The sequence below is a fragment of the Quercus suber genome, unplaced genomic scaffold (assembly GCF_002906115.3).
Source record: "Quercus suber isolate HL8 unplaced genomic scaffold, Cork oak 2.0 scaffold_158, whole genome shotgun sequence".
Classification (NCBI taxonomy): domain Eukaryota; kingdom Viridiplantae; phylum Streptophyta; class Magnoliopsida; order Fagales; family Fagaceae; genus Quercus; species Quercus suber.
This window is the reverse complement of record NW_027069619.1, coordinates 751,127-823,215: the sequence shown is the minus strand read 5'-3', so window position 1 is coordinate 823,215 and position 72,089 is coordinate 751,127. Positions and strand designations below refer to the sequence as shown.

The 72,089-nt window shown below is 34.6% G+C and overlaps 3 protein-coding genes and 2 long non-coding RNA genes across 5 annotated transcripts; 3 read left to right on the top strand and 2 right to left on the bottom strand.

The window, feature by feature from the left end:
- Positions 1-5,712: 5,712 nt before the first annotated feature.
- LOC111989219 (uncharacterized) lies at positions 5,713-6,453 on the bottom strand. Its single transcript, XM_024021008.2, has one exon. It carries the CDS (start codon positions 6,451-6,453, stop codon positions 5,713-5,715), a length of 741 nt encoding a protein of 246 aa, XP_023876776.2.
- A 16,285-nt stretch (positions 6,454-22,738) lies between these two features.
- Positions 22,739-32,424, top strand: LOC136069252 (uncharacterized). The gene is made up of 3 exons (XR_010630479.1): positions 22,739-23,047; positions 23,221-23,366; positions 32,155-32,424. It is a non-coding gene; the product is annotated as an uncharacterized LOC136069252 (long non-coding RNA).
- A 938-nt stretch (positions 32,425-33,362) lies between these two features.
- LOC136069251 (uncharacterized ATP-dependent helicase C29A10.10c-like) lies at positions 33,363-36,019 on the top strand. Its single transcript, XM_065777557.1, has 3 exons — positions 33,363-34,532; positions 34,666-34,993; positions 35,688-36,019. The coding sequence occupies exons 1-3, from the start codon at positions 33,450-33,452 to the stop codon at positions 35,951-35,953; spliced, it is 1,677 nt and encodes a 558-aa protein (XP_065633629.1). The 5' UTR covers positions 33,363-33,449; the 3' UTR covers positions 35,954-36,019.
- A 9,115-nt stretch (positions 36,020-45,134) lies between these two features.
- On the top strand, positions 45,135-46,407 carry LOC136069248 (uncharacterized). Its single transcript, XR_010630477.1, has 2 exons — positions 45,135-45,300; positions 45,511-46,407. It is a non-coding gene; the product is annotated as an uncharacterized LOC136069248 (long non-coding RNA).
- A 23,902-nt stretch (positions 46,408-70,309) lies between these two features.
- LOC111991504 (protein SLOW GREEN 1, chloroplastic) lies at positions 70,310-71,716 on the bottom strand. Its single transcript, XM_024023280.2, has one exon. The coding sequence runs from the start codon at positions 71,502-71,504 to the stop codon at positions 70,515-70,517; it is 990 nt and encodes a 329-aa protein (XP_023879048.2). The 5' UTR covers positions 71,505-71,716; the 3' UTR covers positions 70,310-70,514.
- Positions 71,717-72,089: the final 373 nt, after the last annotated feature.

Genomic DNA, 72,089 nt, shown 5'->3' with positions numbered 1-72,089 from the left:
ACTATTCAAAACAAAAATCAGATTTGATCATTGCATGTCAATCATGTGTATCACTTGGTTTGTTTCAAATTATGTTCTTCATAAAAATCATATTTTATCTTGAGCATCACAAACCCTATTCTAAGCAAGATTTGACATTCATTCTACTTTAGCACATGTAATCAAAAGAAATCATATAATGCATAAATTCAAAATTAGTGCATAAAAGTTTAAATAGGTTAGAATGTTAAACCTACATGCACGCCTCTCACAATGAAAAAATTGAGATTTTCTTCGAATTTGAGTTTACATTCCTTTGCAAGGCATATAAAATATCTCCTCTCCTTGAATTCATCATGGATTTCCTCATTGTTTCATAAGAGGTAATTGTGCTTTTGTTCCTCCTTGTTCATCGGTTGGAGGATATTTAAAGATCTTATTATGAACTAGGGTTTTGTGTTTAATGATTCAAAGTATTTAAAATCATTTTGGGTGAGTGGGAAAAGGTTTCTAAACCTAAATTTCATGAGTTGAGAATATGTTTTCAGAAGAAAAGAGGAATGCACACTAATATTTGCAACCTTCTTTCTCAGTAGTTCTCTATAAGAGTACTAGCATGCATTAGGTATGTTAAATGCTAAATTTTTAGTATTTAGCACACCAAATACTAAAAAACACATACATGATAGGTGCCAAATGTCAAAAAATTTAACACATGCTACAGTAGAATTCTAATATTAGTAGCATATGGAGGGAAATGATATAAATATTTTTTATTTTTTTATTCAAATCTTATCTCTCTTCATGATTGTTAGAATTAATTAATAGGCTAAAATAAAAAAAAAAAAATAAAAAAAACTCACCCTCTATATTTCACCAAAATTCATTTTAGTCCTTTAACCTTGCTTTCGTTCATTTCAATCCTTTAATTTTCAAATTTATTCAATTAAGACTTTTCATCAACTTTTGTTATAGGTTGTGGTTAATTTTCCAATTTTTAAAATTTTCTTCAATTTTTTTTAATTAAAAAAATTCAATTAATGATTGAAGAAAATTTTCCAGATTTTTTTTTTTCTAAAAATATTTTAAAAAAGTTGATGGAAGTCCTTAATTGAATAAATCGAAACTTGGAGAACTAAAATGAATGAAATAAAGTTAGATAAGCTAAATGAATTCTAGAAAAACCTTAGAGGTGGGTTTTGTATTTTAGCCTAATTAAAATATTTTAAATTTCTCTCTCTTAATCTCCTCAATGGTGCCATTGGGAACAACAAAAAGAAATAAAAAAAAAGAATTAAAAAGAACAAAGAAAGATATTTAATTAAATGGTAAAAAAAAAATAGTGATGTAGGGTGTATTGTAAAATAGGTTGTTAAAATAAATAAAATAATTTTTTGATGTGTCAAAGCATTTGAGTTCAACTAAACCTCTTCATTGTCAAGAGTTGTATGATTCATATTTATCCCCTTAGGTGATAGGATAAGAGTACATAGCAGAAAGATTAATTGAGATGGAAAATCAAGCTAAAATGATAATGTCAATAGGAAATTGTTTCTTGATTGGCACCTAGTTTTGGGGTCAATCAACACTTTGACTACTTACCCCCCCCCCCCCTCCCCTCTCTTTCTCTCAATTTGATTTTCCTTCAATTTTATGATTAGTGTTTTGGGATAATTAAGAGCTTTAAGTTTTAATATGCATTATTTAACCACTTAATGATCATACTATGCCAAGGGATAATGAGGGTTTTTTAATTTTTTTTTTTTGATGGGAAATATTGAAGCTTTTATTAACAAGCAGAGTGGCTAAATACAAGTTTGTCCTGAGCACACACGTGCTCTAAGATGTTAGGACACTCCTCCAACCAGACTATATAGCCCACAACATCTTTTGCGTGTTGAGCCAACACATGGGCAGGGACATTTCCTTGCCTTTTGGTATGAGAAAACTTCCATTGTCTAAAGGATGAGACTTGGTTCAATAGCCCAGCTAACACATTTGCCACTGAAACTGGCGGAGATGCCAACCCTTGAATTGCATTATAGACCTCAAGCGAGTCAGTCTCAAACTCCACATCTCTGACCCCCACGTCTCTGGCAAAGTTTATACTAGCTTCCAAGGCTTTTGCTTCGACTTTAACTGCACCCAGAGGATAATTCCATTTCTTACTTAGCGCAGCAATCACCTCCCCCGTGTCATCCCTTATAATTACCCCTGCACCAGCTTGTTTCCTCTTTGAGAAGACGGCCCCATCAGTGTTTACTTTGTAGTGACCACTGCTTGGTGGTTTCCAAACCACCACTGGAGCCTCTCCAGCCCGATTTTCATGTTTTGATTCATTTGCTGCATGAAACTCACCCACCAAGTGCATAGCACCTCTTAAAATGGTGCGGCCTGCCTGTCCTTTGCCACCCAAACGGAGCACATTTCTATTCTTCCAAATACCCCAACAGACCGTGATGACCTTCTCAAGCAGCCCCGGACTGATATCAACCCACCTCAGAAAATTTTCCACCACATCCAAGAAACTCCAACCTGGGGAAATTTCAAATGGGAACACCAACTTACTAGACATCCACACCCCTTTGGCGTGATCACAGAACCAAAGCAAATGACTGACCGTCTCATCCTCCTTTCCGCACAACTCGCACATACCGCTCGGTGCGATTTTTCATTTTGCCAGGTTCATTTTTGTGGCGAGAATGTCCCGACCCGCTCTCTATGCGAAGTGTTTAATTTTCTGTGGAACATTTAGCTGCCATAAAGCTTTCCATATCTTCCTGCGAGCCAAACCGTTGGAACAATCCCCTGTGGTTGAGTTTTGCTGCTCCTCCAAAGCCAACGCATATGCGCTTTTTACAGTGAATTTGCCGCTTCGATTTTCTGCCCAAACCAATCTATCATTGGTGTCGTTTGTGCTTAGAGGAATGCTCAAAATTATCTCCCTGTCCTCAGGTTGAAACCAGCTATTGAGCTTTTCCGCGTCCCATTCACTGGATGCTCTGTTTATAAGTTCACAAACCAGAGCATTTTCCATATTTGGTTTCACAGGCGTTAACACCTTATATGAACATGGCCTGGGAACCCACTTGTCATGCTACACGCGGATTCTAGAACCGTTCCCCCCTTGCCATCTCAAACCCCTACGGACAACCTCTTGAGCCGCCACTATGCTTCTCCAAGCATACGAAGGCCTCGGGCCTAACTCCGCCTCGACAAAATTGCACCTAGGGAAATATTTAGCTTTGAATACTTGGCTAAATAGCGAAGTGGAGTTTGTTTGCAGCCGCCACCCCTGCTTAGCCAAAAGGGCAAGGTTGAAACTTTTTAAATCTCGAAAGCCTAAACCTCCTTTCTCCTTCGGCATGCACATCTTGTCCCAACTCAGCCAAGCCAGTTTTTTCTCATTTTTCATCTGTCCCCACCAGAACTGTCTAATCATTCCTGTAAGCTCCTCACATAATTTACTAGGGAGCAGAAAACAGCTCATCGAGTAGGCAGGCATGGCTTGGGCTACTGATTTAATCAGGATCTCCTTTCCCGCCTCAGTGAGCAATTTTTCCTTCCAATCTGATACTTTGCTTGCCACCTTTTTCTTGAGTTGAGCGAAAGAATTATTCTTTGACCTCCCCACTAGAGACGGCAGACCGAGATAGGATTCGTGAGGTTTGATTACCTAGGCACCAAACATGGATTTCACACACTCCTTTATTCCCACATCCGTATTTGGGCTGAAGTACAGGGAGGTTATACTGCAGTTTAATTGTTGACCCGAGTAAAATTCATAGACTTTGAGGATCCTTTGGAGTTCTGTAGCTTCACTCACAGATGCTCTTCCAAACACCAAGCTATCATCAGCAAAAAATAGGTGGGAAATTCTAGGCCCTCCAGCTGAAGCAGCCACACCCCTTATAGTTTTTCTTTGGGCAGCGCGGTGGAGAAGGGCAGACAAACCCTCAGCACATATGATGAACAGGTAAGGCGATAATGGGTCGCCTTGCCTAAGCCCTCGGGTTGGGCAGATTTGGCCGTAAGGTTGACCATTGATCCGGATAGCATACTTCACCGAAGACACACATCGCATCACAATGCTAATCCATTTCTCATGAAAACCTAGCTTCCTCATGATCTGTTGCAAACACTCCCATTCGACATGATCATATGCCTTGCTCATATCCAACTTTACTACCATTTCACCACATTTGCCCTTTCTTCTTTTATTGATATGGTTCATTACCTCATGGGCTACCAAAACATTGTCGATGATGAGGCGTTCCGCAACGAAAGCACTTTGATTCTCACTGATTATATCCTGCATCACCACTTTCATCCTGTTTGCAACCACTTTAGACGCAATTTTATAAGCCATATTACACAAAGAAATTGGCCTAACGGAAACTCCTCATTTGTCCATATGGCCTTACCCCACCCCCATCCTTCTCACTAGGATACATAATCTCATTGAAATCCCCCATGCAAACCCACGGCAAGTTGCTTCTGTGACTTAAACCTTCCAATAGATTCCAAGATTCCTCCCTTTTTTCGGTCTCCGAATGCCCATAGAAACCGATAAAACGCCATGTCTTCCTCCCCTGTTCTTCATTAACAATGGCGTCTATATGCCTAGGAGAGTAGGACAAGACATCCACCTTCATTGAGTTTTTCCACAATAGGGCCAAGCCTCCCCCACGTTGAACACTAGGGACCACTAAGCCCTGCTGCCTTTCAATTTTCCTTTTTATTTCGTCCATCTCAGAGACCTTCAGCTTAGTTTCCATTAAGAAAACTAAGGTAGGATCTTTCTCCAAAACCACTTTTTGGAGGGCTGTAACTGTTAGGGGGTTCCCAAGCCCCCTACAGTTCCAACTGATGGCACTCATTGCGCCCGGCGGGGCTGGTTAACAGCCTCTGCCGATCCCAAGTGGTGTGCTAAAAGCTTCCCGAACTCCCTAACTTCACCCTCTGTTTTTGCCTTCTTTCCATTGTCATCACAGTTTACCAACTCATGCAAAGGAGTCCGGAGCCTCCTTTTTGTTCCCACCCCAACTTGATCAACTTCCATCAACATCTCAACCCCTTCGTTCTTTCCCTGAGTTGCCATGCATTCCTTACCCAAGCCCATATTCTTCCTAACGTAAACTCTGTTTTCTTTATTTTTCCTTTGGCTCCCTCCAGTGATCTTTTTTGTTTTGTAGGGCTTTGGCTGTTTTGGAGAAATAGGCCCTATTTTAAAATTAAAACTAGGTTGAGATAAGCCCAAGACATTACCTGGTTGATGCTCCTTCTTCATACTTTGACCCTGGGGCCCAAGATTTAAATTTTGGGATTGGTCTTCAGTGGCCAGCCCATTTGCATAGGGCACTTCTTTAGTTTCCAACCTGTCCGCATTCCGGTTCAATGAGATTTCCTCCTTCTCCAAGCTTCCTTCCTTGCCTGGTTCGGTGTTTACGTCAGGAACTACTCCTGAGATAGCTGCATCGATATCCCGCAGCTGCTGTTCGAAATTTGAAATCAGTGGGATTTTCGGGAAATTTCCTTGGATGTGACTTGACGTAGTATAGACGCTTCGCATGTCAGCCCTCGCCTCTACCCTCCTCTCTGTCCTACCTGGTTGGTCTGCCCCAGGAGTGTCAGAAACCGGCAAGCACTCTGCTAAACCCACTATTCTGTGCCCCCCTAACTCTGTTTCAACTTCCCTGACCCTCGTAGTTTCATTTCTCGCCGCTGTAACTGTCAGCGGTTTTTGGAGTTTTTCCGGTGTCGCACGAAGCCATGGGCCAACTGCTTCTCCTCTGGCCTTAGTATTTCCTTACTTCGAAGCCCTTGTAAACAATCTTGTTCATCATGATCAACCCTTCCACACAAGTAGCAAAAAATCGGAAGCCTCTCGTATTTGAAATCCACCCATTTCAGGCCTTGCTCACCCAGACGGACCTTCCAACCTCGACACAACGGCATTGAGATATCTATGAGCACTCTTATTCGTATAAAGTTCCCAAGGCAGAACTCTTTCTCATTTGCATCCACTCTCTCCACTCCGCCTAAAGTTTCTCCGATACTCAAACCCACTGCCTTCGTTTGACACATTGTAGGCAGTCCATGTATTTGGACCCAAAACAAAGATTTGTTGAACTTGATATCTTTTACTGCCTCACCCCTCTCCAGCTTATGAAGTAATAGTAAGTATTTATCAAAGGACCATGGGCAGAGGAAGAGCACTCTGTCTAAGTCGTCCTTTTTTTGAAAGCGAAACATAACTTTGTTCTCACCCAGATCGCTAGCTTCAAACGTTTTCTCCATTTTCCAAACCATTTTCAGCACTCTATACACAAACTCCATGTTAATTCTCCTCTTTGTAAAAAATTTCCCAATAAGTACGAGTCCATCCATTGGCTCTGTTTCGTGGATTGTAACTTCAGCTTCTTCTCTCGACGACAGTTTTATCCCAGCGCATCTCTCTGTTATCTCCTCCATGATTTCCTTAAGAAAGCTCACCTATTCTACCGCTAGCACGGAGAAAAGTCTACCTTACGGCAACCCTTTTGCTAAAGATAGCTACTTTTTTCACCTCCAGTGTTTCCGTAGAAAACTAGAGAGAAAACTCCGAGGGTTTTTTAATTTCAATCATTCTTTTTTTGGTCCGTTGAAACATTTTTTGATCAAATGGTTTGATTTTTGCCCTAAATTTCAAGAATACATTTTTTCCGTTGAAACTTGATGTGGCTTGATCTCATGATTGAACGGTTTGATTTTTGCTCTTACGATATTGTTTTGATCGTTAGATATTTTGATAGCATTTCCCAATCTAATGGTCTAAATGATATTTTTAACCTTATGTTGTGAAACATATCTACATGTATGTTTATAAAATGGTTTATGAGATATCAAATTATTTTTGATAAATCTATAAAGATGTCAATTAAGTTTCAAGGCTTTTGGCATAAGATATGATATCAAATTATTATTTGTAATTTATTCAAAATATGAATTATCTGTCATTATTCATTAGATGAATCTAATTATATGTTTTTTTTTTAATATACTTAGATAGTTACAATAGGGAAAAGAGGATTAAAACTCTAAATGTTATAAACACACCAAAATGTGTGAACCAATTAAGCTACAAGACTCTTAGCCAATGATAATGATTCTTAATTAAAAGCAAGGATTCAAATAATCAAATATATATAAATCATAATCATGGTCCAGAACAAAAAGGGAGGATTGCAGAGCCATTATTGAGGCAAAGTGGGGAATGGGAGGTGATCTTAGCATCCCTAACGGCATGGCAGCAAACCTAAAGAATTATGCTTCAAAGTTGTCAAACTGGAACTTAACAGTCTATGGGAAAATTGCAAAGAAAATCCAAGCAAAAAGGAATGGTTTGAACATGCTAACCCATCAAGGCAATAAGGAAGAAGCGAGCACATAAATCAACAGACTAAGGAGGGAAATCAATGGCCTCCTTGATGATGAAGAGACCTATTGGGGACAGAGGACTATGCCCATTGGCTCAAGGATGAAGATAGAAACACCAAGTTTTTTCACACCCAAGCCTCTGAGAGAAGTAAGCAGAATTCAATTCTGGGCCTATGGGATGTGAGTGGAAGATGGTGTGATGAAAAAGAGAGCATAGCCTAGGCAATCACATCATACTTTGAGGACATTTACTCAACCTCCCATCCAAGCCACCTTGAAGATGTGACTGCAGCAATCCGTACTAAAGTGACTGTGGACATGAATGTGAGCTTAACACAGGATTTCACCAAGGAAGAGGTAATTACTACTCTCAAACAGATCCACCCCACAAAGACTCCTGAACCAGATGGTATGTCTACTTTCTTTTATAAAAATAATTTTAAAAAAAATTAAGTTACAATTAAAAGAAAAAAAAAAGGAATATTGTTGGTAACAACGTCACTAATATGGTTCTGAATGTTCTTAATAGTAATATGCCCATAGCAAAACTCAATAAAACTAACATAGCCCTCATTCCAAAAACAAGTAACCACAAAAGAATGACTTAGTTTCGACCCATTAGCCTTTATAATGTAATCTACAAGCTTATATCTAAGACCTTAGCCAATCGCCTAAAACCCTTCTCCCCCAAATCATCACAAAGAACCAAAATTTCTAACTGCTTTATAATAGATTATGTCCTTGAGGCTTTCGAACTTATGCACTACCTGAACCATAAAACCTCGAGCAAAGATGGCTTTATGGTAGAAAAATTAGACATGAGTAAGGCATTTGACAGAGTTGAATGAGGCATCATCCAAAAGGTGAAGGAAAGATTAGGCTTCAATGCTAGATGGATAAATCTGATCATGCAGTGCATAACATCAACAAAATTCCCAGTCATCATTAATGGGGGGTAGCTCATGGAAACATCATCCTAACTAGGGGGCTCTATCAAGGGGACTCCCTCTCTTTAAGTCATTTCGCACTCTATGTAGAAGGTTTATCAACCTTAATACATGAAGCGGCTAGGAACCAACTCATTACAGGTATCTCCATCTACAAAGGTTGTCCAAAGGTCACTCACCTCTTCTTTGTAAACAACAGCGTATTATTCTGCAAGGCAAGTTTGCAAGAATGCCAAGAACTCAAAACAATCCCCTAAATATACGAAGCGGCATTGGGCTAGAAAATCAATAATGATAAATCACATGTGTTCTTCAACCCCAACACGACTCAGGAAACAAAGGAGGAAATCTTCAGCACTTTAGGTCCCATGCAAGATTAAAGACACACCAAATACCTAGGTCTCCCATCTTTTATTAGAAGATCAAAAAAGCAAGTGTTTGCTGCCCTAAAAGAGAGGGTGGATAAAAAATTGGCAAGATGGAAGGGCAAGCTTCTTTCAACGGGTGGAAAAGAGATTCTCATCAAAGCCATTGTCCAAGTAATCCCTACATACACAATTAGATGCTTTCAACTCCCACAAGGCTTATATGAAGACTTGGAAAGCATGATGAGAAATTTCTAGTGGGGCAAAAGCAACAAGAATCAAAGATGGCTTTGAGGTATAGGCTTTCGAAATTTACAGGTCTTTAACTTGGCCATGTTGGCAAAACAAGCCTGAAGGATCCTCTTAAATCCAAATTCTCTAGTGGCTCGGGTGCTCAAAGCCAAATACTTTCTCATATGTGACATCCTCAATGCTAAGCTAGGTAACTCACCATCTTACTCTTGGAGGAGTATCCATAACAGCTCAGAAGTTATCAAAAAAGGGACCCATTGGAGAGCTAGAAATGGGAGGCTAATCTGCATTTGGGAGGATAAGTTGCTCCCAGTACCATCTACCTACAAAGTTATCTTCCCTCCAAGCAACATCCTTGAATTCTCAATGGTCTCCTCCCTTATTGATTCTGGCACAAGATGGTGGAGAGTGGATTTACTTAGAGCAGCTTTCCTTCCCTTCAAGGCCGAAACAATCCAAAAACTTCCCTTGAGCTACAACCTACCAGACGACAAAATCATTTGGATTAAGAATAAAAAAGGTAAGTTTTTTTGTAAAAAGTGCTTACCATATAGCTCATAATCTTATTGAGGCCAAGAAGGAAGGGGAATGCTCTTCAAGAGACCCTAATATTCAACTTTGGAAGTAGCTTTGTTGCCTTAATCTCCCTGCAAAGATTAATATTTTTGCTTGGAGAGCTTGTGTTAATGGGCTCCCCACTCTAACGAATATTGGCATTAGGGAAATTAACACCAATAAGGCCTGTCCTATTTGTAGTAAAGAATCTGAGAACCTCTAGCAAGCTTTACTCTATTGTGACTTTGCCAAGCTTGTCTGGGACCATTAGCAGGAAACTCCACTAATCACTCATCAAATCAAAAGAACCTTCTTAGACTTAGCCTTGCATTTGCTCTCAAAAAAATCCACCCAGGACTTGGAACTTTTCATTGCTTTAGCTTGGGCAATTTGGTACAATAGAAATTAAGTTGTTCACAATGAAACCCACCTCTCCCCTAGGCAGGTTTGGCAAATAGCAAAAAAGTATTATGAAGGACTTCAATGAAGCTGCCACCACTGACTTTCCTCATAGATCATCACCCACTAGCAAGGAGCACCCCCCCCCCCCCCGGGTTTACAAGATCAATGTGGACAGGGCAACATCGAAGCATGACAAAAAGTCCAACATTGGTTTGGTTATCAAAGATAGCAATGGACAGCTGATTGCTGCTCTTAGCAAGCTCTTGCAAGCCCAATACCCTACAGAGCTAGTTGAAGTAATGGCCATGGATCAAGGTGTTTTGTTGGCCCAAGAAATGCATCTAACTCATGTTATCTTTGAAGCTAATGCTCTCTTAGTCATACAAGCCATCAATAACACAACAAGGAATGACTTTGGCCACATCATCCAAGAGATCTAACAAGCCAGAAACACCTTTGCTAGATATTTCTTTTAACACTTGAATAGGGACTTTAATAGGGTAGCTCATGAACTTGCTCAGTTTTCTAGGCTTAGTGAAAGCACCAGGAAAGCATGGGTGCAGCTCCAAGGGTGCTGCACCTGCGTTCGACTCGCACTAACGTGGCGTGCGGCCGCCAACGCGACTACATGTGCGTCTGTGGTGAGTCCCTTTTTTTTTTGTTTTCCAATTTAGGCCAATATGGTCCGATTTGGTTTGAAAAGGGTCGAAATAGGCCCCAAATCGGTTTATTTTGGTAAATACCGGCCGAAATTTAAGATTCGATCGGCATGAAGTTTTTACTTTAAAAAAAAAAAATTATTAAAACCAAAATGAATATGTATTCTATAGAATCTATACAACTAAAACCTTTAAAAAAAAAAAAAAAAAAAAGGAGGAACAAACGTACTTGTGCAACTACACCAACTAAAAAAAAAAAAAGTCCCAATGAGATATTTGAGAGTAAGAAGTGGAGAAGATGCACTGTTACTGGGTAGTCTGGGTTTATTGGGTTGAAAAAGCAAAGAAGTTACGAAAAAAGAGGAAGACAAAAAAAAAATCTAAAGATGTGATGAAATTAAAAGTGGGAAGTGTAGAAATCGAGGTAGAAGACGTGTGTGGGTGACAAAAAACCAAAGGGAAAAAATTAAAAATAAAAAGAAAGTGAAATATGGCTGGGAAATAGAGTTGGTTGGACAGTGTGACTAGCTGAAATGATGAAGCCACTGTCCACCTTATCTGAATTTTGCCAATTTGCTCGGTTTGTTGCATTGAAAAAATTAATTAGTATTTTAATTAAAATAATATAGTGGCTTAAGAGAATTAGTTAGATCAATTTTAAAGTAACAAGTTTTATAAATGTATGAAAATATAACATTTATGTTTCTTAAAAAGTAATACGATATGAAAAATATATATATATATATATATATTTTAGGAACCCGAAACATCTTGAAATGGTATATTGAAATAGGCTAGTATCGAAATATTCCATTTCACTGAACAAACCAAAATGGGTCTGGAACGGCAGTCATAACATTGTTTTTTAAATTTTTTTAAAAAAAAAAGTAAAAAAATTTTGTCAAGACATTTTGACATCCTAGTTTAGAGAAAAAAACCCTAAACCCATCTCAAACTCTCTCTAACTCTCTCGTTCTCTCCGTCTCCTCTCTCTCTCTCTCTAACCCACAGCTCTCCCTTAGATCTCTCCTCTCTCTTTCTCTAATTTCTAAACATCATGGAATGGTTATATATTTACTATTCACTTTATTATCTACTATTACTCTCAAATTAGTATATTTTAAAATATGCTAAGCAATAAATAGAAAATAAAAATAAAAATATATTTAATAATTTATTAATAAACGTATCCTGCCGCACCTGCTCCCTATTTTTTCAAAAATTGCTGAGTCACCACACTACACCCACACCTACACCCAAATCTACATCAAAGCACTTACATATGGAAGGGTGTTGCTCCTTCCCCAGTGATTTAATATCATCCCACTTCAAAAAATAATCACAATCCACAAGACAATAGTGCTACAGTTGACCAAAACTAGACATAGGCACAAAAGAGAATTTGAATTTGAGGAGCTCGTGCAAACCATAAATTTGTACACGCCCGGCCTAGTTTCCCTGTTCAAATGTGTCTTGGCCTAATTGATTGGACCAACAATTTGTATTACTTTGCATTTTGCAACTATATTTTATTTTGGTGCTTTGGAAATCGAAAGACCATTTTCTTTTTCAAATATACAACCATCAATTTAGAAACATCAAGGGGATGTTTGCTATATGCACTTAAAAACTAAAAACGTGTGTGGAAATATGTGTGGGTAATAAAGTGTGTAGAAATACATGTAATGTTGTTTAAAAAATGAAAACATGTGTTTGAGTGGGTGTACCAAACAGGGCCCAAAACATTAATTTCCTGCACTTAAATTGCAAGTGATCTTGTTCATGCATGGCTCACATACACCAAACCCTTGATCTTATATATATATATATATATATATATATATATGTTCTCTTTGGAAGGCTCACCCTCACCAATCACCAACCTTTCCACTTATATATATATGTGTGTGTGTGTGTGTGTGAAGGTTGCTAGAGCCAGACTATTAAAATGAACATACTTATCAACAACATGAAGTATAACAAACAAACAAGAAGGTTTACACGTACACCTCCACAAGGAAGATAAAACAAAAAGTTCAGACCATTCTAATTGAGGTATGTATGGTGTGAGAATAATGTTCATTTACTCTACTTTTAATAATTCACTAAGGCAAGTCTATATATATATATAGACACACACACAACATTTTCCCAATTGGTTTTCCCTTTTTCTTGTTTCATTGTTGTTTGGCATAGTGTTTGAATAATCCAGATCTACCATGAGTTATCAAGTCATGATTGGAATGTTAAGAAAGAGTTACATTTTCCAAAATGCTACTAGCAAACTAAAAGAAAAGGCATAATTAATTGCATGTTTTATATACCTTTCTCTAAAAGATGAAAGAAATATTATTCAACTTAATAGCTAGGTCTCCCTACGTGGAGCTCTCTCTCTCGTGCTTATACGAGTTCCTCCTTTCCTTGGCCTTGAATGAAGGTTATTGTGTTGTTTTTTTAAATACAAAGATGGTAGACGATGTGGCTAACAGTATGGATAAAATGAAGCTAACATCAGAGGAAGAAGAAATCATAGCTATATCTGACGAAGGACGGTTGGAAGCCATTGAGAGTTGTCATGTGAGTCTGATAAGGAAATTTCTAACGTGTAAACCCTTAAATAAACTGGCAGAAAAGAATAAAATTTGGAAGGCGTGGGGTCTAGATGATTCTCTACAGATTTTAGAAGTGGGGCCGAATCTATTTCAATTCAAGTTTCAATCTGAATTTGAGATGAATAGGGTTCTGAGAGGAGGTCCTTGGTCGTTTGATAACCAACTTCGTATGCTACAACAATGGAATAAAGGAATGAATGTGGGAAATATCCAAATGGAGAAAGCCTCGCTCTGGATTCAAGTTTGGGGGGCTCCATTTGATATGATTTCTCCCCAGGTTACGAAGGAAGTTGGTAGCAGATTGGGAGAGGCTAAGGAGGTGGAATGGGGGAAAAGGAAGGATGATATCAACTTTTTTATGAGAGTAAGAGTGGCATTACCAATAACAAAGCCCCTAAGAAAAGGTGGGTTTATTGCTGGTTCAGAGACTTCCTATGTTTTGCCATTTTTATGGGATATTAGGGCATGGTCTTAAACACTGTGCTGCACATGGTGGAAGTATGGAGTATCAATACAGAGATTTTCATAAGGTAGTAGGGGGTCGTGCAAAGGTCGTGCCAAGTCAACATACCGGTCCTTCCTATGTTTTGCCATTTTTATGGGATATTAGGGCATGATCTTAAACACTGTGCTACATATGGTGGAAGTATGGAGTATCAATACAGAGATTTTCATAAGGTAGTAGGGGGTCGTGCAAAGGTTGTGCCAAGTCAACATACTGGTCCTTCCTATGTTTTGCCATTTTTATGGGATATTAGGGCATGATCTTAAACACTGTGCTGCACATGGTGGAAGTATGGAGTATCAATACAGAGATTTTCATAAGGTAGTAGGGGGTCGTGCAAAGGTCGTGCCAAGTCAACATACCGGTCCCAAATCCAATCCGAGGAGGGTATAGGCAATGATTCAATAAATACTCCAGTTCTGACAGTGGATGACTTGATGAAGACAGCGGCAGTGACGATGTTAGGTCCAGAAAATCCTAGAAGTGTGGATAAGGATGATCCCGTGAATCTAGTTGAGGAAATTACGCACATGGAGAGTGTAGATTTTGTTCCCTAAGCTAACATGGAGGGAGACAATTCTAGTGAAGCAAAGGCAAGGCAGGAAATCATGCTAACAGATAATGAGATTGATGAATTACACAAAAGTTTTGGTGATGATATATCCTATTCTATAACGGATAAAGGGAGAACAAATAGCATGACAGATGGAGTTCAAAGGAACATGCCTCTCAATGATACTAAGACGATGAGAGAACCTAGGCCATCTTCTGTTAAGCCCAAGAACACGTGGACTAGGATCAATAGAATGAATTTTGGGCTTAGTGGACTAGCTAGGGCTATTACACTACCAGTACTAGGTAAATGTGAAATGAGGGATGGTGAGGTTGGTCAGTATGAAGAACAAAATACTAAAAGAGGTAAAATAGTGGAGGAGGAAGGAAATATTGTTGATATATCGGCGGGGGTGGACAGCCACCCTTGCAGGAGTAATGAGGCTGATTAGTTGGAATTGTTAAGGGCTTGGGAACCCTTGGACAGGTAGAAGCCTTCATAAGATTGTGAGAGAAAAAGATCCCACAGTTTGTTTTCTTATGGAGACTAGACTAGACAAGGATGGTTTTGAAAATTTGTATAGTAATCTACCTTTTCATAATAAGGTTATTGTTAAACATCCTAATGCAGGTGGAGGGTTAGCTTTTTTGTGGAAAAACACTATTAATCTAGAGATCATTAATTACACTACAAACCATGTATTAGCTTTAGTAACAAAGGTGGATGGATTTAAATGGTCTTGACTGATTTCTATGGATGGCTGAAGGCACAATAGAAGGAAAAATCATGGTAGTTGCTAGAATATTTGAAGACATTTATGGATGGTCATTGGAGACTTTAATGCATTCCTACATGCATTGGAGAAGAAAAGTACAAGACCACCTCAATATGCTTAGGTTGAAGCTTTTAGGGAAGCATTGGATTCTTGTCAACTTCATGATCTTGGGTACAAGGGATATCTGTTTACTTGGAACAATAAGAGACTGGGTGAAGCAAATACAAAAATCAAACTGGATAGAGGGGTTGCCAATGAAGATTGGAGAGTGAAATTTCAAATGAGCACAATTACTCATCTATCAACACACACTTCAGATCACTTATCAATTATGCTACAAGTTCAATCATTTCAGCAGCAAAGGTAGCGGCGTGGGAAGGCTTTCAAATTTGAGGAGGCTTGGTTGCTTTCTAATGAATGCGAAGAGGCTGTAAAGGAGGCGTGGGGCAAGTATGGTGGTGGATCATACGGGTTGCTTTCAATTAAGAACAGAATTCAAGTTTGTGGGCTGGAATTATTGAGGTGGGGATCGGCAAAACCAGATGAAGCAGTCATTAAAGAGCTTTAAACATGACTCGACAAATTGCTTGAAGCCGAGGTTAGTGAAGAGAGTAGAGCTGAATACGTGGATGTGAGTAAAAGAATGGATGAGCTCCTACAAAAACAAGAAATTTATTGGGTGCAAAGGTCTGGAATTTCATGTTTAAAGCATGGGGACAAGAATACGAAGTTTTTTCATTCCAAAGCAACACAAAGGAGGAAGAAAAATCATATAAGTGGAATACAAAATTCACAAGGGTAGTGGGAGGAGGATTTAGAGGAGGTGGTTGAGGTAGCTTCGGCTTATTTTGACAATCTTTTTAGTGCAGGTATAGCTGATCAGATGGAGGAATGCCTGAATGTGGCTCCTAACAAGGCGACTGATGACATGCAGGAGGTTCTGTCTAGTGAGTTTACTACAGAAGAAATCAAGGTGGATTTGTTCCAAATGGGACCTACAAAGGCTTCAGGACTCGATGATATGAATGTCCTTTTCTATCAAAAATTCTGGCACATAGTGGGTGATGATGTAGTTTTTGCTGGTTTGGATTTTTTAAATAATGGTAACATGTTACCTGAAATAAATCACACAAACATAGTCCTTATTCCTAAAGTGAAAATCCATAGAAAATGTCTGAGTTTAGACCAATTAGTTTATGTAATGTGATTTATAAAATTATTTCCAAAGTGCTGGCAAACAGATTGAAACAGGTACTCCCATACATTATTTCCCCTACTCAAAGTGCCTTTGTACCAGGGAGATTGATCACAGATAATGTTTTGGTGGCTTATGAGACTACCATGCATTTGAGGAAAAAGGGTAAGAAAGGGACTATGGCTTTGAAGTTAGACATTAGTAAGGCGTATGACCGGGTAGAATGGCAATTCTTGCAGAAAATTATGGAGAAGATGGGCGTCCCAGAGGGGTGGATAGGAAGAGTGATGAGCTATGTCACTACTCCATTTTTTCTATTTTGGTGAATGGAAAATCATATGGCATGATACATCCATCTAGAGGAATACGTCAAGGAGATCCATTGTCACCGTAACTGTTTCTTTTGTGTAGAAGGCTTCACTGCTCTGTTGGCAAAAACTGAATTGGAAGGGATGATTAAAGGTGTGTCAATCTGTAGAGGAGAACCCAGAGTTACTAATTTATTGTTTGCAGATGATTTTCTGCTATTTTGTCAAGCAACACAAAGAGAAAGGGAAGTTGTAGTAGAAATTATTCAAACCTATGAAAGGGCTTCAAGTTAAAGTATAAACTTGAAGAAGTCATCAGCTTACTTTAGTAGCAATACTATAGATATTCAAAAACAACAAATGTTGCAGATTTTGGGGGTCAAGGAGGTGGTGAAGTTTGACTCTTATTTAGGGCTGCCAACTTTGATGGGAAGGGCTAAATATCACAACTTTTCCTATTTGAAAGATAGAATATAGAAGAAACTGCAAGGATGGAAAGGCATGCTATTATCCAGAATTGGTAAAGAGATTCTTATAAAGGCAGTAGCTCAATCTATACCCACATATACGATGAGTGTATTCCAACTTCCTTTGAAGCTGTGTGATGAATTGGATAATTTGTGTGCTAAATTTTGGTGGGGACAAGTAGGCAATGAAAGGAAGATTCATTGGAAAAGTTGGGATAAATTATCAACTTCAAAAATGGAGGGTGGTATGGGATTTTGGGATTTAAGAGCTTTTAATTTAGCTATGTTGGCTAAATAAGGTTGGAGGATGATTCATGGTAATGATTTTTTATTATATAGGTGTTTCAAAGCAAGGTATTTTCCTCGATCATCTTTCCTTGATGCTAAAGAATGACCTGGGTGCTTTTATGTTTGGAGAATTTTGGTGACTGCCTTGCCTATTCTTCAGGTTGGGTATTGTTGGAGGGTCATGATCCTAATCATGAATTATTGGATGAGATGGCTGTTTCAAATTTGATCAACCTGGAGATACATGCATGGAGGAGTGAGTTAATTACGTCAATCTTTCATAGGGAAGATGCTGAAGCAATTTGTAGAATTTAGCTTAGCAGAAGAAATGTTGCTAACTCTATTATCTGGAGCTACAATAAAAATGGAAGCTTCTCTGTTAAATCGGCTTACAAGGTGACAAGGAAGATTCAAGGGGAAGATAGGGCAGAATCATCAGGTGGAAGCACAGGAAAGAAGCTTTGGAATGCACTGTGGAATCTCAAAATCCCAAATAAATTAAAGTCTTCGATTGGAGGGCATGTAATGATATTTTTACTACAAGAGTTAATTGTCAAAGAGAAGAATAATTGCTGATGAGAAATGTCCGATATGCACAAGAGAATCAGAGTCTACCATTCATGCAATATAGGAGTGTGCTATGGTGCAAGACATCTGGGCAGGAAGCATTTGAACATTGCAGAAGCAAAGCTTAATACATATGGACATGCTACAGCTTATGGAGTATTTGATTGACAGGTTGACGAGTGAGGAAGTGGAGCTATTTTGGATTCAGTCTTGGCTTATCTAGAACTAGCGCAACCATGTGGTGTATGGAGGAAATCTGATGGACCCGAAGAGCTTGAACAGGAGAGCTGAAGAGTACACTGAAGAATAAAAGACAACCCAAACTTAGCTAAATGTCATTCGGATGGAGCAACCATGCAGTGAAACTTGGCAACCTCCTCCACCATCTGCTTACAAGCTGAATTTTGATGCAACAATTTTTTCAGAGTTGGGCAGGTCTGGACTTGGCACAATTGTTCGTAATGAGCAAGGTTAGGTTATGGCGGCGATGATAGCAAGTGGACCGAAGGTGAACTCTAGTAAGGAAGCAGAATTGTTGGCATGTAGAAGATCAATTGAATTCACTATGGATGCCGGCTTTACCAAGCTGATTATAGAGGGAGATAATGTAAATGTAATGAAGGCCATTTCCTCATCAAGGATCAATTACTCATTGTTAGGTTATGTAGTGGATGATATACGACATTTGGTTTAGTGTTTAGAGTGGGCTAGATTTAGCATGACTAGGAGGGGTGGGAATAAGGTTGCACGTGTTCTTGTTCAACATGTTAGGAACACTTTAGATGATGATGTGTATTGGATGGAGGATTCTTCTCCACCAGCTATGGAAGCCTTGAATCAGGATGTTTATTATGATTAAATGAAGGAATGATCCTTTATATAAAATAAATAAATAAATAAATAAAAATAAATAAAAAGCTAGGTTGATAAGCATTTTATTATGTGGGGTAAAAATTGTAGGAATCTTTTTTCCCTTCTTATCATGTTCTATATATATATATATATATATATTTGGTTTACTTTCAAAATGATATACTACATAATCCAGAACTTGGAATGTTGACTAATGATTACTTGGGCGTAAAATTAGGCGTAAACTTAGAATTTCTATTACCAAACATATATGGTAGAACTTTACGTTTGTTTGGTTTAAGTTGTGAAATAATTGTTTTTTGGCTGAGTGCAGAAAGAATTAGGACAAATTACAACTTACTCACATGTGGTTTGACCAAAATTTAAGTTACCTAACTGTATTTTGAAATTTGACATTTTACTCACCTGAAATTAGCTCAATTAGAGTTCTAAAACCCACTTCTGTTAAAAACATTGTTAAATATGTAATTTTGCTCCACTCTTATGTCTCTCCCCTCTAAAAACACAAAAATACATAAAAATACAAGATCAAAAAAATTTCAACGGAACACTTGTATTATGGTATTTCAAACTACAGGTAAGCAACTTAAATTTCGGTCAAACCTCAAGTGGGTAAAATGTCAAATTTTAAACCACAAGTAGGTAACTTAAATTTCAGTCTAACCACAGATAGGTAAGTTGTAATTTACCCAAAGAATTATTTGCTATAGAGGGAAGTCACCTATCACATATAAGATCCTGTTTATTGATAAACTACAGGGATATAGATGAATCTTCCAAAAAATCCTATAAGCAATATATAGATAAAGTGCTTCTGTTTAAGAATAGATCAATTTGGCTTTATCCTATCTTTAGGGTGTAATACAATAAGTGTGTCTTCTAAGATCGTCAAAGGTAACATTATATTGTCATGACAATATAATGTTACCTTCTTTTGTTTAAAGTTTTTTTTTTTTTTTTTTTTTTTTTTTTTTTTTAATCTTTAAAATATGATATATAGATGTACAAAACCTTCTTGGTTTTATATATATATATATATATATTAATAATTCAATAGTCACAAGAGAGGAGATTTGAATCTTGAATATATCTATTAAAGATATCAAAAGTTATCAACCAGTTGAACTAAAAAGCTATTGGCCATATATTCTTTCTTTTAATTGCCCATAAATGGATTTTAAACTTATCCGAAATCCCAGCAACACTATAATTAAACCTTAAACATTAATTAAATTAGGTCTAGTATGGTTAATGAGGTAACATGAAAAAAAGATGGATTTGATTTAGTTTTATACCTTAAGAAAATTTATAAAAATTAAAAATTAAAAATTAAAAAAAAAAAAACCATAAACTTAACATATAAAATTGTATCCCAGGGAAAAAAAAATTATAACCTTAATACTGATTTAAAAAATGTATGTAATGTAATGATTAAAGATTATTACCAATTCATCACATGACTACCATAGTCTCACCATAGTGTTACAGATAAATATTTCTATATTACGTCATTGGATGACAATATCATAATGCAATCACAAAACTCACACAGTTTTTTTTTTTTTAATAGAACCTCACACACAGTTGACACAACCATTTTATATGATTTTCATCTATATTCTACTTCAAGACACTAGCTAGTCATAACATTTATAATAATTAGTAACTAAGGAAAATGATTTTCTGCATTTAAAATGGAAAGCATTCTATTCTAGTATGTACTATGTATTAAATGCATTATTTTTATAATGAAAAAGTATAATAGTAATTTTTATCAACTAATTGAACCAATATCATTCCGGAAGAATCAAAACATTTTTAGTATGATTTTTTTTTTTTAAAGAAAAAACAAATTTTCATATCTGAAGACGCTTCAGTTTTGTTAGGAGAATGATATATTTTAATATCGGTTAATACCTGTACAACGTTTTAAGATATATATATATATATATGAAATTAAATTAATAATAATTATTTCTTTTTTCTTTTTGCCGTAATAATTTTAATAATATATATTATAATTTTTTAAAAACTTTTACAAGCTTAAAAGTCTTCCTGTTAGTAATAATGGATCAATTAATATAATTTTGTTTTTATCCTTTTTGTGCACACCGTACCTAATACATTAGTCAAGCCAATTCTTTTCCTATTTCTTTTTTTTCTTCCCTGCTCTTCTCACATTTTTTATGATTATAATGTTGATTATCAAAATAAGATACTAATCGATTTTTTGGTGTGAGCAAAAATTATACCCCAAATCTCGCATTTTTCTAAAGCTTATAGCTTATAATAATGTGGCGTTTTCTAAACACTAATGCAATACAAAAGAAAACGAAGGATATATCCCAAATCTCTCACTTTTCTAAAGCTTATAGATAGTACGGTGGCGTTTTCTAAACACAAATGCGATACAAAAAAGAGCTAAAGACATTGCTTTTGTGCCCAAATAGCCTTAAAATAATTTTGTAAATTAAAAAAAATATATATATATGAAATTAAATTAATAATATTTTTTTTGCCATATTAAACTAATAATTTTAATAATATATATTATAATTTTTTTAAAACTTTTACAAGCCTAAAAGTCTTCCCTGTTAGTAATAATGGATCAATTAATATTATTTTGTTTTTATCTTTTTTGTGCACACCGTATCTAATACATTAGTCAAACCAATTCTTTTCCTATTTCTTTTTCTTCTTCCTTGCTCTTCTCACATTTTTTATAATTGTACTATTTATTATTAGAACAATATACTAAACAATTTTTTGGTGTGAGCAAAAATTATACCCCAAATCTCGCATTTTTCTAAAACTTATAGCTTATAATAATGTTACATTTTTTAAACGCTAATGCAATACAAAAGAATATGAAGGACATATCCCAAATCTCTCACTTTTCTAAAGCTTATAGCTTATGGTACGGTGGCGTTTTCTAAACGCTAATATGATACAAAAGAGAACTAAGGACATTGCTTTTGTGCCTAAATAGCCTTAAAATAATTTTGTAACCTCTCTTTACTATTCCTTTTCCACATAGAGAATCTCTCTCTTTACAACCTAAGCCACTCAAAACTCACTTCATCCAGATTGTAAAAAATATATATTATTTTAATATGTGATTGTGTGTGAAGAGAAAAAGTAAGTGGGGAAAAAGAGAGGGAATAATACTTTTTTTAATCATTTTATTAGATAGTTTATTTTATTTTATTGGGTTGTATATAAAAATAAAAACTAGGATGTAAGATAAATTGTAAAATGAGTTAGTAAAATAGATAAAGTAGTGTTTGAAGATGTAAAATATGTTTTTTTTTTTTTACATCTCCAAATGTTAATGCTCTAAGGTATCTGAATGCCTGGTACTCATTCAATGCTTTAATCCATTCTCTTTTTTAAAGTTGAAAAACAAAGCCAAAGACATCAGTGCTAAGTGTGCGTTTGGGTTGCACTTAAAAATTAAAATTATTTCATTATTCAGTTTATTTTTGCTACTATTTATGGGCTCCACTGCACTTTTTGGCATTATTCATGGGCCCATTATACTATTTCAATTAACTTTTACATTTATCTATAATACTTTTAGTAATAATTTTTCAGTTTCAACAAAATAAGTATATGTTTGGATTGGCATCCACAATGCTGCATTTGCATTTTTCTCTTTTTTATTTTTTTATTGACGTGCGCATTTCACGTGAGAGTGTTTGTTAGTGGGTCTCGTGTGAAATCTACAAATCTCTTTATTTAGGTTCACACGTTTAAAATTTTATTTTACTATAATATTTTTAATTTTCAACAAAATAAACCATATTCAAATGGATCTAAGTGGTATCTAAACATAATATACCCTAAACGTATATAAATATATATGCCTTTCTTTTGATAACCAGTAATGCCCGCACTGTGTTCATAAAAAATAATAATAATAATAATAATAATAATGCCCGTTCTGTTTAACAAAATAATAATAATAATAATAATGTCCTTATTAAAGATTCCCAGGAACCTTTTTCTCTTACTTGTTTCCTTCCTAGATAAGGAAGCTCCTTCCTTTACTCTCTGTCTATGAAAGAGTCACAGTCACAAATAAGAAAGCTCCTTCCTTTGTGGGCAAGGAAAAGAACCTTAAAATGTTCTTTTGTAAACGTTCTCTCTTTGCTTTTCCTTTTCAATAAGGTTTCTGTTTCTGAATCTTGAATCCTCTGATAGATACGCTACTCGTTTAATCAATGATATGGAAAGTCTATCTCATCATCCATTCTCTTAGGTTGAAAGAAAGCCAAAGAAAGAAGTCGGTGCTAACATATATGCCTTTCTTTCTTTTGATAACTGGTAATGCCCGTACTAAAGAGTCCCAGTTTCCTCTTTTTTTTCTTTTTTTTTTTTCTTTTTCTCGTACTTCTTTCCTTCCTAGCTAAGAAGCCTCCCTTTCTATGAATTTATTAAAGGGTTACAGAGAAATGGCCAAATGGGTTTTTGATGATATAATATATTAATGCATGCAGAGATGATGTAAGAAGAAATGATGATGAAAGAGAAGGGAGAGAGTTAAAAGAAGATGAGAGCAGTTCCTAATGATGATGGCTTCACTGAAATTGTGCTCTCTTGGTCCCTTGAACAAATTGAAAATAAAGACCTTTTCAAGGACCAGGTTTGCTTTCTTCTTTTGGTTTACTTCTTTATTACAATACAATATATCAGTCTCTTCTCTGCTGGTTTTATTTTTATAGCAGCTTTTTAAATAATATATGTGTGTTATTTTTGTTATTTCTTTACTTTATTATTTTGTCTCTGTGGGCTTTATTATTTTAGGCCCAAGCCGATTTCACCAGTTTCCTCTTACGACTACAAAAAGCTTCTTTTGGCATTTCCTTTCATTTTTGGAAAATCCTACCAAAATTTTGAATTATTTTATTTTCTTTATTACTATAGTTTGTCTTTGTGGACCTCTCTTTTTTTTTCGTTTTATCTTTTTCTTTTTTTTAATTACAATAATGAGTGGTGAGTGATTTAAACTTGATTCTCTCTCATAGAGGATGTGTTAGAGCATCTCCAGCAGATTCATCAAATTTTTGTACTGTTTGGAGAATGAACAGTTTATTTACTCATTTTTTCAAATATATTTTTCAACAGATTCTCTATTTCATTTAAATATTATTTCTTTATTTATTATTTATTCTTTTTTAACAACTACACATCTTTCAACATTTTTTTATTCCGTGCCTAATTATTATAATAGAAAATAAGAATCTGAAGAATGAATAGTAGTCCAACAGACTTGATGGGCTCTTGTTCAATTGGGCTCCTGTTCATGAGCCAAAAAAAAAAAAAAAGACTTTATCGAATCTGCTGGAGTACTAACACAGCACATATTCTCCAAATTTTAGCTAATATATGTGGATACCGATGCTTTTAGAAATGCTCTTAAGTAGTGATATTTTTAGTTTGTCAATGGTTAAAGTTTTCATTTGTTGCCCCACATTAAATTTGCCTCACCTTTTTTTAGTTATTAAAAATGAAGAAAAAAAAAGGTTCATTTTCCAAAATGAGATGGAAATTTTTTGAAAAACTGTCTTGTGTGCTTTCTTCATGCTTTCGCGACATCAACACTTTAGAATTTGGATTTTATCCCTAAAAGCTTGGAGGTGTTATTCTAAAACTTTAGGGTGAAAAATCCTAACACTCTCAAATTTTTTTGGGAGTAAAATCTAAATACCTATAAAATTTAGGGGGTAAAATTCAAATTCTGAAATATTATGATGTAAAATTCAAACACCCCATACATCACGGGGTAAAATTCAGATATTGAAACTTCAGGATGTAAAATCTAAATATCCCCAAACTTTAGGAGTGTGATTTGCAATTACCCTAAAATTAAAATGCAAAAAGGGATTCCTCTTAGAAAAGCAAGAGAGTTGGGAAAACAAAATCAGTCACTAAACTAATGAAGAGATTGTAATCTCAAGAATGCCTAAGAGAGAAACATGAACTATTGAAGATCAATATTTTTGTAGATCTTCTCAAAAACTAGGAGAATGGGTGCTTTGAGAGCATTTACATCAGTTCGTGTATAATAAAAAAATGTGTAAAATTTACATAATTTTGCCTAAAAATGACTCATATCAGTCCTTGTATAATTGTGTAAATTTACAAGTTTGCTACAATAACCGTGTAAATTTACACCAACACTATTAATTTTGCATTTAATTGTTTATTCTTTCATCTCGAGAATAAAGGAAAAGAGTAAATGGTAGCTGTTGTGTATGCAGAAAGAGAAACAATTGATAAAATCAAGAAAAATTGATATTTTAATAAAATGTAATGTAAAATTGATAATCTGAAGTGGAGTGTTTTGAAAAGTAAATATGAAAAATAGAAAAAGTAGGTTCTTATGTTAAAATATACCAAAATTTTTGCACGAGTTGACGTAAATACTTTGACTGAAGGATGCTCCCCTCTGTTTATAGAGGAGTGAGTAGCATAATTTTTAAGCTGAGTGCTTAGAAAGTCAGCACCCACGAAGTGCCAATCAGCACATTTTTCTTTTTTCTTTTTTTTATAAGAACCAAAACTATTTAGGGAAAATCAGCCCTTCTCAAGTGCCACTTGGCACATCGGTGATAGTTTGCTAGTTTAACCGTTTCGCTTGCTCATGTTTTCTAGTGTTTTTTGAGTTGAAAAATGTATTTGGACGAAATTTTGAGATATTTTTCATGATTAGGAATCTTTCAAAATGATAATTATGATTTTAAACAATTTTCATTGGCATAATTACTCAAAAATCACATTATTTAATAGTGGTTTGTTTTTATTAGCTAATAAATTTTATGGGGGTAATTATACTAAACCCACCTGTGGTTGACTCGAAATCGCTTTGCCTAATCGTGATTTAAAAAGTGTCACTTTACTTACCTGAGGTATGTTCCGTTTGTTTTCCGTAATCCACCTTTGTTAAAATCAAGGGTAAATAGGTATTTTTGCTCAAATTTTATTTCTCTCTCCTCTCAAAACAAAAAAAATAGCACAAAAATACAAGAGAAAGATGATCAAAAGGGAGGGTTTTGTGAAAATTAATAGAAGAGCTACATCGGCAACAGCCAAGAACCAGTGTCTTCCTACGAAGAAATTACATCCAATATTGAAAGATTGTTATGGCTTTCCAAACATGAAGTGATGTCGCAGGATATCAAGGGTGGTTGCTTGTACTCTTTGCTTAAAGAGTTCGAGATCCCAGTGGAAGATCATGGTACTATGGTACAAGAAGTTGCTGGATTGGCCGGGACATCAAGGATGCCCATTGTTGTGGACATAATATACGTGGAGTTAATGGAAATAGAGGTGCCTATTGTGGATTTGGTGCTCAATTACAATACCATAATCTTGGACTCCATGGAGACCTATGAGCCTAAGTCCATTCCAGTGACTTAATCTTCTATTGAGGCCTTGGAGAAGATTAGGTTTCAGCCAAGTTCAAACTTGATTCAAGAATGTAGCATCTGCTTGGAAGAGTTTCAGATAGGTTTCGAAGTCACCAGCATGCTGTGTTCACATGTTTATCACGGAAAATGTATCGGCAAGTGGTTGCAGGTACCAGGTTAGCTTGTTTCGAGTAAGTAGCCTTATGGAGCACTGTACAGCTTTCCATTTGTTTCGAGTAAGCAATCACATCAGTTCGTGTATTATACACACTCATTTTTACATTAAAAACCTGCTTTTTCTATTTTACACACTCATTTTTACAAATCACCCACATCAGTTTATCTATTCTATCATCTGTTTTATTTAAATAATCATTTTCTTTCTTTTCTTCTTATTATTTTATCTCAAACCCTCTCTCTCCACTCACGAGACTCTGTTCTAGAGTCTTCTCTGAAACTCCTCTCTATTCCAACATTTTCACTCCTCTCTGAAACTCCTCTCTATTTCAAACTCTCTGAAATTTCGATCCAAGCAAGGAGCATGGCGCCAATTTGAAACTCTGATCCAAGCACAGTGAGAAGAACTCCGATCCAAGCACGAGGAGAAGAATGCCGATCCAAGCACTCCGATCCAAGCACGCCGATCTGCCACAAGTGCTGATCCACTCTCTCTGAAACTTTGATCCAAGCTGAAATTTCCATCTGAAATTCAAACGCCGATCTGAAATTTCCATCTGAAATTCCGATCCAAGCATGGCGAGAAGAACTCCAATCCAAGCACGACAAGAAGAACGCCGATCCAAGCACGACAAGAAGAACGCCGATCCAAGCACTTCGATCCAAGCACGTTGATCCACAACAAGCGCCGATCCACTCTCTTTGTCTCCGTTGGTGTGTTTGTGTGTGGGTGTGTTCGGTATTGTGGTGTCTGTGGTTGATTTTGTGGTTGATTTTTGATTTTTGTGGTTGATTTTTTATTTTGTCTGTGGGAGTGTGTGTATCAGAGGAAGAAGCAGATGATGAGGGCGTTGGTTGTGCAGATGGAGGAGAGAAAAAAAAAAAAAAGGAGCGAAATTAAAAATTATTAAAATAATGTATAGACGAGCTACAATAATCGTATATATATGCACGGTTATTGTAGCTCATGGAAATTTTTAGAAGACTTTACACAGTTTTACATGAGCTAATGTGGAAGTTTTTTTAGCCAAAATGTGTAAAATGAAAAAGTTTTTGTATTATAGAAGAGTATCCACCAACTGATGTGGATGCTCTAAGTGGCCTGAGACAGGTCATAGTGTATTGTTTGGTTGATTGAAGGGCAGTACTGTTCGGTTATTTGTATAGGTTGATTTGGGTTTTACTTTTTTGGGTATGTTCTTCATGTTCAAGATTTATGTGAAGTGAGAGAGAGACCAATACCACCTTTTGATCTTGTTTCTCTTGCATTTTTGTGCTTCTTTTTTCTTTTTCTTTTTCTCTTTTTTTTTTTTTTTTTTTTTTCAAACATGAAGTGATGTTGCAAGATATCAATGGTGGTTGCTTGTACTCTTTGATTAAAGAGTTCAAGATCCCAGTGGAAGATCATGGTACTATGGTACAACAAGTTGCTGGATTGGCCGGGACATCAAGGATGCCCATTGTTGTGGACATAATATACGTGGAGTCAATGGACATAGAGGTGCCTATTGTGGATTTGGTGCTCGATTACGATACCATAATCTTGGACTCCATGGAGACTTATGAGCCTAAGTTCATTCCAGCGACTAAATCTTCTATTGAGGCCTTGGAGAAGATTAGGTTTCAGCCAAGTTCAAACTTGATTCAAGAATGTAGCGTCTGCTTGGAAGAGTTTCAGATAGATTTCGAAGTCACTAGCATGCCATGTTCACATGTTTTTCACGGAAAATGTATCGGCAAGTGGTTGCAGATACCAGGTTAGCTTGTTTCGAGTAAGTGGCCTTATGGAGCACTGTACAGCTTTCCATTTGTTTCGAGTAAGTGGCCTTATGGAGCACTGTACAGCTTTCCATTTGTTTCGAGTAAGTGGCCTGAGACAGGTCATAGTGTATTGTTCGGTTGATTGAAGGGCAATATTGTTCGGTTATTTGAGTAGGTTGATCTGGGTTTTACTTTTTTGGATATGTTCTTCATGTTTAAGATTTATGTGAATTGAGAGAGAGATAACAATACAACTTTTTGATCTTGTTTCTTTTGCATTTTTGTGCTTTTTTTTTAAGGAGGAGAGTGACATAAAATTTGAGCAAAAATACTTATTTATCTCTGATTTTAACAGAAGTGGTTGAAGTGGTTCCGGAAAACAAACGGAACATATCTCATGTGGATAAAGTGATACTATTTAAACCACGGGTAGGCAAAATGATTCTGGGCCAAACCATAAACGGGTTTAGTGTAATTACCCCAAATTTTATTCATTGCACTAAGCCACATATTATAATATGAACTCAGCTAATCACAAATTTCCATCTAATTAATTTTAATTAGTCATTTTTAGTATCCAATCAAAATTAATGATCATTAATCCTATGTAATTAGCCTCATGCAAAAATATATTGACCGTTAAAATTTGATCTTGCAATATCTTCCAATCCGATTATTCAATTGAGGCATTGGATACGTGGTTGTGATCGTTGAAACCTCAAGATCATCCCCATGAAGTGTGATTGATTAATGAGTGGTCAAATTACATTTGTACCCTTGGATATGTGAAATGATCATACTACATTTTCTAAGATTGAATTATGGGTGCGAAATGAAGTGTCTACAACATAAGGTTTTTCAACAAAACATATAAAGTCATAGTTTGTTTATAATGCGACAAAATATACTATATGATATATAATGTATACAACATGGAATATTTAAGTGTTTCATTTGTGTTAATGTTTTAAAATTTAGCATAAAAATTTAAAAGGGAAAAAAAAAGGTTAAATTGAATTACATACAAGTATATTATAGATTTGAATGAATAATTGATGGCTTTATATTATATTATTTCTTTTACGATATTCCAAATGAATAGCATAATTATGTTATTTTAAAATAAATTTGTAAGTTATCATTGAAGAACATATAATTTAGGACACTGTTAGGTAATGTCGTCATTTATATCCAATTTATAAGCTTTGCATTTCTCTGTGAGAGTGGGGATCGGAATTTTCATCGAATCTCCCTTAGGACCCATGGCTTTTTTTAAAAACAAAAAGGGTTGTTTCCCTTTTCTTTTTCTTTTTTCCCCCCAAACTATAGTCAAGTGTATATTCAATTGAGAATCTAATACAAAGATTCCTCTAAGAAATTCTATCCTCCAAACTTGGTGGTCTCTTTTAACCTAATAAAGTGTAGAATCTTACATGCCTATTTGTTGCACACTCTGCTGCTAGAGTAAAAGCCTAAGCTGTTACTTGATTCTTCTAGCAGGCGATGTTTTTTAAATTAAAAGACACTAGCCGATATCCCACGCGATGCGCGGTGCATTTTGAAATATTTTGTAAAAAAAATATGTTTTAACCCCTTGCGTTCATTAATACAATTATTGTTAGTCATGTTTAATTTACAGAGTTTTAATAATAGAACTAAATTCAAACCAAACCCTAGTTCCTAACCATAATCAAATCCTATTAAAGCTCAATATTAAAATTAAAAATTCTATTGAGTGTAGTTAGTGCCAAATCTATGAAATTTAGATTTGGCAACATTCTTTGTTATTTTTTGTAAGTATTCCAAACTAATACCAACATAACAATTTGCAATATGCAGTCATTTGAAAGTCACAAACAACAATGTTTAAAAAGTAATTCCAAGAACATTTATATTCGGTTGCCCCTTTAAAGCTTTCGAATATGAAATTCCTCAGTTTCTTATAGCTGGAAAACATGAACAGAATTTACATTCTTTAATGTGTTATTTGTCATTGTCTGAATGGTCCACTTTCTACAGAAGATTGCATAAAGTTCATCTCCTGCACATGTAAACTCAAACCTTTTAATTCACCTTCTTGCACAAAGTACATTAAGAAACACATAAACTAACATGAGGTCTACTACATTGATGCTTAACTACATCCAAATAACACTCAAAATTGATTAAGAATGAAAACATTAATATCCAAATGTTTTATGGAATCAAAAGCGCATCATTAATTAACAACAAAGAATGAACATTGACAAAGAGCAAGTTAAATTCAAAAGAGAAAGAAGACTAAATTAAAATGCACACAAAAGATGAAATTTGTGTTGTGTTGATATCTAGCAATGATATATAGTTAAACCAAAAATTCCCTATAGGGCCTTTGAGCACTGTAGCACCAATAGGTGGCTGCACCAATAGGTGGCTAAGGCTTAGCAATAGTTGAAATGAGATTTTAATCAAGGATAGTCATTATTCAGCCCCATATAGTTTCAGTTAAGTGAATGGAAGTTGGAAAGTAAGAAAAGGACGTATAGTAATAGTTATGATAAGATGCTCTAGATTTTAACCTTTGCATATGATGATTATTGTCCCCGAAAAATAAAAATAAACCCAGTTGATTACTGAAATTAAAAATAACATCCCAAAGAAAATAACGGGAAAAATAAAATTGACCTCAAAGGGACATTCCAATTATGATGATATGTTTGTGGTATTTGCAAAGGCGTGGAGAGAGAGCACGTGGATATGATTGGATTCCTTGCCATTGCCCTTGTCGTAGGATTTCATAAACCACTTCTTTTTATTTGTCTGTAATAATTCCAACAAAACACCCAACACGTCAAAATTGCAAACTCTAATATTGAATTGATAACAACACAATTAAAACCCAACCCTCTATTGCAAACTCTAATATTAGATTGATAACAACAACAAAAATTAATTTAGTTTATATTAGTTAAAGCATAATATTAGTGTTTCCTCTTACTTAGCCAAGAACACAATCACTTTTCTAGAATAAAATTTCAAAAGGAGAAAAAGAATAAAATTTCAAGCCCTTACTCACCATGTTTGAACTCTATAGATTCTAGAATGCAAAACCGCAATTTTGCCATAGGATTTACTCATTTCAAGCACAATCTGTCCAACAATACATCAAGAATTTGAGTTATAAAAATGTGATTGCTAAAAAACGTGTAGCTAAAGATTTTAGAAAAAAAAAAAAAAAAAAAAAAGAGGAACATTAAAAGAAAAGAAGAGAAGTGATTGTAAAAGGAGACTCATGGCTAGAAGCTAGGAAGCGTGATTGCTAAAAAACGTGTAGCTAAAGATTTTAGAAAAAAGAAAAAAAAAAGAAAAGAAAGAGAAACATTAAAAGAAAATAAGGGAAGTGGTTGTAAAAGGAGACTCATGGCTAGAAGGAAGTGTACTAATTAATATATAACTTAGATAATTGAAAAAGGTGGGCAACTGAAGGGTTAGATGTAGAAGAGCTATATAACTTAGATAATTGCAAGAGGCGGGCAATTGAAGGGTTAGACGTAGAAGTGCTGAATTTGTGGTATTTTTTTTTCTTTCTTTATTAAACAATTAATGGTATACTTGAAAGTTTAAAAGTTATTTTTGTCAATTGAGACTTGAGAGAGAGGAGTGATGAGGAGTAATAAGTAATAGATGAGGTGTAACTTGAACCAAAAAAAAAAAAAAAATTTTGAATGGTTATCAAAGAAGGCGCCACATGGCAGAACCTCATGCTTTCCCGCATGAGGTCTCTGCTTTTATATATATATTGATTGATTGATTGATTGATTATAGATTAGGAAGACAAAACTATATACTTGTTCTTATCATTTTCCTGGGGGAAGAAGTATTGAATGTACTACAAGAAGAAAGTCAGTATCTTGTAAAATTGCTATTAATAGTAAACTGTCCTTTATTTTGAATGCTTATTATAAATTGAATCTACTATTCTCATTAGATATTTTATTGAGAATATAAGTGAGCTTAGCAGCTTATATATTTAAGCGTATAAACCTCCATGGAATTTCTTTGTTAGTCTTTTTTGAATTAATCCTTTGTTTTCATTCTTTATAGGTTGAAAAGATTCCACAGACCTTTGAATCAGTTCACCAGTATTTTCGTTCACATGTTTACCCTTTATTGGAAGAAACTCGAGCACAATTGTATTCAAGTATGGACATTATATCAAGAGCACCTTTTGCTGAAGTAATTGCATTTGATGAATCTAAGCCATACGGAAATAATTTGTATGACCTTAAGGTTGATAACTGGAGAAACCGATTCAGTGATCGTAGCAAGGAGCCTTACAAAACGTTGCCTGGAGATATTTTAATTTTAGCAGATGCTAAACCAGAGTATGTTTCTGATTTACAAAGAATAGAAAGGTCTTTGGCTTTTGTTATGGTCACTAAAATCCAAGAGGATGATATTGATGATAATTCTACATCTTTTTTTGAGGAGGATGATAATTCTACATCTGTTTTTGAGAAGGATAAGGGTACGTCTACTAGATTTAAAGTCAAGACATTGAAAGATATTGATGTTGATGGTGGGAAGAAATCATTGTTTGTGGTTTTCTTGACAAATACAATCACTAACAAGAGAATGTGGAATGCACTGCACATGCGTAGAAATCTGAATATCATTAAGAAAGTCTTGTGCACTAGTTCTTTGGTAAGCAATTTGGGTATGAATGTTGAAGATTTAATACTACTGAGCATTAGATTCAGTTGCAAAATGGAATTGTCCCATTATGATTGACATATGGTGCATGTGGAAACAAAAGAATACTTAACATGGATTATAGTATACTGATATTGTTTTAATTATTATTTGGCAAAACATTTTACTTTAGAAGAATTTAGAGGAAGATAATTTTTTTGTGCCTTACTCTAAAGATGTTCTCTTAGTTGATCCTTAAGCAACAGTGCTTATATACTTATCATCCCAATGGAAGTTCCTACCTTTCTCTTTCAGAAGCTTGTATTAGAATTCAACACCCCCCCCCAATCCCCAATTTACAACAGTTGTGCCTTTAAACTGTTGTGATAATATGGTTTGAGTTTATTAGTCCTTTCTGTCCCTCCCGCACCAAATTTTGGACATGTATTTCGTTAATTTGTCTGTATGTCAATTGCAATAAGGGAAATTTGTTTTGGTTTTTCTAAATTTATACTTGTTTTACTGTCATTTGTTGCTAAGACTTTCTTTAATTATTTTAATTTTCTCATGTTGAACAACAGAACGAGGAAGACTGTGAGCTCTGTTCTGCAGAGAGTGATGGCAGCTGGGATGAGAATTTGGCAACAAGTATTACTTCAAAACTGAATGAATCCCAAAAAAATGCTATTCTTGCCTGTCTACGTAAGATGCATTGCAACCACAAGTTGTCTGTGGAACTTATATGGGGTCCAGCTGGTACTGGCAAAACAAAAACCACTGGCACCCTGCTTTTCACCCTTCTAAGAATGGAACATAGGACTCTTACTTGTGCCCCAACAAATGTTGCAATTAAAGAAGTGGCCTCTTATGTCCTAAAGCTGGTGAAAGAATACTTCGAAACCGAAATTGGAATTGATGCTTTGTTTTGCTCATTTGGAGATATTCTCTTATTTGGGAATAATAAGCGGCTTGAGGTTGGTTCGGACATGGAAATTATATATTTGGAGTATCGGATCCAAAGGCTTACTGAGTGCTTGGGGCCTCTGACTGGTTGGAGGCATTGTTTTACTTCAATGATTGATCTTCTTGAAGATTGTGTTTCTCAGTTTCACATCTTCTTGGACAATGAAATGATCAAAGAGAGAGAACAAAAAAATGAAGAAGAAATTAAAGAGATAGAAAGTGATGGTGGCGAGGGGAAGTGCAAGTCATTTCTTGATTTTCTGAGAGAAAGATTTGTTGCTACTTCATCACCACTTAAAAATTGTCTTCAAGTCTTTTATACACATTTACCCAAGAAATACATTCTCAGGCACAATCACCAAAATATTTTTTCTCTTATTGACCTACTTAATTCTTTTGAAACCTTGTTGTTTAAAGATAATGTGGAATCTGAAGCACTGGAGGAGTTTTTTTCACATTCAGAAGTAGGTCAAGATATTTCTGAGCCATTTATGGATATACCATTTCTGCTGTATGTAAGGAGAAAAGAATGCCTCTCTCTTTTAAAAAAACTTCAGGGTTCATTTAATGAACTTGATCTTCCGCGCTCTATGAACAAATGGTCAATCATGGATTTTTGTTTCAAAGCAGCTTCCTTAATTTTTTGCACTGCTTCAAGTTCTTATATGCTGCACTCGGTGGAAATGAACCCACTGAACATTCTGATTATTGATGATGCTGCACAATTAAAGGAGTGTGAGTCGACCATTCCCCTGCAACTTCCGGGATTAAGGCATGCTATTCTTGTTGGTGATGAGCGCCAGTTACCAGCAATGATTACAAGCAGTGTATGTAAATGCTATTTGGTTTTTTTGACACATTCATACCTTTGTTTACATGTGAATTGGTTTTTTTTTTTCTTTTTTTTCTTTTTTTTTTCTATTTAATGTTCTTTCAGAATATTTTAATTTTCTTTGGTAGATTTCTGAGGAAGTTGGTTTTGGGAGAAGTTTATTTGAGAGGTTGAGCTCATTGGGTTGCACAAAGCATCTTCTCAGTATACAGTACCGAATGCATCCATCTATTAGTTTTTTCCCAAATGCAAAGTTTTATGACAACCAGATTTTAGATGCTCCAAATGTTAAAGGAAAAAGCTATGAAAAACAGTATCTTCCAGGGCCGATGTTTGGTCCCTATTCTTTCATTAGTGTAATAGATGGTAGGGAAGAGAAGGATGATTCTGAGCATAGTTGGAGAAACATGGTTGAGGTTTCTATTGTGATGAAAATACTGAAGAATTTATACAAAGGTAACTCCTCTTGAAGTCTCATATTCTATGCCAACCTCGAGATTGTCTTTAATTTGAAGAATCAGTTCAATCAGGCTTTATGTTGCTAATGGGCTTATTTTCACAATCGCCGTTGTCTTTGCTGATGGGCTATTTGTTCAATTGCACTTCATTCTTTCTACTCTATGATCTTATTCTTGACTTTTTGCCACATTTAAGCCATTCGTTTGATGCCAGTATAAACTGATTTGATTGATCTCTAATTCCCTAGAAAATACAAACAGGAGGAAGTTGATGAGTTTTTTCAAATGGACTTTGTTATTCTGTAAGAAATGATACAATTGCAAAGGTAGGAAACTCTATTGAGACTTATAATATATGCGTCTTGTTGCTTGTCAAGGAAGATACATTTTGATCCTTGTAGATCATGTACATTTTAACCCGAGAGTAAGTTAATTCAGCATATGTTAGGACTGGAACATAATGAAGTCTCAAGGAATTCGAAAGTCAGCATATTAAATCTTTTAAAATACTGTAAAGTACACGTTTTTGTCATTTAGAATAGTCATATGTCTATATCCATTACTTTTATGTCTTTACCTCAATCTGTCATGATGGAATCACCTCTGCTAGAGAAACAAGTTCTTAAACTTTGTTTTATTTATTTTTATATTGATTTATTCTTTCCCTCCTTTGGCTTTTGCTTTTAATTCAGCATGGGTTGGCACTGGCTCCAAACAGAATTACCACATTGGTGTAATATCTCCATATGCTGCTCAAGTAGTAGCAATTCAAGAAAGACTTGGATGGAAGTTTGATGCTCTTGATGGATTAACAATAAAGGTCAAGTCAGTAGATGGGTTCCAGGGTGGGGAAGAGGACATAATTATAATATCGACAGTAAGGTCTAATACTCATGCATCGATTGGGTTCACATCGAATCTACAAAGAACTAATGTTGCTCTTACAAGGGCTAGGTAATATTTTATGTAAGTTCTTTCAAGAAGTTTGTCTTTGCTTCCATTTTAACAAGTATTGTAAATAACAATTGGCCTTGTAATGCCTTTCAGGCACTGTCTGTGGATATTGGGAAATGAAAGAACACTAGTGAATAGTAAATCTATTTGGAAAGACTTGGTCGTTGATGCTAAGAAACGCCAATGTTTCTTTGAAGCTGATGAGGACAAGGATTTGGCTAAAGCAATATTAGAAGTGAAGAAGGAATTTGAACAGTTTGATGATTTGCTTAATCCTGATAGCATACTTTTTAAAAGTGCTAGGTGGAAGGTATTTGGCACCCTCATATCTATACTTTTCATTATATATTATTAATACTCTTTCTTAATTTTCTTATGTACTTATTATAGTTTCTTTTATTTCTTTTTTGCAATCTCCACAGGTTCTTTTTAGTGATAACTTTCTGAAATCATTTCAAAAACTAAAGTATGTCCGGACAAAGAAGTTAGTTATAAACCTTCTACTTAAAATTTCCAGTGGCTGGAGACCCAAAAAGTTGAGCATAGTTTGTGAAAGTTCTTCACAGATCTTAAAGAAATTTAAGGTTGAAGGTCTTTATNACGCATTGGATTCCTGACTTTGGTCTTATACAACCTAGCATTTTTTATGTACATTTTGTTATTGTTCTAGTGTTGCAACTACATCATTATTAGGCAAAAACATCATCTAGAAATTTAATGTTTGAAAATTGAAAGTTAATATTTTGAGTTTTAATGTATATAAGTTGGAGAAGATAATTCTATATTAGAGAATGGTGTTTTCCCTAGTTTTTTATTTTTTATTGTTTAGAGGAGAGGGTTATTTTCTAGTGCAATGTCTAAGTCTCATCTTGCAAAGTGCAAGTGCAAGTGCCTAGTTAAGGTTTGAGAGCAGACACATTATAAAAAATTTGATAGGTAGGACACTTTCAAGTTATCCTTCTCTAAATCTCACTTAAATGGGACCAAATTTGAATGACCCCTTCTTGAAAAAGTTGAGGAAAATATTTAGGGAAAGGTATCCACATGAGTAATCAGAAGAAGTTCTGTAAAGAATACTTAAAAGAAAAACTATTTGAAGCTTTGTTTGAAACCAAAACTGTTAGTCCACATGAAGGTTGGCAAAACATGATCAATGTAATCAATTTTTTAGAGCATAATGAGTATTTTGTGTGTTTGAAGTCCATTTCAATCCGAGACAAGACCAAGATTGAAGAAGTTCACAAGTTTATGGAATCTTGATATATGCTTGATCAAGAATCACTAATCTCAATCTATTAGATTCGTGCGGAATAGATTCCAAGTATGTTTAATCAGCCCTCATGAAGCTAGGGTATCAGTTTTTCAAAGGTTTTTCTTTTTTTTTTTTTTTTTTTAAAGCAATTCTAGGGCTCGCTTTTCAAGACTTTTGGAGAGTTGTGTCGTGTAAACAAACTATAGGAGATTTCCAAGTTCTCTCAAAGCATCAACCGAGAATCATTGTTCATGTTTTCAAAGATTTGGTGATCAAGATGAAGTTGCTAAATCCGGTTAATAAAGAGTTATTGGAGTGAAATCTTCAAGTGGATACTTAAAGTTGTGAGTAGGCGTTCACATTCAATAGAGTTTGCTTGTATTAGATTCTGTGGATTCGAAGCTATGTATGGTCACCTTAGTAAGTACTACTAGAGATAACAACATGGAATAGGGTAGGGCTGTCCACCCACCCGCTGGACTCGACCCAACCTGTGAAACTAACTAGAACTAACCCACCTGCAATCGACCCCAAAAACCAACTCCAGGGGTTCTCTCCTCTAAAACTCACCTTAACCAACCCGACCATGAAACTTATCAAAATCTGGCGATCCAAGCTTTTTCTGGTGAGTTTTTGGCCAAAATACTTCAAATCCTACGAAATTTATGCCAGATTTGGGGAGATCTCACTAATCTAGTGAGATCTCATCTAGATCTTGTGGAAATCTCACCAAATCTAGCGAGATCTCCCCAAATCCATTCAGATCTTCACCGGATTTGGCGAGATTTTGCCTGAAGTGCACTGCTTTGGCCAGCTTTTCCGCCGTTGATGGTTTCGACATAACCGACTACTATCCAATGCGAATCCGACCGCTTTTATCTAACTCCCTCGCCGGTTGGCAATGGGTCTAAACTTCCTCCACCTAATTTGGTCTAGTCAGTCGCGGGTTAGGCACAAACCTGACCCATAGACACCCCTAGAATAGGGTTATTCTATTTGTAAAAACTTCAATTCTACACAGTGGATGTGTCTGTATCAAGTTCAAATCCTACTCTTTGTTGGAAAAAGATTAGGAGCAGTCTATATAAATATTTTTACATAATTTGTCAAAGTTAACATAGGCATTGGGTTTAATTAAATCTTTCTAGCTTTGTTAAAGTATTTAGTTGTAATTGCTTGTTCCTTCGAAGTTGTGATTGCTTGGGAAATCTTAGTGTGGCTTCCTAGGGTTTTGGTAGTCCTACAATTTTACACATCATTTTTTTTATTAATTTATTTATTATGTCAAAAGAATAGTTTTAAACTGACTGCTAATCAGTAAACTGAAGAGTTTTAAACCAACTACTACTCAGCAACATGGGAAAATTTAAACCAATCCGACCTACTACTATATATATACAACACCACACCAAAACCCTCTATTCGATTTACCCTCTCTCTACCATTTCTGCTCTTTTGTTTTTACAATCTCTTCATCCTCGGGCCTCAAGGTATCTTTTAATATTCTGTATTTGTGTATCTTTTTTCATATTTTTACTTCTATTGCCCATGTGCTTTTGTAATATTTTATTAAGAACCAAACTTCTAGACACCATTTTTGATTCTAGAGTTTTTATAGATGGAGTAAATGCTAAAAGAAAGCTGGAGGTAATGGACGCCACCAAAATATCTTGATTTTTTAATTCTCATTTTTGACATCTTAGTTTTGTTGGATGAGTACTTTGTGCCATAGAATGTTATTTTTGTATCACTCAATTTTCTTTTTTTTCCCCTAAGAGAACCTCAGTGGAACTCAAACAAAATTTCTCTCGAAACTAATTTGGACTTTGGAATCCCTTCAAACTCCTCATATATCTTTATATTGAGTGTAAATTTTGAAAATATAACCGTTGGATTGAATGTTCTTATTATATCCTTCACATTTGTAAATTTTCAATAAGATCAAAGATCAATTGCTATATTATCAAAAAAATGTTAAAATTTTAAGTTTTTATAATCTAAAATTGTGTATAAAAAATAAGTTTATTGATTGAATAGTAAATAATATCTAATTTGAACGAAATTTAATATGTGTGTTAAGAACATAAGGAACATGAAATTCAATAATTAGATTTTCAAAATTCACCCCCAAAATTTTCAACCGTTGGAGAGAAACTTTGTTTGTAGAACTTAGAAAATTTTCTTTTGTCATCAAGTTATTGTATTTGTTGTTCCATGTTTTATAAAAGTTTAATTGTTGTAGAAACATAAGTAGTGTGTCTTTATTTCATCCTATAAAAGAGACACCATATGGTTATTTTAATATATATATATATATATTTGTTTCAGTATTATAAATATTGAATAGTGAAAATATTTAACCATCCTTAACCATCTGGTGCGTCGCACGGGTTAGCAACTAGTTTGTTCTTAAAATTTGATCCAAATTTCATTTTTGTACCACAAATGTAAATAGTTGCAATGTCATCCCTGAAAATGTATTAGGTACAAAGTATGTCCCATATATTAACCGTAAATTTTAACTTCTTATTATTGCAGGAAGGCTTTATTTAGAAAAGTGTGGGGAGTCTGAACTTCAAAGAGCTGGGGAATGCTTTTGTCTAGCAGGATGCTATGAACTGGCAGCTGAGGTGTATGCTAAAGGCGACTTTTTCTCAGAATGTTTGAAAGTTTGCGCGAAAGGAAAATTATTCAGCATGGGTTTCAAGTACATTCAGTATTGGAAAAATAATGCAACTAAGGATTTTGGTAAGGCTAGAAGAGGAAAAAAAATAGACAAGATTGAACATGAGTTTCTAGAGAGTGCTGCTCGTCATCATCATAAGCTTAAAGATAGCAGATCCATGATGCAGTTTGTCAAAGCTTTTCAATCCATAGATTTGATGCGCAGATTTTTGATATCTTTGGATTGAACATGAGTTTCTAGAGAGTGAGCTTCTATTGTTGGAAGAAGAATCAGGAAACTTCTTAGAGGCCGCCAACATTGCAAAGCTGAGAGGGGATATTCTACATGAAGCTGATCTTCTAGGGAAGGCAGGGAATGTCAAAGAAGCGTCCATGCTATTGCTTTTCTATGTGCTGTACAATTCACTTTGGACACCTGGAAGCAAGGGCTGGCCACTAAAGCAGTTTAAACTGAAGCAGGAGCTTTTGGCAAAAGCCAAGTCATTTGCTAAGAATGACTCAAACTTTTATTCTTTTGTTTGTACAGAGGCTGACATTTTATCAAATGAGCAGAGCAACTTGTCCATAACAAAAATGCATTTGAATGCTTCTCAGAGACATAATAGTGTTGGAGGTGAAATCATTTCTGCTCGAAAAATTCTAGATGCTCATCTTCAGTCAAACTCTGCAAAGTATGTGTGGCAGGATTATTTTGTTTTTGATCTGACAAAGCATTCGGAAGAGGTGATCTCTAGAAATCAGATTTCAGTAGAAACACTGTTTTACTTTTGGAATTTTTGGAAAGATAAGATTCTGAGCATTTTCAAGTATCTCAAATGTCTTGACACTCAAGATGCTAATGAATATAGAAGTTATGGAGATTTCTGTTTGAATTACTTGGGGGTGCGGAGGCAATTTCATAATCTTAACGCAATCTATGTATTGCTCAACTCTGATGCGGATTGGGTCCGAGAGGAGAGTAGATTCATTCATTGAAATGGAAATTTGGTTTATATTGATGTGAGACATTTTGTTGCAACTGCTCAAAGTTACTGGTGTTCAGAATTACTTTGTGTTGGTATGAAGGTTTTGAACAATCTTGAAGCCCTTTACAATTTCTCATTGAAGAATTCCCTCTCCCTGTTCTGCCAAAGCAGATCTCTTTCTTATATCTATGAGGTTGCAAAGTTTCTTTTGGAATCTGAATATCGAAACCATAGTTACTGCAACAATAAGACATTGCAGAGATTTGTTGAACTTTCTACCAAGTCTTTTTTTGGCTATATATTTCCCCTAGATTGGCGGAAATCATTGGCAGAGAACATGTTTTCTCTGAGAGAATCTAAGTTTTCAAGGAATTTACTTGAACAGGTCATAATTTTCTCTCTCTCTCTCTCTCTCTCTCTTTAAATTTTTTGGTGTATTTTTTTATTTTTCTTGCATCTCTACTTTAGGTTGATAAATTTTTATATTCTTTAAAACTCTATTTTGGGTTAGTGCAATTTAGTTTTCTTTTTTAAATTGTTGTTGTTGTTGTTGTTTTTATTTTCTATTCTCTTTTATTGTTAAATGTTATTCTATTGCATTCTAAAGAATTAAATATAATATTATTCTATTACATAGCATAATTTGGATAATTTGGTATTTATTCTATTACATAACATGATTTTTTTATAGTGCTCAATTTAGATGTTAAACTATGAGATTTTACTAATTTTTGTTTATTTTCTAATCCTTTGTGGTGGACAAAGTACTCTTAATAGTTGTATTAGAAGTACTCTATAATGCCATTCATTTAAAAAAAAGCAAAGGTTAGTCAAACGAAAATAATGGAATAGATGACAAATTTTAACTTTTGCAATTTTATTTTAATTATTATTATTTTATAACAATGCCTGTATAGAAATTTAATTCTTAGATTTTGCTAATAATTGTTTATTTGATAATATGTTTTGGGTGGTCGAAATTATAATTTCTACAAAGAAAATAACCTTAATAGATTATCAAAAACAAAATTTTATCATAATATTGGTTCAATTAATCATTGTTAAGTTTTATTAATTTTTTTTAGTTTATGTTTTTTTGGTGTTTTGGATTGTTTCTATATTACATTTATGATTGTTCCTATAATAAATAAAAATATAATTATGAAATGCATTACTCATTATTAGATTAGTTTAAAATGTATTTTTTTTAATAAAACTATCATAAAAATAATTATCACGCGCAATGTGCAGGTTCGCAGCTAATGTTTTATAAAAGTTTAAACATGGTAGAAACATAAGTAGTGTGTCTTTATTTCATCCTATAAAAAAGGCACCACTTGGTTATTTTTTTCAAATATATATATATATATATATATCTTTGTTTCAGTATTATAAATATTGAATAGTGAAAGTATTTAACCATCGTTAACTATCCAGTACGTCGCACAGGTTAGCAACTAGTTTGTTCTTAAAATTTGATCCAAATTTCATTTTTGTACCACAAATGTAAATAGTTGCAATGTCATCCCTGAAAATTTATTAGGTACAAAGTATGTCCCATATATTAACCGTTAATTTTAACTTCTTATTATTGCAGGAAGGCTTTATTTAGAAAAGTGTGGGGAGTCTGAACTTCAAAGAGCTGGGGAATGCTTTTGTCTAGCAGGATGCTATGAACTGGCAGCTGAGGTGTATGCTAAAGGCAACTTTTTCTTAGAATGTTTGGAAGTTTGCGCCAAAGGAAAATTATTCAACATGGGTTTCAAGTACATTCAGTATTGGAAAAATAATGCAACTAAGGATTTTGGTGAGGCTAGAAGAGGAAAAGAAATAGACAAGATTGAATACGAGTTTCTAGAGAGTGCTGCTCGTCATCATCATGAGCTTAAAGATAGCAGATCCATGATGCAGTTTGTCAAAGCTTTTCAATCCATAGATTTGATGCGCACATTTTTGAAATCTTTGGATTGCCTTGGTGAGCTTCTGTTGTTGGAAGAAGAATCAGGAAACTTCTTAGAGGCTGCCAGCATTGCAAAGTTGAGAGGGGAGATTCTACATGAAGCTGATCTTCTAGGGAAGGCAGGGAATGTCAAAGAAGCGTCCATGCTGTTGCTTTTCTATGTGCTATACAATTCACTTTGGACACCTGGAAGCAAGGGCTGGCCACTAAAGCAGTTTACACAGAAGCAGGAGCTTTTGGCGAAAGCCAAGTCATTTGCTAAGAATGACTCAAACTTTTATTCTTTTATTTGTACAGAGGCTGACATTTTATCAAATGAACAGAGTGACTTGTCCATGACAAAAGAATATTTGAATGCTTCTCAGAGACATAATAGTGTTGGAGGTGAAATAATTTCTGCTCGAAAAATTCTAGATGCTCATCTTCAGTCAAACTCTGCAAAGTATGTGTGGCATGATTATTTTGCTTTTGATCTGACAAAGCATTCGGAACAGGTGATCTCTAGAAATCAGATTTCTGTAGAAACACTGTTTTACTTTTGGAATTTTTGGAAAGATAAGATTCTGAGCATTTTCAAGTATCTCAGATGTCTTGACACTCAAGATGTTAATGAATACAGAAGTTATGGAGATTTCTGTTTGAATTACTTGGGGGTGCGGAGGCAGTTTCATAATCATAATGCAATCTATGTATTGCTCAACTCTGATGCAGGTTGGGTCAGAGAGGACGGTAGATTCATTCATCGAAATGGAAATTTGGTTTATATTGATGTGAGACATTTTGTTGCAACTGCTCAAAGTTACTGGTGTTCAGAATTACTTCATGCTGGTATGAAGGTTTTGGACGATCTTGAAGCCCTTTACAATTTCTCATTGAAGAATTCACTCTCCCTATTCTGCCAAAGCATATCTCTTACGTATATCTATGAGGTTGCAAAGTTTCTTTTGGAATCTGAATATCGAAACCATAGTTACTGCAACAATAAGACATTGCAGAGATTTGTTGAACTTTCTACCAAGTCTTTTTTTGGCTACATATTTCCCCTAGATTGGCGGAAATCATTGGCAGAGAACATGTTTTCTCTGAGAGAATCTGAGTTTTCAAGGAATTTACTAGAACAGGTCATAATTGAAAACATCAGCTTGAAGGGTAAGTTGACATACGGGCAAATTGGAAGAGTTGTAGTGATGACTCTTGGATTGGGTAAGATAAACAATGGTTTATATAAGGAGATTTTGAAAAGGTTTGATGGGACTGATGGAAATCCACCATGGAAGAAATTCATTCAGGTTCTCCGTGGGAATATGGGACCAGAACATCCTCAAGGTACTTTATCTGACAATAACTATGAATCTCCAAGAGAATTGTGCGTTCTACTGAAGCTACAAGAAGCTTTGATGGATACTTACAATGCAAATTGGAGAGAAGTCGACTATATTTCACCTGGTTGTTTCTTGTATCTTATTGAGCGCCTCCTAATCTTGGCATCTTATTTCCAGGGATACTTCATCACTTCAAAGTCTTCTTTTGCTGAATGGTTTGTCTATCAAGATGCAGATACCAACCCAAATTCCACTTTAGTGGCTCAAATGAGACCATCCCATGTTATCTTTGAGTTTATTGTCAATGTTGTTCAGCAGCTTCTTTATGATAAGAATAATACAATGGATTGGATTAGAAGGTCTAATATAAATGTGAAGGACTACTATCCACTGTTGGTATTGAGATTGGTTTCTATAATATGTTTAGTTCATCTGAATTCTGGGGAATTTTTGGAATTTCTTTTTGCATTGCTTGGTAGGAGCTATATTACTGAGCAACTTCCACGGGAGTTTTATGATGTCCTTTGGAGAAGACGGAAACATATAAATGTGAATGTGCTAGCTGAAGCATTTAAAAGGATTCACAATCCTCTTGTAATTGTGAGTTTGGGAGGAAAATGTTCAAGCTTTCTATGTCCAGATGCCATTTTTGTGGACATGACGGTAAAACAGTGCAAGGAGTTAATGTTAAAAGTCTTGTTTCCAGAGACAGTGAAACCATCGCAAGGTCAAACTGAGACATTTGAAGTGGAAGCAACTGACTTTGGCAATGAAGTGCTTTCTTCAGGCATTTATGGACAAGACAGTCGTAATTGTAAGTCTGCACCTTCAAACTTTGCTTTGGTGGCAGATCAGGGGGACTTGAACAACATAAATGGAAGCAGGCTGAAGAAACAGTGCGGGGAGGACATGTTAAAAGTCTCGTTTCCAGAGACAGTGAAACCATCGCTACAGTGAAAATCATACACAAATGAAGCATCACTACTAAATTTTTATTCTGTTCCTATGTACATAGCAGGTGAATGTGGAGAAAAGTATTCACCTTGTTAGTACTGTTATGCACGAATGCCTTCAGAATGCTATCAACAATGTTGATGAAAACCTATTGGAGGAAGTAGACAGCATGGTTGATGAAGTGAAGCAACTTTCTGCTGCACTGGATGTGAGGTCAGTATGTACATTGACTATGATATGCCTAGCCTTCTTTTGCTTTGTCCAAAAGGGGTCCTTGCTCAAACTAACACATTATTGATGGATTATATGGACCAATTTTTACTTTGTTTTATAACTTGTGTACGTGGTCGCGATGGAATATCAAAACCTTCCCTTTTTTTACTGACCTTTTTCTTCCCTCTCTCTTTTGCATCATGTTCTCAGTGAACCAGAACTTGGAAACAATATGTTAACAATTCAAGAACTTTGCAAGAGATTACTGTCAAGAAGGCCAAATCTGGAACCTATCTTAAGTAAGCAATTCTTGCAACTGGGCTCAAACCTTGTGGTTGAGACTTCTGGCAGCATATCAAATGAGCAGCAGTGTGATGTAAAGGACAATGATAGCAAAGCTAAGGAAAATAGCAGTGATGATGTTGCATCGGTCTCTAACAGTAAAACACCTGCGCTTTCAGCAATACAGGTGCTTTATTGGCTTTGTTTGTCTCCACCGTTGCAATCGTATGGGGAGCAAGAAAATGGTTGCGAAGAAAATGACTAGAATTTGTTTTTCAATTGGAAGTGGTGCATATTTTGGTTGTTTCGTACTTCTGTAAGCCTTGCACCTCTATTGAGTAATGCCTGAGTCGCAGCATCAAGGTCTGACCCAAATTGAGCAAAGGCGGCAACTTCTCGATATTGTGCCAATTCCAGTTTGAACTACCGCAGACTTGTTTCATAGCTTTCAATTGAGCGGCAGACCCAACGTGACTGACAGATAAGCTGACGTTAATAGCAGGTCTAATTCCGCAATAAAAGAGTTCTATTTCCAAACAGATCTGTCCATCAGTAATGGAGATCACATTAGTGGGAATAAGGTGAAGGGTAACAATCCAAGAAAAATAAGAGGGGTAAAAAAGGAGGCAGTAAGAGATAAATAGATGTACATGAGATGAAAGTTAATATGTATTGTACATTTTAGAAATTGTCTTCTCTATGCACTTGAAAGAGATGAACAATCTAGCATTTCAGAAAAGATCTTTGGATCTCAATACTTAGCACTTATTGTTGTATAACGCAGTGCTATAGAAGTTGAAATTCAAGGGCAATGTGATTATCAAAGGAGGTCGTCTTGTCCCATCTTTTTGAGCAGTGTGGGGTTATAGGAAAAAACAAATAAACTTTGGCATTGAAGGTTGTTTGAAGTTCACACCCAGTGGAAAAAAAGAAAATAAAGTTTAGGAATCAATAATTAGGGTTGCATGTCGTTGTCAATATATAGTGTTCTTTGAAGTCAATACCAAGCCATTGGAAGAGAATTCCTAAGATAATAATAGTATTAAAGAAAAATGTATCAATATTGAATTTTGGAGCTTTAAATACGATTCTCAAGTTATATGAGAAAAAAAAGGAACTACCTAGTGAACAAATTTTAAATACCTCTTTTATCAAAATTCATTCTTTTAGCTTCAGAAGTGAAATTATCTCAATAGGTTGGACTCTTGGGAAATCCCATGAGGTTTGGTTTAAGTCTTGGAATTAACATACGCACGGTTCTTGTGGACGGGATGGGTACACATGCAGTGGCCTTGCCTTGAAGAAGTTCCCTGTATTTTTTATTTTTTATTTTAAAAGGCTTTAGAAGTGATATGTAGTTCTCCCTGGCAAGCATACACATATCCATATTTTCTTTCTTTCTTTCTTTCTGTCTTTTTAAAATAACTGGTACGAATGGTCAGAGAGTGCGAATTTAACCATATATTGAGAGTTTAGAAAATTTAAAGTGTTCTGTCAAAAAAAGAAAAAGAAAATTTAAAGTGTCTTGTAGATGTAATTGCTGACACCCTTGTATGAGCAAGTATTGTCTTAGATAATAAAGAATAAGAGCAGAAAAGAGAAAACCCTTGCTAGAATTAAGAAACACTGTTGAAAATGCATCACGTAATGCGACTGTCACAATTCTCATTAATTTGTACACAATGCACGTGTATGTGTGATGTGTGTATTACATAACAACTTCCTAAAGTTATTAGGGGAGCATATCAAAATTTGAAACTTTAGAGGATAAAATGAAAAGACCCTCAAACTTTAAGGGTGTGTTTTTCACTTTAACCTATAGAAGATGTTAGGTTTTGAGATTTTAGATTGGCAAACCATGAACATAACTGCCTTAGTTTAGTTCTTTTAAAATTTCAAAGTGTTGTTAAGTTCGCTACCCAGGTGCTAGAAGTCACTATGCAAAACTATGTTGTTCAACCGATCAAGAAGCCCCGATTTCAACAAATCAAGCTGCATCTCAACAAATCAAATCTCAAGATCATTGAAATATAAAATTCAACCCAGAAGTTCACTAAGTGATTAGAGTTTTGTGTGATTAAGCCAAAGGTATATAAACAAACCCAAGTGTTTTTAGGTGCTAGAAGTCATTGTGCAAAACTGTGCTACTCAACCGATCAAGAAGCCCTAATTTTAACAGATCAAGTTGTATCTTGATAGATTGAATATCAGGATTATTGAAATGTAAAATTCAACCCATTAGCCAATAAATTATTAGGGTTTCTTCAAATCAAGCAAAAGGTATTTATAAAACCCTAACTCACATCCAAGAGAATTTTGGAACTACTTTGTTATAGATCTAAAGATTCTATTCCTCTTGCTCACAAAAGTCACTACCAAAGATCATTCTACACACAATATGAACCAATGGTTATTGAAGTTGTTGCATACTAGTCATCTCATGTACTAGATCTAAACCTTCAAGTGGAGTCTTGAAGTCATGTACCAGAGGTTCGTGTTGGAACAACTATATATTAAAGAAGTCCGTGGATCGAAGAGCTGAGTTTGATAGGTTTAGCTACGTTTACAAAGAATATGGTTATCTAGTTTGTAAACTTCAATTTAATAGTAGATTTGTTTACCTTAGGATTGATTAGGTCAAGTCTCTCTAGGTTATTACTTTATTCCATTGGCTCTCCCTTAGTCATCGTATATGTGTGTTCTATTTATTTTCTGTTGTGTTTGATATTGATAATTGTTGCATTAATCAAAGACAATCCATAATTAATCTAATTAACAACTTGACCTTAAAAACTATAATTATTGTTCTTACAAGGGTCTAAAAACCAACATAATATATTAAATTGAAAGCTCAATAAAGAATCCAATTTGTTAATTGAATTTGAACTTTTTGTCAAGTGTCCTTTCAATTGTATCCAAATTTTGTATCAAGTGCCCTTATAATTTTATTATAATTTGATATCAATTGTTTTCGAACTTTAAATGCACCCTAATTTAATGCAAGTGACCTTCTAATTATATTTACACTCAAACTTAGGCATCTAAACTTTAATTAAAAATATAAAAAATTTCATTCGAATTTATTATAATATTATATATATATATATATAATTAGTGGCCTTGCCTTGAAGAAATTCTCTGTATTTTTTATTTAAAAAAAAAAAAAAAAAAAGGCTTTAGAAGTGATATATAGTTCTCCCTAGCAGGCATATACATATCCATATTTTCCTTCTTTCTTTCTGTCTTTTTAAAATAACTGGTACGAATGTTCAGAGAGTGCCAATTTAACCATATAATGAGAGGTTAGAAAATTTAAAGTGTTCTGTCGAAGAAAGAAAAAGAAAATTTAAAGTGTCTCGTAGATGTAATTACTAACACCCTCGTATGAGCAAGTATTGTCTTAGATAATGAAGAATAAGAGTAGAAAAAAGAAAAGCCTTGCTAGAATTAAGAAACACTGTTGAAAATGCATCACGTAATGCGATTGTCACAATTCTCATTAATTTGTACTCGATGCACGTGTATGTGTGATGTGTGTATTACATAACAACTTGCTAAAGTTATTAGGAGAGTATATCAAAATTTGAAACTTTAGAAGATAAAATCAAAAGACCCTCAAATTTTACGGGTGTGTTTTGCACTTTAACCTATAGAATATGTTAGGTTTTGAGATTTTAGATTGGCAAACCATGAACATTACTGCCTTAGTTTAGTGCTTTTAAATTTCAAAGTGCTGTTAAGTTCGCTACCCAAGTGCTAGAAGTCACTATGCAAAACTATGTTGTTCAACCGATCAAGAAACCCCCATTTCAACAAATCGAGCTGCATCTCAACAATTCAAATCTCAAGATTATTGAAATATAAAATTCAACCCAGAAGTTCACTAAGTGATTAGGGTTTTGTGTGATCAAGCCAAAGGTATATAAACAAACCCAAGTGTTTTTAAGTTTGTTGCCTAGGTGCTAGAAGTCATTGTGCAAAATTGTGCTACTCAACCAATCAAGAAGCCCTAATTTTGACAGATCAAGCTACATCTTGATAGATTGAATATCAGGATTATTGAAATGTAAAATTCAACCCATTAGCCAATTAATTATTAGGGTTTCTTCAAAGCAAGCAAAGGTATTTATACAAACCCTCACTCACATCCAAGAGAATTTTGGAACTACTTTGTTATAGATCTAAAGATTCTATGCCTCTTGCTCACAAAAGTTGCTACCAAAGATCATTCTACACACAATATGAACCGGTGGTTATTGAAGTTGCTGCATACTAGTCATCTCATGTACTAGATCTAAACCTTCAAGTGGAGTCTTGAAGTAATGTACTAGAGGTTCTTGTTGGAACAACTATATATTAAAGAAGTCCGTGGATCGAAGAGCTGAGTTTGATAGGTTTAGCTACGTTTACGAAGAATATGGTTATCTAGTTTGTAAACTTCTATTTGACAGTAGATTTGTTTACCTCAAGATTGATTAGGTCAAGTCATTTTCACTTTAGAATTTATATTCCATTGGCTCTCCCTTAGTCATCGTTATGTGTGTTCTATTTATTTTCTGTTGTGTTTGATATTGATAATTGTTGCATTAATAAAAAACAATCCATAATAATCTAATTAACAACTTGACCTTAAAACATATAATTATTGTTCTTACAAGGGCCTAAAAACCAACATAATATATTAAATTGAAAGCTCTAAAGAATCCAATTTGTTAATTGAATTTGAACTTTTTGTCAAGTGTCCTTTCAATTGTATCCGATGTTTGTATCAATACTATAATTTCATATCAATTGTTTTCAAACTTTAAATGCGCCCTAATTTAATGCCATGTGACCTTCTAATTATATTTACACTCAAACTTAGGCATCTAAACTTTAATTAAAAATATAAAATGATTTCATTCGAATTTATTATAATTCTACATATATAGTACTATGGATGTTGTATATATATATATATATATAGGAGTGTTCACCAAACCACACAATCACACCCAAATCGACCAAAAGCGTCCGTAAAATGGAGTAATCACATCCTACCGCAAGTGGTAGTGAACCGCACTACACCACACATGTGCGCGCACACACATTTATTCTTTATATTAAATATATATTAATAATTTAATATTATGTAAAGTAAGTGGTCAACTCAGTATTAGTGCATTCCAATTTGACTTTTAAAACGGCTTTGTTTTGACTAAATACAAAATCAAAAGTTCAAAACCTCATTCACTTTTCCATCTCATACTCTCACTCTTCTCTCTTGATACCCTCTCTCTCTTAGTCGGCATAACTAGTAGTGTATATGGGGAACACCGTCATGGACCTTATGGTTGTTGCTTGTTAAGTATTTTTGTGTTACATGTTACATTTTTTTTAACAAGTATAATTGTGTATGGTTTATTTTCATTGATTATTTTTTGATTTGTATATATTTGTGGTATTTTTAGTTTATTGTTAATCTATCAGTATTTATTTTTTTTGTTGTTGTTGTTGTTGTTGGTCTTGTATATATTTGTGTTACTTTTTTTGAAACTTACAGCCATATTTTCATTGTTATTAATTGTAAACTAGTAATTAACAATGACATCTTGAAAAATATACCAGCCCAAAACCAATCAAACCGCACCTTGTGCACCGCACCACATCACACATGTAATCGCAAAATTGAGATGTGGTGCTGTGTGGTGATGATTTTGGCCAAGTCACATTGCAAACACCCTTTTATATGTGTGTATTTGATTACTTTTATTCTTTATTGCACCCATGCATATGCATGAATTATAAACTAATGTCAACTTAGAGGGGAAAAAAAGTTTAGCTTATAATCTAATTCTAAACGCACACTTAAAAAGCAATAATGAAAAATTACACTTTTCTACTCTAAACTATACCCCATTTTGCACTTATCTCTGTAAACTACAAAGATTCATGATCAACCCCTCTACTAAAACTCGTGTAACACTTATCATGGATCATATGCATCATCATAACAAATTTGTAACTCATTCCATTTGAAATATGACAAATTTACAATTACAATATTTTATAGTTTCTCAAGTGCACTTCACAAAACACATGTTCTAAAAGCAATATCAAGTTGTCAAGGTGCTATTTCTTTATATTTTTTTCTAAGAAAACAAGAATAATATGTGTTCAAATATGAAAGTCTATTATTTCACTTTTATTTATTTATTTATTTATTTTATCTATTGTGTAACTTGTGTTGCTTAAATTAGTGATTTTTTTGTCTCAAAAAAAAAATTAGTGATTTTTTTTTTTGGGCATTCTTAATCTTTACTTCTTTCTCTCTCTCTCACACTTTTATATGTATATGAGATGGGTTCAAGTTTTACTTGGAACCCGTTTGGATAGGCATTATTTCAGAAGAAAACACGCGTTAAGGATCTGAACACAAAAAAGGTAAACGTTTGGTAGAGCAATTTTAACCAAATTGCGTTTACAAATCACACCAAATCAACGGTTTTAAAAGGAAAAATTTCAGAGCTTTTTCAATTCACATGATTCAATATTGATTATCGAATGCACTTTTTTTCATCCAAAAATCTATTTTGCCCCCCAAATACTAGTATATATTCAGGCTCTATGTTCTTTCTCAACAATCCTTCTTCACCAATTTCCCACATATCATTTAGTGCTCTGCTCCTCTACTTCAATTTTTGTTGTTCTTTGTTACTAGGTCTGCCTCCAAATCTCAGGTAAACTTATTCTTCATTCTTTTCCTTGAATCTTTCCTATAGATTTGGTTTCTACATGTTGGTTTAACAAGTTATTTCAACATAAACTTTGTTTAGTTAATACTACTGGGTTTGGATTTTAGTTCTTGGTTTAGTAAATTAAATTTAGTTTTGGGTTTGCTTTGAGAGTTGGTGGCAATGGGCTTTATTTCCTCGAAAAAAATAGAATAAGTTGAAAAAAATGTTATTGTTTAAAAGTTAGTGCTATAAATTCAATTTTTTTCTTAGATCAAAGTAACTCAATACTTTTGAAAAGGGTTGGGAGAATATTATAACAACTCTTGAAAAGAAAACCGGAAAAGAATATCTTAGGGTGAAGTATAAGCATAAGTGGGATGCACTGAAGAAAGATTGGATACTTTAAAATAAGTTGAAGGGAAGTGAAACTAGATTGAGATGATACATAGCCAAAGGGAGAATAGCTGCAACTAATGAGTGGTGGGAGAGGAAGCTAATGGTATGTTTCATATAATCCATTGTACATATGTTGTATTAGTAGATAAACTATGCTAATGTGAGTTATTAACAAAAGTATTCAAACTTGTAGCCTTGTAGGAGGTACCTAAGGCTGCAAAATTTCAAGAGAAGGGTTTAGAGAATGTTGAATTCTTAGACATTATGTTTAAGGTCATTGCAGCTACTAGAGATTTAGTCTAACACCACAACCTTTATAAAATAAAATTAAAATAAATGAAAAGGGTTTTGGCAATGTAATTTTAAGTGAGGGTAGTTTTGTAAATCCATTCCTAAGATATTTGTATTGAGTGGTCCAAAACCCCCACCCCTTATATCCACATGCTATCTCCTTCTCACCCTCCCAGCCCCTCTTCTCTCTCGCTTTTTTGCTGGTAGGCCAAACCATCTCCTCTCTCTCTTTGATTTTCACACTTCACTTCATTACCAAATTAGACACTTAGCTTCACACAATGAAAATAAGGGGTCTTTCATCTTTCATTACTCACATAAACCCGTGGCCCTTCATTATTCTTTTTGTGGTGGAAGCTTTTAGGTTAAAGATTTTGGTAAGAAACCTCTTCATAGTTCTACTCCTACTCCTAAGATTAATTCTTGCTATTAATTCATTTCTTTTTTGCTATGCTAAGTTACCTTGGTAGTTCTTAATATATTTATATCACAATCTTTTTGATTGAATGTTTAATGATTGTTCTCATTTTCCTTGATACACGTTTTGCACTTTAGTAACCTTTTGATTGTCGGATGCCACATATGGACTTTGCTATTTAGTTGATTATAAATCAAGATTCTTATGACCATATGTGAAAGGGTGATACACCATGTACGAAATGATTGGAGGGTTATATGGAGTTCATGGATTGGCTTGTGAATTTGAAAGCTCGAAAATGTGTTGAAAACACAAGAGCTGTTTAGACCCCCAAATTAAAGGTACGGCTAGATTGATTTTACTCTAACTTATCTTAGTGTAGAAACAAGAGTAAATGAAGTGCAAACAACCGATACTACTCTAGTGCATAAACATGAACAACCAACAATAAAAGTAAAGCTTAAGATTAAGAGAAGAGAGAATGCAAACACAAGATAATACGCTGATGTATTATCGAAGAGGAAATCGAAGAACTCAGCGAAAAACTTCTCCGCCGCCCTCTAAGCGGTAATCGATCCACTAGAAATTAGTTAGGATACATGGGTTAGCAAGAGACCTTCCAAGCCTAATCTACCCGATGTACCTAAACCCTCCAAGCTCCTACTCCAACAAGGCTTCTCGAAACTATGTCTTGTCTAGCTTTCTGGATCCCGCAATATGCCCGATTGCATCCACCAAGCCACACAAACTTCTTTTAGCAAATCTCCAAAACTTCCCAAGCTCCAAAACACTCTGTACACTCTGAATAGGTGTGGGTTGTGTTTGGGTACAAATCTCCTCTCAAGGTATGACAATGGGAGAGGGATGGAGAAGAGGCTACAATAATTTCTCATTAAGGATGAGTAGCTCTCTCTCAAAAAGATGGGTGTGTGTGTTGTAGAAAACCTATCTTGGGTTTTTCTCTCTGAATTGACCTCTCATATATTTGTGGGTAATGAGGGTATATATAGTATAAGTGAAGGGTAAGAAAGTCACACATTAAAATCCTCCAAGCAGAATGTTTCGTGACTATCTCGCGGGAAGGCCTTACCCGCGAGACACTCGAGAAAATGACAGCCTGGCACGACTCTTCAGTTTCCAATCATGTGCTTCTCACATGGCTCTTTTGCGAGTTAGCTTCCAGCAAGACACTCGCAAGATCCATTGATTCTTCATTTAAGCTTGAGTTTTCACCAACTTGATACTAAACTCGATACAATAAAATCCCACAAAATACAAGGAACAAAATTAAAGCAATTACAACACTTTTCGTCATGAAATAAAGCCAACATAAAACATAGTTGTAAATCACAACTTTACAGAATTCATGTGTTTTCTTCAACATGTGTTTTACTTAGTTAATTTTAATAATGGTTTGGTTTAATTATTTAGTGCTCAAAAGGGAAACTCATGAGATATGCTACCCCTATTTTGAATTGATGTGTTTTATGTTATATTTATATGTGCACATTGCTTGCAATAGAGAATTAAAATGCTTTGGTTTTGTGTTGTGGCACTATGAGTTTGTATGCTTGTTTCATTCCTGCTATTTAGGAGTGGGTGGTTGTCTTAGTTTGGGCAAGCTAGGCTTTAGTGCCTTTGATTTGATTTAGGGGATCCTTTTCAATTTTTGAGATAAATGTGATGGTAAACTTTGCGATAGGCTTTGTTATTAATATGTTTGATCCTTATGTTTCTAGGTTTCGAGATTCTTGGTGATGGACCTAGTGACTGGATTGGCTGATTTTGTTATGCCTGATTGAGGTAAAATCGGTTGGCTTTCCGAGTTAAGTAGTTTTTTAATGGAATTTTTGGAAAATAACCATGTTTTATAAACTTTTTTTTCGGTTCAAACACATTTTGAAAAATAATTTGTGGAACTATGTTTTCTTAAATGGTATTGTGTTGTGACCCTACTATATATGATTATATATAAAAGTGCATCATATTTTGTAATGCATATGGGGAAATGCATGAATTGATGACTTGGAAAATATGAGCATCTTTGATTTAATCTTTGATAATGAATTTATGGATTTTATGGTATAATGGAAAATTTAAAGGTGCTTATTTTGTCTTTTATTATTTGGGAGTTGATAGAAGATTTTGTTGACAAAGAATGAATTTCAAAACCTTACAAACTTTATGGAAGTTTTGGTTGTTTAAGGTTTTTCTGAAACTACCTGGATATAAACTATGTATTTGAAAGGAAATTTAACCTTTGAGCTTTATGTTGTTTTAACTTTATGCCATGTGTGATTTCCCGGTGATCACTCGATTTGGTTTCTGTAATCTTTGTGACAACAGAATCAAATCTAGGTCAGTGTCTTTTCACTTTGGATGACGTGTTCTTCCCTACTACCCATAAGGGGAAGAGGATCCTTGATTGTGTGTGGGTAACGCTACTGCCCACGGGGCCAAAAGACCACATGCAAAAGAGGTCTTACTTGACGCATTCTCCCTGCTGCCCATAAGGAGGAGACAAAATCTTGAGGGTATGGGTGAGGCTGCTGCTCATGAGGCCAAGAGACTGCGTACCAAAGAGGACAATATCATGCAAATTGTGAATGGGTGGATCCCCTGACCGGTCTATGTGGTAGTATGTTATCTTTGTGATAAATTACCTTATGTTAGATTTTATGGCTTTGGAATTATATTGTTAGTGCTCACAGATTATAGTATATATTTTCATAGTATTATTTTAAGGACTTTGAGAATATTGTGGATATTTGGTTATTGAAATATTTTATGAAACTACTTGGAAGTGAACTGTGTGTTTCAAATACATTAACCTGTGAGCTTTTGATGTGGTTTTGCCATTGTGCCATGATATTGGTGATTACCTTGTCTGTGTTATAACCCATCTGTGTGACGATCCTATCTATGTGACGACCCGTCTATGTGATCAGCGGCAACACCACGTACAGCTCAAGGTGTTCCCAAGAACACCCTGACCTGAAAAAAAAAATTATATATAATTAAAAAAAATTATATTTGCTCTATATTAGGAACACCCTTAATCACAAGATTAGGAAGATCCTTAAATTATTTTAAAAAAAAAATTGTAACAAAGGCAAGCCCATGGCAAGCCCAAGTGCCCAACAGATTACAAACAAACCCACAGATTCTCACCAAAAAATAAAAAAATCACTAAAGCTAACCCTAACCTAAAGACAGACAGAGGTCACAGAGCATTGAGCAACGCCGCATGTTGAGGCTCATCCAAGCCAAGTAGCCAACGCCGCTGGTATTCGCTCATTGGATCGGAGGACGGAGATCTCCAATGCTAGATCGACAGATCGCTCGCCCACCGGCTCATCCGCTTGTAGCCAGTCCAGTTCAGGCCTCCCACCTTCCTGCTCGCTGCTCAGCTGCTGCCGCTGCTCCGGTGCTCCCTTCGACAGTCCAACCCTCCCTCAAGGTATTTCATATTTTTTCTAAGCTAACTTCTCTCAATCTCTCGCTTTTTCTCTCTGACTCTCTCTCAGTCTCTAGCTCTCACTCTCTCTCTATCTAAACTGAAAAGTCTAAAATGAAAATTATGAAATGACTTTCACTCTCTCTCTTTTTATTCTTTAATAAGACCAACTCAATAACTCTCTCTCTCTTTTGATTGGCCGAACTTTAGTCTTTAGCTTTATTAAATTTTGTCCGTTCTTGACTTTTTGAAAATTGAATTTGGCTTTATCAGTTTATCTTATCTGTTGGTGTTGGTGAAATATTAATTGTCTTTTAGTGTAATGCGTGATTGTGAAATTTTCTGATTAGCAGGGGGCATCATGAGGCGTGCTTGTGTATTGAGTGGGGTGGGGGTGGATGGGCACATAGGATGGGGCCAGGTTGCAAAAGTGCACATTACACAGTTTTAGTGCTTTAATTATTGTGCTACACATGGGATGTGTAAATAATGTGCACATCAATGGCTCTTTTAGTGCTTTTAGTGTAATGTGCACATGAGGCTAAACAATATAACAAATTAAAGAATTGTAATTAATGACAAATAAATTAAAGCAATATAGTTTATTGTTAGGCTAAACAACAATAATTAAAGCAGTATAATAATTAATAAACCAATACATTATAAAAGACAAACAAATTAAATTATGTTAAGCTAAACAACAATTAATAATTTTCTAATTAATGAAACAACAATATAACAAATTATAGTTTATAAAAGACAAACAAATTAATGAAACAACTAAAAAACGTTACAAAAATAATTAATAATTTTATTAATATTTCAAATGAACTTATAGTTTATTATTTATTCTTTTGCTAGAATTATGGACAAATATTTGATAAGAAAACCAAGTACCCGAAATTCATCTCCTATGTAAAATTCATCTCGTGTTTTTTAATTGTTGTTGTTATCAATATATAAAATTTTCTTTTTATTAGATTGTGTAATTTATGCTTATTGAGGAACACCCTAAAAAAAATTTCTAGAGTTGCCATTGTATGTAATGACTCCATCTGTGTGACGACCTTGTCATGTGACCTTGGGCGATGTTTCTAATTTTGAAATGGTATTGGATATTTTTTGGCTTATAATGAATAAAATATAGTTTTATAGTTATTATGGGAAGCTTGGTGCTATGTTATTTCTATCATTCTTGTCGTGGTGTTAATGAAATTGATTTTGCATAAATTAAATGGAAATTCCCAAATTATAGCATGTTTTGTAAAATGCTCATTATCATGAAACCTGCATTTCCCCCACCCCCATTAATTATGCTACTTACTAAGCTTTAGCTCATCCCACTCCCCAACAGTTTTACAAATAAATTATTTATACGTCAGGCATGAAGCTTAGTTTATTAGTGGTGATTGGACTGCTATGTTAAGTGGGAGATTTGTGCTATAAATTGTTGGTGACTCAACTTACTAAATTTATCAAGGCTATAACTAATTCTACTGGAGATTGGGCTCTTAGGGTTTGTTAGCCTTGGGCATGGTAGGCCTAGATTTTATGTTGAGGTTACGTATCTTAGAGAGGAGTGTGACTTTGTGTTTATTTTATTTGGAACTTTGGATTGTTATGTATATTTGGAGACACATGATTTGTAGTTTGTATTGTTTGTAAATGTGTCATAGAGCTCTGACTTATATTATAGAGAGATCAACATATTTATTTATTTTAACAAACGGAAAGGGAAAAAAAAAATCCCGTATAGTCTCTCTTGAAGGCTCGATTTTTCATGCTTTGGACCCTTTTGGGTTTGGAGCGTGACACTTAGCGTGGACCTCCTCTTCAGGTGTGTTACCTGATGATGTTGAGAAACTTAAGGAGGGGTTAAGTGACACTTCTGTTGACTCATCTTCTCCAAAGAAAAATGATGATGATGATGATGATGATGATGAAGATGAGAATCCTAATCTTTCTACATAAGACAAAGGAAAAAGGCGAACTTTGCTATCATCCACACAAGGCAAAGGGAAGAAAGAAGGAATAGTATTAAAGTTGACACAAAAACTTAGTCATATTTGTGATGTTGTGGAGTTAAGGAACTCAGCTTGTTCAGTGCAACCAGGTAGTATTATTCATATTGTCATGGAACATGTTTGCATCTTGAATGGCATTGAGAAGGGTTTTGATCTCTACCTTATGGCAACTCATATTTTCAGAAACAAGAGAAGAAAGAGATGTTTGTCGTGATGGCAGAACCACATTTTGCAACTTCAGTTTTTGCAAGAGGAGGCAAGATTGACAGGGAGACACTAATTTGGCACTAATTATAATTAGGAAGACAATTGCTTTAAAAATGTGTTCTTTGTGAGGTTTTTCATGGTTTATTATTTTATCATTTGAATAATGTGATTGTTAGGGTGTGTTTGAATTTGTTGGGATGTTTTAACAATATTTTTAATGGATATTATTTCTTTAATCATTTAAACAATTTATTATTATGATTTATCTAATTTTTTGTTATCATTTTAGGTGTCATTCATATGGATTACAATGATTATATTGATAATAGTGATGATGATCTTTCTTATGATGTGAAAGATGATGAAGAATTATATGATCTTGTTGTTGATGGATGTCATACAGCAATGACATATTATATAAAATATATTAATAAAGAACTTTGTAGGGATTCTGAACAAACTGACTATAGGTGGTTGATGGATTGTTTGACTGGTAATGAAGCAAAATGTACCAAATGTTAAGAATGAAGCCATATGTTTTCCTTCAATTGCGTAATGTTTTACAACATACATATGGACTTTGTCACACAAGGCATATTAGGCTTGAAGAGTTAGTAGGTATGTGTTTGATAATACTCGGATAAGGAGCATGTAACAGGTTGGTTCAAGAAAGATTCCAACATTTTGGTGAGACTATAAATAGACATTTTCATAGAGTTTTGAAATGCCTTAACATAATATCAATGGATATCCTCAAGCCTTTTGACCCTACATTTAGTGTAGTTCCAAGACATATACAAAAAAAATCCATTGTACATGCCACACTTTCAGGTATGCATTTCAATCATTATAATTTGCTTCTAACCATTGCTAGGATTATTTCCTAAGTTTCTAAAATTTGTATCTTATTTTAGGATAGTATTGGTGTCATTGACGGTACACATATCCAAGTTGTTGTTACAGAGGACAAGAAAACTCCATATTATAATAGAAATAGTGTGCCAACTTTTAATGTGATAGCAGCATGTGATTTTGATTTACTTTTCATAATTGTTATGGTTGGATGGAAAGGTGCAACACATGACATGTATTTTCTTAAATGCTATTCGTCGACAATCTATCAACTTTCCAAAACCGCCACTAGGTATATAATTTTTTTTATATTAAATATATATGAAGGATATTATTTATGCACATCTTATGTGTTTTTTTTTTTTTTTTACTATGAAAATATTATTTAGTTAATGCTGGATACCCCTTTAGGAAAGGATATTTGACACCTTAGTGAAGAAGATGGTAGTAGTCAGGCAAACATTGAGAATATATATGATGAGGAGATGAAATCTATTCGTGACAAGATAGCTCAGTCTATCTATGGATTGTAAACAATATTTTCATTATTTCTATTTTAGACAAATTTTAAAGTTTTGGTTAAGAGCTTTTTTATTTTATTTTATTATTGTTGTTATAATGTGCAGGTCAAAGTATTGATATTGTTGGTAATAAACATGTTAATATATTTATTTTCCTAATCATTTATGGTCTTTCTCCTTGTGATTTTTTTTTTCTTTGAGAAACTTCTCTCTATGAATTTCAACAACATCATGATCATCATTAATTTTTTATTATTATTAATGCAATTGTTAATCCTTTAAAAAAACACTCATAACAGGAAAAAAAGAAATGACAAGATAATCATAACAATATAGTTTAGTCTTTTTTTGTAATTTACACCTAAAATAGCAATTTTTAAAACAATTTATCCAAACACATACTTAGGGTCTTAAAAATAGAAAACACACATGTTCACATTTTTACCAAACGCTTATCTATACTTTTAAAAATGATGTTTTCAAAACGCACATTTTAAAAATATTATTTTTTTAAAACGCACTTTTTACAACAGCTTATCCAAACAGACCCTTGGTGTAATTCTTGAAAAGTTACACATTTTTTAAACCGTGGATTTCTAAGAGATCTAACAGTTAAAATAACATCATTAAATGTTATTACTTAATACCTTATATTATCTAATTAATACTAGCACTCTCTCTCTCTCTCTCTCTCTCTCTCTTGCTTTCCTCTAGATAATATTGAGTAATACTATATGCACACATTATTTTACAATATTTTTACAAATCTCTGTTCTTATTTATTGCTTTCCACTAGATAATATTGACTAATACTACATGTACAAACTATTTTACAACATTTTTACAAATTGTTGTTGTGGCCAACTTCTTATTAGTTCTCATCTGAACCTACCACTAACTTTACTTTTTTATTTACGAATAACCACTCGCTACATTAGCAGTTTGTAAAAAATTTTGTATCTCTAGCATTTTCTGATAATACTTTAATCAACACAACCTAACCATATATATATATATATATATATATTACCAAAAATAGTCACATTTTCTCTTATTTCACAATTACTACGGGTTAGATAACTTTCTTTTTTTAATGGTGAAGATAGAAGTATATAGATGTCAATAAACCAAAAACAAAGAAAAACTGGGTCTGAACAAAGGGGCCACCTCGGTGGCTGCCAAACACTAGTAAACAAAACAAAACAAATCTATAATATCAACGTTTTAATAGATACATATAAACAAAGAGACAAGTTCAAATTACACCTGGTGTAACCCCATAAGTATTACACATTTTTTACATCATAGATCTCCTAGAGATCTAACAGTTAAAAATAATACTTTACACATGAGCTTGCTTAATTAATTTTTGTCTCTTTTTTCTCTTTCCCTTATCTATTGCATTTACAATCATGTTAAAACTTAAAAGGAAATTTCTTTTTGCCAAATCTACACCCATAACTATGAATATAAAGATGAGTGTATCCAGTAATAAAAACAATGATGGGCTAAAGTGCTAAACGAATACTATATCATCTATTAGACTTTGGTTGTATTTGGCATTGGCTGAAAAATACAGTTTTTTCTACTATTTAACTTATTTATCCACTATTCTTGGGTCTCATTGTACTTTTTAGTACTATTCATGGGTTCAGCTAGCTTTTAACTTTATCTACATTACTTTCAGGAAAAAAAAAAAAAAATAGTTTCAGCCAAACAAGTTGTTCCAAACGGACTCTTAGACTTGGATTCTATTGGTTTTAAATTTTTTTTTTTTATTTTTTATTATCAATTAACAAAAGGAGATGGCCAACAAAATCACAATCCCTCCTCATCATTTGCATTATTTGCAACTATTTTGCAGATCCATTTACATCAAATTTTACATAATCAAAGTTTTAAAGGTCCTACCCAAAACCAATGTCTTTAATTTTTCTATTAACAAGTCCAGCCAAATTTGTATTTTTAGAATTGATGGCAAAAGTAATCCAAAATAACTCCAAAGCACAACAGGTAGCCTTTGGCAATCTGCACTACCTTGGTAACAATTCGTTCTCTTCGCTCAAATTCATTTTGATCTTTGATGGCCCATAGAAACCACGCTGTTGTGCAAAAATATCTCTTTTTGGTTGTGGAAAATTCTGTAGCACTCCCAATGCCAAATCATAGAATGAAATTGGATGTAATAGAATTTCACAGAGATTTAAAAGAGCATAGTGCTTTGTTTTTTCATTTATATCTCGTACAGTTTCATAGGAATTTTTTTTTTTCTTTTCACTAAAGGTTACGAATGATTGAAAGAAAGCATAGAAAGTGGGTGAGAGTAGAATATGTGAGGAATTGCAAAAAAGTAGGGAATTATACATTATAGTGAAAAACTTTAGAGACTCATGAAGTATTTAATAAGGAGAGACATAATGATACTATTAATTAGGTAAGTTTTAATGATAATATGGGTAATGATATTTCTTTTTTAACCGTTGGATCTCTAAGAGATCTATGGTGTAAAAAATGTGTAACTCTTGTGGAGTTAGACCATGTGTAATTTAAACCAATATCATAAACAAAAAGTATTTACATAATTCAAATTTTTAATAAACCTGCACAATTATATCAAGTGTGATATATGAATATAAAAAAAAAAAAATTTATTTTTTCGTTAAACTGCGTTGAAGGCTTGAAGCAGCAAGTCCAGGTAGAAGGTCTACCTTTCAATTGCTTGGCTTAGGGACAAAAAGGGAGGTTTGCTTGTTTAGTGGATGATAGACTCAAATTTGAAGTTAGTTGTTGTTGTTGTTGTTTTTTTTTTTTTCCCCCCTTTCAATGAGCAATTGAAAGTTATTTGACTCTTGTTTTGGTAGTTGTTGTGAAATAAGAGAAAATGCAATGAGAGAGTATAATTAGGTAATAATTTTTTTTTTTTTTTTTTTTATGCAAGATAGAATTCTACTCTAACGTAATCTAAGTGTATATGTGTGTGAAGTTTCCTCTTAAAGACTTGAACCACGACCTTTACCCCCCACATCTCACAAGCATTTATACTTGTAAAGTGACCACCGCACTAAGGGTGCGCGATGGTGGGTAATAACTAATATATAAGATGAAAAGCAATAACATTTAGTAACTAATTAAAGGCCCTTGCATTGCACGGTTTACTTAAAAAACTTTATGTAAAGAAAATAAAAGATTCAAAATTATATTAATAATTAGTTAGTCACATTATAAAGCACATTAATGTTACGACATAAAATTAATACATACATTTGTGTCATTTTTTATGAACATAGTATGTAATATATAAATTTTACATATTAAAACATAAAATTATGATATACAATGAAAATAAATATTAAATTTATTTTAAATTATTTAAAACTTTTGCTAATAGAATTTTAGATGAAGTAGGATTTTAAATTTCTTATTGTAGGGACTCTTTTTAGAAAGGTTCCCTAACAATACATTTCTAGAGAGTGGGGCGAAGGATTAGGCCCTAACAGACTAGCAACGAAACACATGCCGCTTTTCACCATTGAAGGGGAGTGAACCCAATTTACAACTAAGGGTAGCTCCTCGACACTCGTCCGAAGAGGTTCCTTCTTCTCCCTTCCCAAACTGCTTTGCTCGCCCTTCTTATATAGTTCTCTCTCTCCTATCCCCTTCTTCCTTCTGTTGATCATCCATTAGCCTCCCCTCTGACCGTCCATCCCATCAGAGGCCTAATCAGTACTCGAGTGGTTCACCATGATCAATGTTACCCTGTCAAGGGGTTACCTCCCCATTAATGCGACCGGGGGGGGAGGGGGGGTTAGATGAGCGCATTCAATGTGGAGGTGACAACCTGTTCTGGGCCTGTCCCCCACCTGAAATTAGCCTCAGTATGCCGAGGACAGGGATGTCCTCGGCGGGATCCAAAAAGGCATAGGTCTTCATATACCAGCCTCGGACAATCATCCCTCCTCAGGATGGGCCTTGGGCCAGATGCAAGATGGGCTCAGGCTACCAAGCCTACGGGCCCCACACTTATAGTTTAGAAAATATATTGTTATTTATAGTAAATTATTGGTAAAAGAGATTGATCTACATTAACTATCTATTGTACCCCTCAAAAAAAAAAAAAAAAAAAAAAAAAAACCATCTATTGTCACTATATTAATAATTAATGAGAGTAAACTGTTTTTATGCATTTAGTAATACAACCTATTACCAAAACACTTTAATTTTGAAAACAAAAAATTGAAAAGGAATGGTGATTTTGTGGAGATAAAACATAATATTTGAGGCTTATGAGCATTATTTTGACTTTCTTAATGCATAATGTAAACAAAGAAAGAATAAGTATTAACTTTATGTGTGGAGTGAAGTTTCATGAGATGATTATATATGAGATCTTCACATGCTTTGCAACCAAATTGGCAAACAAACTGATAAGAGTTTGTGTGGGGTTATAAGTTTTCTCTATTTCAGATTTAAGGTTGCTTCTGATTGTAATTAAAGAACAATGATTCACTAGGTTCAGGTTGCCCTAAATATTCTCATTTTCCAACTCTTAATAGTATGTGAGTTTATGAAGGTATTGAAGGCAGTGGAAAATTTAAATTAAGAAGTAGTGAGAAGTAATTGAAATAATTAAAGCACTTTGCTCGTTCTTTTTGGTTTGGATGTTTGTAAGAAAAGTGATGCAGTAAAAAAATTCACGAAAGAATTTACAGAGGATCAGAGTAGGAAAAACAGTTAAACTTTGGCACCTAAGGCTGTTTGAAGTTCACGCCAAGTGGAAAAAAGGAAAATAAAGTCTAGGAATCAATAATAAGGGTTGCATGTTGTCAGTATTTAGGGTTCCTTGAAGTGAATACCAAGCCATTGGAAGAGAATTCCTAAAATAATTTTATTATTACGGAAAAATGTATCAATACTGAATTTTGGAGTTTTAAATAGGATTCTCAAGTTATATGTATCAAAGAAAGAACTTAACTAGTGAACAAATTGTGAATACCCCATTTTATCTCTTGCTAAACCTTTTTTTTTTTTTTTGATAGGTAATCAGAAAACTATTATAAATGAGAGAAAAATGAAAAAAACAAGAAGTTTATGATGATTAACAACAAGAAATAAAAGAAACAAACAGCACAACAAACAGAGGGTATTCAGGAAACTAGGCTAAGGGAGGACAAAAACTCATAGAGAGAAAAACAATCAGTAAATCCCTAGCAAACCCATTATTATTTTAGCTTAAAGCAAAATGAAAAATCTAGTTTTATAAAAATTCATTCTTTTTTCTCCAAAAAGAGAGAGAGAGAGAGAGAGAGAGAGAGAGAGAGAGCAGAGCTTCAGAAGTTAAATTACCCGAGTTACCTCAATGGGTTGGTCTTATGGGAACTCCCCCGTGAGATATTTGGTTTGAGTCTTGGAATTACATGGTTCTTGAGCACACCAACTCCAATGGGAAATTAGAATTTATTGCAAAATGTTATCTTTGATCAAGTTTAATCAAAATTTGACAGGAAAAATAACCAACTATCCAATACAGAGTAAAGGTGGATCCATCTTAAAAAGCATGAATTTCCCATCGATTTATCCATTTATTGTTTGAATCAATAATGTTATCTTGAATCGTGCAAGATATCCAGAAATCAAGGGGAAAAAATTGCTTTAATAGTTCTCAATTTTCTATTTAGTGTTGAAAACTTGTACTTTTGGTTTGATTACTGTAGTCAAATGGTATCAGATTGTGCAAACAAGACATCATTGGAAAGTACGTAAGAAAAGCTTTTATTTAAGAATCCTTTAGTGATTGTTCTTCTGAAGTGAGCAGTACGTGAATGTTTTCAAACGAAATTGTCTCATTATGAGTCCTCGTGGCAGAACCAGAGGCATGGTATTCATGTGGAAGCCTTTTGAGAACTATATGTAATTTTTTTTCATTTGAAATTTGATCCCCCCATTACTGCTAGCTTTTCTCTTGCTTCTTTAATTCGCCGAAGATACATGCTTACTGAATCATTGTTATTCTGAAGCTGTGGAGCTCCATTTGAGGTTTAGCACATTGGATCTAAAAACTGAGAGGAATATTGTCTTTCTACCACCTCCCAAACACCATGTGCAGTGCTCTGTCCGACTGCAAGAGAGGGTTTCGGAGCTGACAATGTTGAATTCATGAGTGTTAAAAACTGATTAGGACATGGCTAACATGAAGGGCTTGGTCCCGGGCAATAATACAATGAACTTTCATGTGCTTTAACACTACCATTCTCGTCTTGAAGAAACTGACTAGGACATAGTTGCAAGCTCTCAACAAAGCTGTTTTATAAAAATTCATTCTTTTTTCTCAAAAAAAAAAAAAAAAAAAAGAGAGAGAGAGAGAGAGAGAGAAAAAAAAAAAGAGCTTCAGAAGTTAAATTACCCGAGTTACCTCAATGGGTTGGTCTTATGGGAACTCCCCGTGAGATATTTGGTTTGAGTCTTGGAATTACATGGTTCTTGAGCACACCAACTCCAATGGGAAATTAGAATTTATTGCAAAATGTTATCTTTGATCAAGTTTAATCAAAATTTGACAGGAAAAATAACCAACTATCCAATACAGAGTAAAGGTGGATCCATCTTAAAAAGCATGAATTTCCCATCGATTTATCCATTTATTGTTTGAATCAATCATGTTATCTTGAATCGTGCAAGATATCCAGAAATCAAGGGGAAAAAATTGCTTTAATAGTTCTCAATTTTCTATTAAGTGTTGAAAACTTGTACTTTTGGTTTGATTAATGTAGTCAAATGGTATCAGATTGTGCAAACAAGACATCATTGGAAAGTACGCAAGAAAAGCTTTTATTTAAGAATCCTTTAGTGATTGTTCTTCTGAAGTGAGCAGTGCGTGAATGTCTACAAACGAAATTGTCTCATTATGAGTCCTCGTGGCAGAACCAGAGGCATGGTATTCATGTGGAAGCCTTTTGAGAACTATATGTAATTTTTTTTCATTTGAAATTTGAACCCCCCATCACTGCTAGCTTTTCTCTTGCTTCTTTAATTCGCCGAAGATACATGCTTACTGAATCATTGTTATTCTGAAGCTGTGGAGCTCCATTTGAGGTTTAGCACATTGGATCTAAAAACTGAGAGGGATATTGTCTTTCTACCACCTCCCAAACACCATGTGCAGTGCTCTGTCCGACTGCAAGAGAGGGTTTCGGAGCTGACAATGTCGAATTCATGAGTGTTAAAAACTGATTAGGACATGGCTAACATGAAGGGCTTGGTCCCGGGCAATAATACAATGAACTTTCATGTGCTTTAACACTACGATTCTCGTCTTGAAGAAACTGACTAGAACATAGTTGCAAGCTCTCAACAAAGCATAATAGTGAGTAAACTTTGGGAATAGATGTAATTTGATATTTCCACGGACGTAATTGATTTGAACTAGTTTAACAGAAACTTCTCTTCTGCTTTTTTTTTTTTTTTTGGGAAAAGTTAGTTTAACAGAAACTAAATGTTAGGGCCTTAATTAAGAGTTAGTCTGTATAATTGTAACTGTGCACATGTTAGTTGTATCAAGAGTGTTGTACGGGTGGAAGAGTTAGTTAGTGGGTAGAATCAGTTGGAATAACTAACTGTGTTGGCCACCTGTGGTATAACTGATTGTGCCAGCTGTGTTTAGAAGAGTGTCTAAGAGGGACAATTGTACAAGAGGATGGTATGACTGAAATGATAATTCCTTCTCACACTCTCATCTCTTTCCATCTTAGAAGGCCAAGTTCCCTTGAAGTAACCCCTATCATAGTTCTTACCAATTCCACATTATCAACCTTAGAATAGCTTAGAAGAACACTAAATTTGATAGGTTTGATAACAAAAACATAGGTGTTTGTTGTGAAACATATGTGGAAGAATTTGGATTTGTTGTAGCAGAAGAGGTAGACAAGGAAACCTGGATCTTAATGGGGCTCTGATACCATACTAGAATATGAAAGACATGGACTGAATATCAGTGAAACAAGACCAAGAGAGACAGAAGAGAGGAAATAGAGAATGAATCTGAAAAAGAAACTGAACCATGCACACTACATTATTAGTCAGTATACAAGTACTTATACAATGGTGTTTACCATAAATTAGAGAGAACTCACTTAACAACTTGATTAACAAACAACTCTCCTAACAAATCTAATTCACTAGCCATTAACCCTAAGTAACTCATCTGCATAACCCAGTTCCACAATTGAACTTCAACGGTTTGTGAAGCTAACTGGAATGCTAGAAGCATTGGGAGAGTACTCTCTAAAAAGGTTTTGCCCCAGTTCACGACCCTTGTAGACACTCCATGGGTCATGAGTCAGGCAAAACCTTGTTATCACTTAAATGGGCAAAGAATCTACATGGGTCAACATGTATTTCAATTTAAGTAAAACATGATCTGATGAAGGAGTTATCACTTAAGTAGGAGAAGTGGGATAACCTACTATTTGAAAATGCCTAAAATTAAGATGCCCATCCCTCTTCAAGTTTTTCATTTAACGTTAATTACAAATTCACAATCATGGGAGACTATATAGAGACTCTCTCTACATTATTCACCATTTGAATACTAAAAGAAACATTATCTTCTGTCTAGTTCCAAATTCTCATGGAGACCATTATTAGTACCCAAGATCTTGGAGGAAGGTGGATATCATTGAGAGATTCTAGTAGCCTCTCATTGACAAAAAGGTTTGGCTTGTGGGGATTGTAGTTCAAAGATTGTAGCGTATAGGCAAGACAAGCTTCTGAAGATCCAATGTGGGAAGAACACAATTCTCTTTAGCTAAATGAATTTATTACTAACAAAAATTTGGCTCAAATATACTATTGGGTCCAAAACTTCCACACATGACCAATTTTAGTCCATGAAATTTAAATTGACTACTTTTATTCCATGACAAACTTAAAAACGATCACTTCTAGTCCCTAAAGAACTTAAAGTGGTTGGTTTTAATTCTTATAAAAATAAAAAATAAAAATAAAAAATTTAAGTGATCATTTTCAATCTTTATAGAATGATTACGTCTCAATTTTGCTTATGGGTTAAACTTTAATGACCAATAGTGTATTTAAATATAAATATTTTAACACTTCAAAAATAATATTTGAGACCACTCTTCAAGGACCAATTAAATAAATAAAAACTACAGATAACAAGAAAATTTATCTTTATTTCCACGAAGTTAAAATTTCATTTCCTTGTTATCACTTAAATGGGCAAAGTGTACATGGGTCATATGTATTTGAATTTAAGTAAAATTTTATCTCATGAGGGAGTTATCACTTGAGTGGGAGAAGTCAAGTGGGAGAACCTACTATTTGAAAATGCCTAAAATTAAGACACCCATCTCTCTTAATGTTTTTCATTTAAGGTTAAATACAAACATGGGAGACTAACTAACCAGAGACTCTCTCTACATTATTCTCCATTTGAATACTGCCAAGAAACATTATCTTCTCTCTAATTCCAGATTCTCTGGGGGGCCATTAATAGTCCCCAAACTTTAGCACATGAGCAATTTTAGTCCATGAAATTTAATTATTTTTTTTTTTTAATAAAATTAATTGATTTCTTTTAGCCCTTAACAAACTTGAAGTGATTGCGTTTAGACTCTAAAGAAATTAAAATGATCGATTTTGGTTCTTTACAAACTTAAAGTGATCGTTTTCAATCTTTAAGAGTGATCACTACTCAATTTCACTTATGGGTTAAACTTTAAGGACCAATACTAGTGCATTTAAATCTAAATTTTTTTAACACTCCAAAAGTAATATTTGAGATCAATCTTCGAGGACCAATAAAAAAAAAAAAAAAAAAAAACTACAGATAACAAGAAAATCTATCTTTATTTCCACTAAGTTAAAATTTTATTTCCTTGTTTCTCTCATGATTAACTTGTAACAAACCAAAATATAAAAAAGTAAAGTAACTATCAAAATTTGACATAGGCATAGGCCATAGGATTACCCGAACAGCAAAAACCCTCACTGCCTTCACCTTATTCCAGCATATTGAAGTTGAACAACCCAAACTCAATTCTGGTCAGAACCAAAAAGCTTCATCCTAGACAATGGGGTCCTCAAGTAGCCCTCCACTTCAAACTTCTTAGGAGAAAGTTGCCTGTACTTAGCAAACAGCTCTTTGGCCTCTGCATTCTTATCTAGCAAGCTATAAATCATCCCCTGACAAAAATAGGGCCTAAAGTCATTTGGGTCTTCCTTAACCAATTCCTGATAACTCTTCAAAGCCTCCTCCACATTCTTCTGCAAAAACTGTATCTGCGCCATTATCAACCGCACGTCTCGGGCCTCCCTCGCCTTGCTTCCCTCCTCCGCAATCCTCAACGCCTCTTCCAGCCGCGTAATCACCGCCTCGCCTTCCCCGCATCGGTCCATCAGCAATGCATTCTCGAACAACGCCTCGAAACTCAACGGGTTAGAATCGAGAATTTCTTCGAACACCTTGCGTGCATTCTCGGTATCACCCATTTCGTTAAGCAACCTGGCCATAAGGAACTTCCACTCGGTCACATTGGGCTGCGCGGATACCAGGCGTCTTAAGACCTTAAGACCCTCCTCGTCCTCGCCATTCTCGAGCTTCTGTTGTAAAAGCGATTTTAAGGCCTCAACCGCTTCAGAATTGGAGTCGAGAAGCTCGGATAGCGGCTGTTTTTGGGCTTGTTCTTGTTCTTGGTCTTGGTCTTCTTCAAGAACTGGGTTTTGTTCGGTGATGGTGGTGGGAGGCTCAGCTTTCGCCGGAAGAATAGAGAGGTTTCCGATCATAGAGGCAGTGGCACCTATGAGAATTGCCGCTTTTGTGTAGTGGGTGAGTGTTTGAATAATGGGGTGTGTGTTCTTTTGGTTGGTGGCATTTGAGATGATTGTGAGGCGATTTTGGGGATTGGTGAGAGTGGGGAAACGGAGAGAGGAAGAAGGTAAGGGTGGTTTTGAAGTGGAGGAGAGGTGATTGAGAGATGACGAGGATGAGGATGAGGGTGAGGATGTTGCTAAAGTGAAGCTCATGGTTTGAGTTTGAGGATTCAACAATGTTTGGAGTTTGGGAGAGAGGGAGGGTTTATGGAGGTTGTTGTTGTTGGTGGGTAAGGACTTAAAAGAGGATGATGGAATCTAAGAATAGGTTTGGTAGAGTCATGAACTCACTCCACTGGGGGTCAAAAGGACACATAAGATGGGAGATGCCAAGTGCCAATCAAGATGCTCTCTCCAGTCTTCTCCTCCCTCTACCCGAAAAATATATATAATATATTTCTTTACTAATGTTATTATTACAAAAATTTTGTAATATTATAATTTTACAGATCAATGAAAACTGAAAAGTAAACAATAAAATTTTCATTGATCTGTCCATCTTGCACTCAAATTTTTATTTTTATTATACACATATATATATATATATATCAAATAAAATAAAAAATATGTCCATCTTGAATACTTTTAAAGTGGAAAATTCCAACCTCTTCTTTTTTCTTTTTTTTGACCTCACCATTTTTTTATCCCTTCTAATCCTACCAAACAAAAACGAGATGGTGGTGTTGAACTGCTGCTCCAAGTTCCAACCGTCCAACGGTCCAAAGTGTCCTAAATTTC

Excerpts from the sequence above, each read along its gene's own strand:
- LOC111989219 (XM_024021008.2), bottom strand. The coding sequence starts at position 6,453 with ATGGAGGAGATAACAGAGAGATGCGCTGGGATAAAACTGTCGTCGAGA.
- LOC136069251 (XM_065777557.1), top strand. The coding sequence starts at position 33,450 with ATGCATTGCAACCACAAGTTGTCTGTGGAACTTATATGGGGTCCAGCT. Across the intron at positions 34,533-34,665 it reads CAGCAATGATTACAAGCAGT|ATTTCTGAGGAAGTTGGTTT; the intron begins GTATGTAAATGC and ends TTTCTTTGGTAG. Across the intron at positions 34,994-35,687 it reads ACTGAAGAATTTATACAAAG|CATGGGTTGGCACTGGCTCC; the intron begins GTAACTCCTCTT and ends CTTTTAATTCAG.
- LOC111991504 (XM_024023280.2), bottom strand. The coding sequence starts at position 71,504 with ATGAGCTTCACTTTAGCAACATCCTCACCCTCATCCTCATCCTCGTCA.